The 72,089-nt window shown below is 37.8% G+C and overlaps 3 protein-coding genes across 5 annotated transcripts in view; 2 read left to right on the plus strand and 1 right to left on the minus strand.

Annotated features, from left to right (window-relative positions):
• Positions 1 to 23,774: 23,774 nt before the first annotated feature.
• LOC139984254 (NADH dehydrogenase [ubiquinone] flavoprotein 1, mitochondrial-like) lies at positions 23,775 to 38,692 on the plus strand. Its single transcript, XM_071998083.1, has 13 exons — positions 23,775 to 23,938; positions 24,731 to 24,801; positions 26,624 to 26,707; positions 27,208 to 27,356; positions 28,634 to 28,767; positions 30,706 to 30,770; positions 31,525 to 31,629; positions 32,570 to 32,695; positions 33,625 to 33,857; positions 34,791 to 34,944; positions 35,524 to 35,578; positions 36,447 to 36,556; positions 37,708 to 38,692. Exons 1-13 carry the CDS (start codon positions 23,893 to 23,895, stop codon positions 37,795 to 37,797), a joined length of 1,422 nt encoding a protein of 473 aa, XP_071854184.1. The 5' UTR covers positions 23,775 to 23,892; the 3' UTR covers positions 37,798 to 38,692.
• A 574-nt stretch (positions 38,693 to 39,266) lies between these two features.
• On the minus strand, positions 39,267 to 58,625 carry LOC139984256 (coiled-coil domain-containing protein 127-like). Of its 3 annotated transcripts, none has more exons than XM_071998086.1 (4): positions 58,415 to 58,625; positions 49,452 to 49,629; positions 47,581 to 47,703; positions 39,267 to 41,729 (listed from the first exon to the last, which is right to left on the minus strand). In XM_071998086.1, the coding sequence occupies exons 2-4, from the start codon at positions 49,621 to 49,623 to the stop codon at positions 41,356 to 41,358; spliced, it is 669 nt and encodes a 222-aa protein (XP_071854187.1). In that variant the 5' UTR covers positions 49,624 to 49,629; positions 58,415 to 58,625; the 3' UTR covers positions 39,267 to 41,355. The 3 variants fall into 3 exon arrangements, with proteins under 3 accessions (XP_071854187.1, XP_071854185.1, XP_071854186.1); XM_071998084.1 differs by having other exon boundaries at positions 58,441 to 58,623; XM_071998085.1 differs by lacking the exon at positions 58,415 to 58,625 and adding an exon at positions 50,409 to 50,586.
• A 7,906-nt stretch (positions 58,626 to 66,531) lies between these two features.
• The window catches only part of LOC139984157 (uncharacterized), a 16,998-nt gene continuing 11,440 nt past the window's right edge, over positions 66,532 to 72,089 (plus strand). The window contains exon 1 of the mRNA XM_071997912.1: positions 66,532 to 66,839. Within this exon, the coding sequence (XP_071854013.1) occupies positions 66,660 to 66,839 (180 nt within the window). The 5' untranslated portion in view covers positions 66,532 to 66,659. The remainder of the gene's footprint in view (positions 66,840 to 72,089) is intronic.

A 72,089-nucleotide genomic window follows, 5' to 3' on the forward strand; every position in this document is an offset into this window, starting at 1 on the left:
TACTTTTTGAGCCAGTTATCATCTGTGTAATTCCATTCGTAACTAAAAACATGAGATATAGAATGTGTCACCAATATTTTTGTTTTTTACACATTACCGTTTACGGCTTGTGTTAATATCTATCATACTTTATTTAGCCTTGTTTTATCAGATTATTACATTTCATAATTCACTGAACTGTATTATACGTTTTACTCACTATTTTGCAAGTTGACTAAGAAGATGGTTACGTGTTGGTACGTTAGTTAACATCTTATACATTTTAATAACTTGAAGGCGTTTCCACTGCTTGTCTGTACTTTGACTTAGCTTAAGAAAATCATTTATGTTACAACAACTATCTGATTAAAGTAAGCAACATTCGAGGACAAAGTTAAGAGTTGGGAATTCAGCCAAATCAGTCTGCTTTTAATGTAATACAAATCACTTAGTGTCGTGGTCGCATATCCGACGTCGCTGTATTAAAGCAATCGACATGCTAGAATGGAACAAGCTGTTTTAGATACAGTCTGTCTGATAAGGTCTGTCAAAGAATTAATGAAATGTCTTACCCCGACCTTGTGTAAAAAACATAGGAAACAGAGAATAACATAGAATAAGAACGTTACATTTTAAGCGAGATCAGAGAAGACTGTTATGATTACAACCACATGATTCAGCCATTCATTCAATGCTAAAACATCAGGTAATAGTGGTGAGTATCCGATGTCGCAGTGAACTCACGTGATAAGAGTCACTTTTATCAGAAGTTTATGCATCATTGCATGAGAACGCAGAATTCATCGACCCTCTTTTTGCAATGAATACCATTATAATCCAGTTTTAAGAGGATCCCCTTGTTTACTATTTTTCTCACCCGCCACAGTCGCAAGGAAGTTCTTTTTGTCTTAAATAAGGATCAGTGGGATGCACCACAACAAAACACAAGAGGCATTTAAAGTTCATTTCATATATACTTTATACCGATATTGAAGTGGATACGATCACTAAACACAGTTTGAATATTTTACGAGGAGAACCCTGCTAAATCTGAATAAATGGGTATGTCAAACACTGCGATTATTGTTCAGCACCAAATTATGTTACTCTCTTTTATAAAAATGTGTGCCTGTTTAATCAGTATTGTACATTTAATTATTCATTCCAACATAATCAGCAGTTTTCTCAGTTTTGTACGTGACGCGATGTTGCTATTATTGCAATGCAAGCCGTAAAAATGAAATGAGATGTCTAGCCCCTTTCTTTATGGAGAAAGCATAACAAAAAATAGTAAATATATAAACATTTAAGGAAAATAACGTTACTGAAGTGTAATCCGTTTGTAACTTTTTATAACTCGAAGGCGTTTCCATGATGATGTCTGTACTTTCACGTAGTTTTTGTCAGCAATTAGTTCATCGAGGGGTCTTCACTTCATGTAAATTTACATAGATGTATTCTCTTCATTATGGTTTGATTTTTTATATACAACTTCAAATTAAAATATCTTACCCGGGGCTTTAATAGGGAAACAAAAAAGAAGCCAAAATATTATCATAAATTAACGTTACTGAAGTGAAGACTTCTTTACGGTACAGCTAATATATTGTGTTAATTACTCAACTTGAGAGAGCATACTATAGTGTTTTGAATACAGCCAGAACAATTAGCTGCTTATTTCATGTAAAGCATTAATTGATTTTGGTATATTACCCTTGTCGTCGTATATTTGTGAATATCTATCAAACTTGAGCCTTGTTTTATCAGATCATTACATTGATTGATGATTCACTGAAATGTAGTATGCATTTTACTCATTGTAAGTTGGCTAAGCAGATTGGTTACGATTTGGTATTTAAGTTAATATTTTATACATATTTTCGGAAGTTGAATACGTTTCCACTGCTTGTCTGTACTTTGACTTAGTTAAGAAAATCTCATTTGACAGCATTAACTTCATGTGAATGATTTTCTTCTTTCTTCTACTTTTTCACACCCTTAATTCACACCCTTAATTCACACCCTTTAATTCATCGAGGAATTGTTCATTTCATGTAAATGTCTACTAATGTATTCACTTCTTAATATTTTGATTTCAACAAGTCTCCTCCATGAGATTTTATGGATACCATTATGACTACAGCCTACACAATTAGCCATTCTGTCATTACAAAGCAAATAAAGCATACTTTGGAGTGTTAGCTCAGTGGTTAACGCCAGTGCCTTTCAACCATAAGGTCCCCGGTTCGAGTCACTCCCAGATTAATGTATGTCTTCCAGCTACATAGTTGTTGACAATTAACAATTCATAATGAAGCCAATGAGGCTTCTTCACGAGTTCCTGCTTGCAGGAGAATCTTAAATATATACAAATACATACATACATACATCATGTCGGTCGAAATGAGTCCACTTAAAACCCGTATCTAGAAGTCGATGTTACACATTATTGGTATGTGAACGTTCGGTGAGACCATCTATTTGCACTTTGCTTTCGTCTACTTTTTAATGTATTTCCATTACCGTGAACACAATCCTGCACAACTCCTGACGTACATTTCTGCACAATTTCATAAACAAAATCATGCGCAATGTCATGTGAACAGTGCTTCACAATCCTGGGTATTGCTAAGATGAACACAATCCCGCACAATGCCATGAACACAGTACTCCACAGTCATGCGAAATCACGTACAACGCCAAGAACACAATCCCCTGTAAAATCCTACAAAATCCTGATGTGGTCATAAAGTAGCATACTATAATATTTTTAATTTAGCAGTCCAAAATTCAGGGTTCATCGCCGAAACACGTGACAACGTTAGCAGCGAGAAAAGCCGCCACAAGACGTGTTTTTTACTTACGGCAAGATTCCAAAACTGTTGAAAAATCAAAAAAGAAATGTTGGTTGTTTTACAATTTCTTTATGACGTCAGAGAACATTGCTACAAAACTAGCGGAGGAATAAATTAAAACAAAATATGAAACGTATCAATACAAAGATAAAAGACATTTTTGGGCGTTATCGTTTTATTTCAGTTTTCCAAACATAGTTCAATGCATTATATCATCAAGTATTCAAAATTAAATATTTGGATGTCCACACAATGTTATATGTTGTTGTTTTATCAACTAGATATACGCACATTGATCGCAGAGTTGATAGAAATCTAATTGGAGCAAAGAAGAGAATGGCAAAATAACGGTAGAATTTTATTGTTTAATATTCCACAGTTTTATTAAGACATTCAGATCATTTTCCTTTTCCTGCTCCAAATCATTAAATTCTTGAGAAAAAAAATAGGATCATAAATATCATTGTATTTCTGTGTTTGCGCAGCTGAGACGTGACATCACAAACATAACCAGCAACCTGAAATCCCAACTGGCCGCGTGATAGATCCAGAATTTTTCAAACCTCAGTGAGTCCTTTGAATTGCAGTTCGAAACGCTGTTTTCATTACTTGGAATCGAAAAAGTGACATTGTCAATATGCAAAATTATTGGAATGTGGTATAAAATAAGAAATGCCGCAAGACGAAATGGCGATTTGCCTATTATCTCATCTCCCTGCAAGTAATGTTTAGGGAGATGAGATGTGCGGAAGGGTGTGTGAGTGAGCAAAGAACTGTCGTCAACTCCTCCTAGACCGTCAGTCCGATCAAGTGCAAACTTGGTGGATCGGTGACTGACCTTGTAAACCTGTGCCGATATAATTAATCACGTCATAAGTCAAAGTTGAGAGGTCAAAGGTCATTAAACCTTTTTAGCCATTTTCTGCTTGTCAGTATGTAGGTAAAGACAATAAACCACACCATATGTAGAGGATGATGTGACGAATTTTACAATAGTACAGATTTAGGTGTTTAGGGTTAAGGACAAAGGTCAACTGAGGTCAAAGGTCAATTTGGCCTAACGATAGCAACAAAATGCATTCAGTAGTAACCCAACGATCACTTCCGTCATGGAGGAGATGGGATTTGTAACTACATGGATTGCCCTCTTGTTTCTTTTTCTTTTTTTATGACTTGACCTGAAATCGACATGAGTTCATGAAAAAATGAAATAATTACATTGATATTTTCGAGCGCATCATTTGTTATGAGTGAGTAGAAGATGGTAAGGTTCGTTGTAATACCGTGGTTGTAACGAATATTTGGCGATGGGATGCAAGTGAAGCGATAACAAGAAATCTCGCCTTCACCAAGAGGTCTGGGTCATCGTGTAAAGAACGCAGTTCTAAATTACATTTTAGTCTACATTGCCACACCTTTAAATGGGTTGAAATCATTTAAGGAAAATATGTTTCTATTTGCATGAAACTTTTCGGAGCAACGTTTCACTACTTCGTCAGTCTTTGGAACCAAAGCGACTTACTACCATCCTGAATACACTACAATGCAAAAAAGGAGAAACTAATACAATTTTATTATAAACTGGCAACTCTCACATCACTATGAGATTACAAAATTGCTCCTTCTGACACGACTGATGTCTCTCAGAAGGAAACTGTTATGACATCACCATCGGGATTGTACAACCTAAGTCTGCATCTCTATCAGCTAATTTAGTTGGTGTGATTATGCGTTTACTCTTCGGATCACATAGAAAATGAAAATAATTGTTAGTTTAATCCTAAAATACACCATAAACACTTAACAAATATCAAGTTGTTTCATTTATTATTTCGTTGACGGAGTATATTTGTCTGAATCAATCAAATTACAATGCAAATTAGTTAAAAGACTGTGTATGTTCTTTTGTCTTTCATCGTTGAAAGCAAATACAACTGTACGGTATCAATCGTCAATGAAAACGTATCTACCGAATAAAACGGTTCACGTAACCCCTAAAAATATATGGCTTTGATTTAATATCCAGTGCAGTTTGATCATATCACAAACAATCTCACGTTCTAAGTGTCACTTTCATCACTTTTAAGAATGCAGTTTCGTCGTACGAATGGATGAAAGCACCATTGAATAGAACTGAAAAAAAGACATAATAATGAGAAACATACCACAACCACCTGGACGTGTAACGAAGGCCGCAATGAAAAGAACAAATGTTTTACAGTTTTATCGTTATTGTTAGAGTTACAATAAGCAACATTTAGCTAAGACTTGTGGAAACAATGGACTGACTTCATAGGTGTAATGTGTATACCAAGTATTTTAAGGACATATGTGGTTAAGATGCTACTAGAGTACGACGGTTCTACGTGATAGGGACTTCACAAGTTAAGTATTATCGAAAATCATATACAATGACGATTTTTATTTCAAGTGGTACAATGACAAAGGTTGTTTTGGGTCAGTGCGTGCTTCATTAATGTAGGGTGTAACATTTACAAATGTTCATGAAGGGTGTTTGCGATATAGTGTCATGGACTGCTGTCTTTAATATTTAACCTTAAGTAACATGTGATTACCAATGCATGGTCCGCATTCTTCTATCAATTCTGTAAAGGCCAAATTAAAGAAGTGTTAGATAATAATCATCGTGACCACCATCATCATCATCATCATCATCATCATCATCATCATCATCATCATCATCATCATCATCACCATAATCATCATAATCATCATAATCATCATAATCATCATAATCATCATAATCATCATCATCATCATCATCATCATCATCATCATCATCATCATCATCATCATCATCATCATCATCATCATCATAATAATAACTATCATCATTATCATCATCCTCGTCGTCGTCAGATACCTTTACACCTGCTGGGATCTGCGAGAACGACCAAAGAGAAAACAGAAAGAGTACATTAATAGAATATGATAATCAACCAATTCTGGCTTTAGGACACTTATTTAAATACTTATTAATTTTTGGTTTATCGCTCGTATCGTAAATAATATGAATACAAATATTAGATTTGTCAAGAATCTAATGTCTTTATACTTCCCTGTGAGGATGTGTTAACAATTATCCAGGAATGAAATTCACCTTCTAAACATAATAATGAAGGAATATCATATTTATATGCATGGCGTGAAAGTAGATCAAATCTTTCGGGTGGTTACTTATTTTCTTTTGTTTTTCAATTATTTAACCACCTACTTTCAAATGATAAGATAAATAGTTATACTAATAATAACATCATAAAAATACTTTACGCACTCAAGTCACAGAGTTGGTAGATGTCTGTCCGAATCAAGAGAAATAATCAAGAGGATAAACATTAACCCTCAAACCATAACAAACAGTACTGTTTTGAAACATTTCTAAGTTGTATCACATTATCTATTGGAGAGTGGTTGGATGGGGTTGAAAAGGGGGGTAAGAAAGTATACAATTTGTATGAAGCTTGCAAAGTTTAAGCGTGGTTGCGAGATTTATATTAAAGGCTAATTGGTATTCGATTTGTATAGCTTCTGCAACACACCCCGCCACACACACCGAGCACAAGGTATTGTTTGGTTACTTCACATAACACACATACAACCCCGGCTCCCTTCTCCAGAATTCTCCGATAGCAGACTGACTGAGTGACTGAGTGACTGAGTGACAGACAGACAGACTGACTGACTGACTGACTGACTGAGTGACTGAGTGACTGAGTGACTGAGTGACTGACTGACTGACTGATTGACTGATGAATCAATATGGCTGCTTCTAATAAACAGCGAAGTCAGGTTTGAAATTGAATTCAAAGATTCTGTTTGGTTCGCAACCTTTTCAATTCAAATTTAATGAACAGGTATACTGAATGTAACAAATTACACACTGTTTAAAGACACGATATTTTCCAACGTGACAATGTCATATAGGTTAAGTCACACTGAACCTATGATTACTTTAGGCAAAATTGACATCGTCATTATGTTATAGAAGAAGAAAAGAAAAAGTTTGAGAGATAACAACTTTTTTTCTCAAGCTATTGCAGATTTCACAATATTTAAATGCTTATTTTCTGGAGGTCATTTAATGCATAATTGATAATGACGTAGGCAGAGCATGTCCAAATATTAAGGTGAATCCATTGTGTTATAAATTCTGATCGCCCCACGAGAGCATGTTGGTTTGACCTTATACAAACATGAAATGCATTTTGGGCAAGTTATTTGAGTGGATAAAAGCCGTATGTTTTCTTTTTGAGCTTTGTGTTGCAACTGACCTAATGATCTGTTAGACTAAGTAGCCCAGTCACTTTAACTGATGATCCTCATGTGTGTTAGACTTAGTAGCCCAGTCACTTTAACTGATGATCCTCATGTGTTAGACTTAGTAGCCCAGTCACCTTAACAGATGATCTTTATGTGTTTACAGGGTATTTTGTTTTTAATTAACAGTGCAATACAACATAGAGTGAGAGTAGAGCGTTTCAACAATCTGCAACCTATCAAGATGAACCATGTGCCTAGTAGGCCAAGAGCCTGTCCCATATGATTTCACCCCATTTAGCCCAGATGGTTTGACCCCTTAAAGTTACTTAGACCATCTAGGTCATTCGCAAACAAATTGTCAGCTCAACCCCAGTGGTCGGGTTTGGACCCCAAACCCCCTGAAAAGACCCCCCGGACGGGTTAATTTCACCCCATCTAGCCCATGGACCAAACTTTGTCAGAAGGAAGTAGCATGGCTGTACATTACAAAAAAGGCAAAACTGACAAAATTCCTTGTCGGTAAGGGGTTGTCAGACCCCCACTAGGTCACCCCCAGTCGGGTTGATTTCACCCCATCTAGCCCATGGACCAAACTTTGGCAAAACCAAACTTTGTCCAAAGGTAGTAGTATTGATGTACATTACAAAAAGTGTAAAACTGACAAAATTCCCAGTCGGGGAGATGTTGTCAGACCCCAACAAATGTCACCCTCACCCATCCCAAAAGGCGGGTTGATTTCACCCCATCTAGCCCACAGACTTAACTTTGTCGAAAGGAATTAGTATGTCTGTACATTAAAATAAAGGAACATCTGACAAAATTGCTGGTCGGGAAGGGGTTTTCAGACCCCCCCCCCCAAAAAAAAAAAGGTGCCACCACCCAGCCAATCCAATTCACGCAATCTAATCATAGACCAGAATTTTGTCTAGAGAAAGTATTCAAGACATTGTATTATTAAACATGGAAAAACTTACCAAATGGTCTGAAAGCAAAGATGTGCCCATTCTGGTCACATGGGCCACTTTTGTATTTGTGTAACATAATATATAACGTAAAAGCAAGAAATGGATACATGTAGAACCAGGAACAAATGTTAAATATGAAGTTTTTACACTTGTAAAGCAGATTCCTTTGCATGAAAAATGTAGAAAATAACAACATGCTTTCAACAGGACCAGCCCCAGTTCATGTTGGTAGAATAAGTTGCTTGTTCAACATGGTTGTTTGGACTGGCAATTACCACACTTGTGTCATCAATATGACAAACAGTCATGGAAAACTATAATAACAAGATAATTTAATTTAGGAAATACCATCCACAAAAGAGGAAATAGTTACAGCTAGAACCCCACCAAAAATTGCATTTGAACAGACATGGCGAATGTGGCCTCACTCAGTTTTAAGGCCCTTCTGTAATTGGGCACAATGCGATTTAAAGGTTTTAAAATACAAATGGTTATTCTTAAAAGTCTATATTGTCTTTTTGATTAGTTCCTATGATACAGTACGTCTCTGTCATTGTTCACCATCAGGTCACTTGCATAATTCTGTTGTGTCCATCTTATCAACCCACCTCTTCTGCAAATATTCTAAGTAAAGTGTGATTTGAAAACAAATTGCTAAGGTAAAGCTTACCAGTTACAGGATTTTCGACAGATAAACCGCAGTTATGAAGCCCCGATCAAGATTGATTTGCAAAATTTGGGTTCAAAATGTGAAAATTATTAGATATAAAAATAAAGGGAAATACAGATATCTGATTTTTTAGACAAGTAGTGTCTGCACGATTTGAACAATGCACTTATTTTCCAGCATTATTGTCTGGAACACAACTTTTTGGGGGTGGTCTGAAAGGGGAAGGGTACACCCGCCACAACATCCCCTAAATCAGACACTAAATACAGATCAAATAGTTGAAATATGCTCTTTGTTTTTTTGTTTTTTTGGGGGGGGGGGAATACTGCCTTTTCACCTATGATGTAAATCAAATTAAACTTCCAGATTTTGTAAATATTCCTTGATTTCAACCAAATAATCTTTATACTGGCATGTTACCAATTGTAGGTTTAAAAAGAATCAATATGAGCACTTAATTATTGGTTGCAATAGTACAATGTGAGCTACTATAGAAATCTCACCCATAGGATACATATATATTTAAGGAAATGCCAAAATGAAATGAAAACAATTGCACAAGGAAAGTATACATTCGTAACACAAAAACAGCTGAAGCAGGGGAGGGGGGCAGCTTCAATAATATAATTGAGTGGTCAAGCCTCCCCCCCTTAATAAACTTCTTTGATTAACCAATTATATACCTGGCATATCTATAACTATTTGAAAAGGCTTCAGAAATTAGAAGAATGTTCCTATTAACAATAACTAATATGCCAAAGGGTCCCCAATATTTTTTTGTTCTACCTCTGCTGTAACACCATATATTATGGGACCAAGCAGATAACTGGGTTGCAGGCCATTAACTATAGCAGGTCTTATTTTTTACATGAATAAAACATGGGAATAGAGCAATTTGGTGAAAGTGGAGGACCAACTATGGTCACGTAACAGGATGTGGGCAAGGTTGTACAGTAACACAGACACAAGACAAAGAGGGTCAATGTATTGTCTTATGAATTAAAACATTTCCGGCAAAAGGCAGGAGAAACTCCTCCCACAAGATTCTCATCTATATCAGTATGTTTTTTTGGCCAGGGATGCCTACCCATAATTTTTACTTAGGTGCTATAGTAAAAAAAAATCAAAGTGTTTTAAACTTAACAAAAACAAGAGCATCATTGTGTTTCAGTCACTTCCTTGCCTAGCAACTTTGGACCGCTTGTCACCAAAAAAGATGAAGCAATTAAGAAAGGCAAGCCATAATGGACATTGGAGGCTCTTTTGAATTAGATAGAATATCTCCTCTCATAAATATAATCATTAATTATTTATTTTTGTAATAATTATGTTTATATGTTTATCATCTCAGTTCATGGGTAAAAGACACTAGGTAGGGGCTCTTTGTAGGGGTCTGACAACCCCTTCCGAACAGCAATTTTGTCAGATATTCCTTCTTTTTTTTAATGTACAGACATACTACCTTCTTTTGACAAAATTTGGTCTATGGGCTAGAAAGGGTAAAATCAACCCGCCTTTTGGGGTTGGGGAGGGTGACCTTTGTGGGGGTCTGACAACACCTTCCCGACTGGAAATTTTGCCAGGTTTACACTTTTAGTAATGTACATCCATACTACTTCCTTTTGACAAAGTTTGGTCCATGGGCTAGATGGGATGAAATCAACCCTACTAGGGGTGACCTTTGTGCGGCGTCTGACAACCCCTTCCTGACCAGGAATTTTGTCAGTTTTGCCTTTTTTGTAATGTACAGCCATACTACTTCCTTCTGACAAAGTTTGGTCCATGGGCTAGATGGGGTGAAATCAACTCCACTGGGGGTGACCTAGTGGGGGTCTGACAACTCCTTCCTGACTGCGAATTTTGTCAGTTTTACACTTTTTGTAATGTACATCCATACTACTACCTTTTGACAAAGTTTGGTATTGCAAAAGTTTGGTCCATGGGCTAGATGGGGTGAAATCAACCCGACCACTGGGGTGACCTAGTGGGGGGTCTGTCAACCCCTTCCCCACAAGGAATTTTGTCAGTTTTGCCTTTTTGTAATGTACAGCCATACTACTTCCTTCTGACAAAGTTTGGTCCATGGGCTAGATGGGGTGAAATCAACCCGACTGGGGTGACTTAGTGGGGTGGGGGGTCTGACAACCCCTTCCCGACCAGGAATTTTGTCAGTTTTGCCTTTTTTGTAATGTACAGCCATACTACTTCCTTCTGACAAAGTTTGGTCCATGGGCTAGATGGGGTGAAATTAACCTGTCCGGGGGACTTTTTCAGGGGGTCTGGGGTCCGAACCCGACCACTGGGGTTGAGCTGACAATTTGTTTGCGAATGACCTAGATGGTCTAAGTAACTTTAAGGGGTCAAACCTTCTGGGCTAGATGGGGTGAAATCAACTCCACTGGGGGTGACCTAGTGGGGGTCTGACAACTCCTTCCTGACTGCGAATTTTGTCAGTTTTACACTTTTTGTAATGTACATCCATACTACTACCTTTTGACAAAGTTTGGTATTGCAAAAGTTTGGTCCATGGGCTAGATGGGGTGAAATCAACCCGACCACTGGGGTGACCTAGTGGGGGGTCTGTCAACCCCTTCCCCACAAGGAATTTTGTCAGTTTTGCCTTTTTGTAATGTACAGCCATACTACTTCCTTCTGACAAAGTTTGGTCCATGGGCTAGATGGGGTGAAATCAACCCGACTGGGGTGACTTAGTGGGGTGGGGGGTCTGACAACCCCTTCCCGACCAGGAATTTTGTCAGTTTTGCCTTTTTTGTAATGTACAGCCATACTACTTCCTTCTGACAAAGTTTGGTCCATGGGCTAGATGGGGTGAAATTAACCTGTCCGGGGGACTTTTTCAGGGGGTCTGGGGTCCGAACCCGACCACTGGGGTTGAGCTGACAATTTGTTTGCGAATGACCTAGATGGTCTAAGTAACTTTAAGGGGTCAAACCTTCTGGGCTAAATGGGGTGAAATCATATGGTTCAGGCTCCCAGACTATAAAGTCATTAAACGAAGAAAGGACTGCAAGTTAAAGCAATTAATATCAACATACCGCATTCGTCACGAGAATCTGTAGACAGTTTTAACACCAGGGAAAGGGAATGTTTGAAGTCACCGTAAGACTATTTTTAGGCTATACAATTATACAATCTCATTGCTAATATAATTTAGTACATAAATTAATGTCATTATAAAATATCCGACAGTAATTTGCACACAAGGCAAGAAATATTTTTTGACTTTCATTGACTTAAAAAAATAACAAGCTAATTATTGTGAATTCATACTGTTCACGGTGAAGAATTACAATAAGGTAAAATAATAACAGTGCAGGTGTACGTAGGTAATATCATAGGCAACGCATACATATTAAGGTTGCCCATGTTATTGCTATATACCAGTCTATGGTGGACACAATTAACAAGTGTGGTATACAATTTACATATATGTTGTAACAGAGCATTAGACACTTTGCAAGCACCTCTACCACAAATTGTACTTTTGATTTTTTTTCATGAAAAAGCGGCCAAAAAAATTCTTTTGGAATACGTTTTTTTTTTCTATTATTTGTCACAATTTTAACTTTCAACTGTCCTGATTTATGTACAAACGGATTTAGGAAGGGAAAATAATGTACGAGTGAACCTTTTATTGACAAGAAGTGCACTTCTCATCGATTAACAGGAGCCTTTTGTATATTGTCTATTTAAAGATGGCGTTGGATGGGGTGAGGTGAATTACCATGATTGAAAGAGATTAAAGATAACATACGCACTTTTTAGGCAGCTTAATGGGAACTCTGTTAGGATCAAGACATGAGAGTATATATGTAGAATAATTGTAACAGTTTGCATTTCAAATATTTCATTCTCTTGATAATTACTTACTTACTAATACAGGAAATTGTTATCGTGTATCAATACTTTAATTGCAAAGCCTCATCTTTCCACCACATTATAGCTGCTAGATACTGTTGTAACGGTTCTACGGTTCTAACAGAAAATGGCATTTTTTCACACTCGAATTACTGATGCAACGCTCTCCTCACATTTCTAAATTATTCATTCTTTATTGACCCCCCCCCTACAACGAAAAATAGAAAGTATTTCACAATAATCATCAACTGTATACAGTTAATGACAATAGCAATTTTCGAACCGATATTTGCACGCAACATAGATTAGGCTACTCATATCTGCTATGGAAGTGTGGTAGGTGTAGCGTATAAGTGTTAACAATGACATGTGTTTTGAAAAATAAGACGCTTTGTCAAGGTTTTATATCTCTGTTGTTACATAGCGCAACACACTAGTGATATCGTTCGTGTCTGAGCTAATTTCAGCAAATAACTGCAGATTGCAGATATCGTCCCAAAACGTTGGTTATATGACCTTGGCACATGATACATACCATGTACCTATACCATGTTTGTAGTAGACATCACCATTACATCACCATTACAAGTTAGAAGGCGTTTACTACACAATACAAACATTGAAAACCGTCTTGCCTACATGCGTATGTCAGTTTCAGTTCTATTGGCATGTGCATAACAGCCAAAATAAAAGTAAGTTGGATTCCATTAGTTGGATGGATCACCTTTGACCATTACGCACGTGACATTGACGCTTAACGTTAACACGAAATATATATTGAAAGTCGCGTTTTCAACATGGTGCTTTATCCTAATTAACACGACATAAACAACGCAAGCATGATGATATCTTACTTAGCGTGAGTGACATATCAGCCATTTTGGCAAGTTTGCAATGTTGGCGTGTTTCTCCATCGAACACGTGAACTTCGATCCTTTAGGATAATTGATAACTGATGCAACATTAACATTACTTTCTGATTTCTTACATGGGCCTTTGGAACTTCATAATGACCAAAACCTTTCCTCTACTTAATATCCTTTGACCTATGACCTACGAACACGTGACCTTTGATGCTTTAGGATAATTGATAACTGATGCAACATAAACATTACTTTCTGATTTCTTACATGAGCCTTTGGCACTTCATAATGACCAAAAATGATGTTTTCGTAATACGAATTTACCCCTGACCTTTGAACCTATGACGTCGTTAGTCATGTAGGCACTACATCTCATGCCCGGGCACATACCATGTGTCTGAATTCCACCGACCGCCAGGTGACAGTGTAGCTCGTGAAACGCCGTTTCGCAAAAAAAATGATTTTCAAACTACTTCAGATTCGCATGTTGGGTCTGTGGAAAGGCATATCATCTAGCGCCTACGTGATGTACAACGGCACGGTTGAAAGTGCAAAGGTCAAATAGCTCCAAAAGACAACATTTTAGTAATGAGATTATTCGCATACCAAAATGGCTGAATCCTTCCTTGTCTGGTCAGCGGTCATTTGCTTCTTTTGCTGTGTGTTTGACTTGTATTCTTTATGTATTTTATGACTTTTATATTTGTAAAGCGCCCTGAGACTTCTGTTACGGGCGCTTAACAAGAACTGTTTATTATTGTTATTATTAAAAAGCCAAAAAGGGTTTGGGGCATAACGTGGCTACCGAATTGGCCTAATTGTGTAAAAATCCTTTTCAAACTCCGTCTGGCTCAGAGACTTCAAACTTGGTGGGTATGTATCAGCGCATTGTATGTATTACCACCGTGCATTGACAAATGACCGCAACCCTCAAAACCCATGTAAAATGTCAGACAGTTTACAGCTTATGTATTAATTTAAACCAGAATGCAAAATGCATTGAGGTTTCGATGAATTTATTGCACTAGACTTCTGCTTGTTAACCAGAAATAGCTGATACAATGTAAATGTCCCAAAACAATATTTTGATGTGCAATTACACTATGACACGATAAACGCAGGTCATTCTACAGTACGTGCCAATCCACACCACCAAACACAATAGGGTATTGTACTCAATGTGATGCACCCACACACCAATGTGTGAGAAGTATCCATGATTCTTATCTTTAGATATCATGTTAAAGGGTTTTCGGAGTTTGACCTCTGGCGACTCCAAATCAGATTTGACCTCAAAAGCAACAGGATTCTATTACTCAATATGGCAAATCCATATACCATGTATGAAAAGTATCCATGATTTCTACCGTGAGAAATCATGTTTTGAATGTTTTCAGATTTTGACTGCTGACGACCCAGATGACCTTAGACCTCCACTAAAAATAATTGAGCTCTTCTATTCAATATAAAGCATCTACATTTCAGGTATTAAAATTATAACTGTTTCCTAACTTGAGATATTGTGATAATAATGTTTTTAACATTTGACCTCTGGTGATCTCAGATGACATTTGATCTCCTTGAAACACTATCTGTGTCTCATACTTGATATGAAACATACAACTGCCTTTAAGTATAGAAAGTATTCTTACTACATATCATGAGATATCGTCTTCACAAGGTTTCAGTGTTTGACCTCTGGTGACCCCGGATGACATTTCACTTCCACCAAATGCAAAATTGCTCTTTAACTCACTATAATGCATTCACATGCTAAGAATAAGAATTACTTCTGCTTTCTAACTTGAAATGTCGTGTTTAAAAGGATTTCAAAGTTTGACCCCTGGTAATCTCAGATGACCTTTGACCTCCACCAATAAGAAGGGGTTCGTCTACCTGATATGGGGCATCTACATGCCAAGTTTAAACTTATCTATGATTTCTATCTTGCGATATCGTGTTTACAATCTGGGCGTCACACACGAACTTGCCGTTTATTTTTCGTCACTGGCCACTTCTGTAGCTTTTAAGGTAATTAGTCTGGAACATTAGCCTGTGTGGTACGTAATAGCCTAAGGGAACGAGCATGGAAAAGTCACTTCCTCAGCTCAAGTTTCCCCCGATCTACTGCGAGAGCCTATTCAAATGCCCGAGGCAGATAAACTGTAATTGCAGTGGTATTAAAGGGCGCATTTTCAAATTAGCTCAGTTTAGTCGAAAGACTTGCTGTTTTATGATAAATAAGTAGATTGATAGAATACAAACGTGATGTACAAAGGTGTGGGAAGTATAGGGTTTATTCCTGATAATTATAGTGAAAACGTCAGAGGTAAGAGTTGAAACGATAATGAAAATATAGGAATTGTGTCATTACGCGTATACCAAAATGGCCGAGACCCTCAAACCAACGTGCGATATATCAACGGTCAAAATAGGTCAGATTCATACAAGACAGAATTTGGCAAACTACTTCTAATTTCGTTAACCCCAACCTTGATGTCATTGGTTATAAGATGTAGTGCTTAAGTGAGTATTGATCAATAAAGGTCATGGGGTCAAATTGTTTAACTTAACTTTTATAGCGAATTAATTTAACATAGAATGTGAAAGTTCATGAGTTTAGTGAATTTCAAGCCCCACGTATCTCAAACTTGGTGATTTTATGACGATCTATGTGCCCCCAGATTGAAATGTTCGTATACCCAATTGTGGTCTGCAACTCTTTGGATTACATACTTCTTAACACCTTTTAAAATGATGAGGATGCAAGGAATACCCTAATTAAAAATGAGCAATATCATCCGCCATTCCCAGCTCACTCCTCCCTTTCACTTCCATCCCTCCATCTTCGGCCTGTCTCCACCTCTTTCTATATCTCTCTGCATCTCTCTCTCTCTCTCCACCTAGTGCGCTCCCTGTCTCTCAAATATTTGTACATATATTAAGTTGTAATCTGAATAGGAACAACTTGTGTGCATAGTTAAAGGAAGAGCACCACATAATGTTATATTAAAAGCTCGTTTACATTTTCAAGTTTTAAACATGGACGTTTGACTGCCATCTACTTGGCAACGAAATTATTTGACAACGTTAAGTGCGCAAAGACGATTTTTAGGTAAACGTTAGATATTAATAATGAGGATTAAGAGATTTACTTACTTATGCATTCAAGTGCATAGCAGCCAGTCAGTGTAATCCACAAGAACGCGTACAGTTTCATGATTGGTATGTCGAATGGTATGTCGACCTGTAGACCAATAATATATAATAAAAGAAAAGTGATAGAGAGTCAGTACCAAGAAATTGAAAAGGAGAAATGTCTACAAAAAATATAATTATTAACCAATTCTACAGGTTACTCATTGCAGATTAGGCAATAAATATGAGAAAAAAATATCCACTTCATATCGAAACAAACATATACATGATGCATATTAATTTGTCAAAGGATCGAAAGCCACATAATTTTACATAAAAGCAAAGAAGATATTACTAGTATGCCACAACTTTTTCTACAGACAGATAAGAAACGGGGAATCTGTGGGATGTGAATGTGTATCTGTGTGTGTGGGTCCATGTCTAGGCCTCACAAGTGGTGACATGGGAGAAAGGAGGAACATTTCTGTCACCATTTGTCAAACAATAGCGAACAATAGTCATAGTTTGTCCAGATAGAGGGTTAAATCAGGGAACATTTAGTAGATACAATCATTAATTTATTCATATAGATGAAATGTTTCTCTCTGCACCTCTCTTTCCACTTCATCCCCCACTTTTCTCTTCACCCCCCCCCCCCCCACATCTCCCTGCACCTCTCCTTCCCTACCTCTCTTTTCACCTCTACCTCTCCACTTCTCCCTGAATCTGCCCCTTTACCTCTCCCTCCAAATTGTGCTCACGAAGACAGGTTGTTGTTTACACAATGAAATTATCTTATTACTTTCTTGATATTATCAACTTAACAAGTGAATGAAGACCAACTTTTGTTGTTGATATCAAACAAAAGTGAGACATTATATTAACCATCGAAAATATTGAAATATATCTTAAGTGTTTAAACTGCCTATTTACTTCTTCCAATTCTTCATCAATTCTTGCGAAGCAGGATCAGTTTCTCCTCTTCCTATTATATGGATGGGAATACTGAGATTATTAACTCCTCGAGTTGTTTAATAATAACATTCTGTTGCTAATTTTATTTAATCTTATTTATAATTAAACTTACCTCAAATAAAACAGTCGTAATTTCTAGTTGAAGGAAAGTCACAATTTTGTTAATTCCACAGTGTATTACGCAGTAAGGTTCTGTAAGTTTTGTGACCGTATCCTTGTTTTTACATAGACATATACAATTACCAAATCAATTAATAACCCGTGTCGTCAGTGAAGCAAAGATAGCAAGTCAAATGTGATTGGTCAATAAACCAATCACGCGATTATGCCAATGAGTTTTGGAAATGAAAACCATATACGCCATTGCACTACCAGCAAAGAAATAGCTGATAGTTGTAGAAATACGCAAAATGGTCTGTCAAAGTTAAACCTATACAGAGATGATGGCAACAGTTAGTCACAGATAGCCTAAAAAATGACTGTATATCGTCTATGTGTAACGCTATTTAGCGAATCGACTTTTGACAAGTCCAGTTAGCATTTAGAACTGACATTGTTAATAATGACAGTGGCGATGACGATTACGATGACGATGATGATGATGATGATGATGATGATGATGATGATGATGATGATGATGATGATGATGATGATGATGATGATGATGATGATGATGATGATGATGATGATGATGATGATGATGATGATGATGATGATGATGATGATGATGATGATGATGGTGGTCATTAGGGATGATGTGGGATGATGATGGATGCTGATGATGATACATACATACACCCCAAGCAAGTATTAAATGAATTTCCTAAAGTTAAACTTATCAGGTCAGATCATCTACCTGCTATCGATAACATGTAAATCGGTACTACCTGTTCCATGGTCGGATGGTCGGCCACTAAACCGGCTCCCCTACTGGCTCGCCAGTTAGAAGGCTGATTGGGGATCCAGCAGGATTATGAACAAGACCTGACAAAGGACAGAGGAACTCTATAGGGAGTCAATGGCCACCCAAAGGAGAAGGTGCCTCCTAAAACACCTGAGCTTGCCAACCCGCACTAGACCAGTAAAGTATTACGGTCTGAACCTCCTCAACACATGACAGTACAACCAAGTAAAAGGCCCCCAGTCCCCAGCAGCTCAAGGCACTGACAGCAGCCCGAAAGCTAAAAAAGCAGGGGGTGCTAAGAATCTCTGGGCAAACAGTAGCTGTCTTAAGGAACTATATATTTGTACGACTAATGCAAAAACACTTTGAACTGTTGATAAACATAAATTGGGACATTATTAGACTCAGTGAAGTCAGAAGGAAAGAAGAGAAACAATTGCACTACAAAGATCTCTACAACAGTCGGAAAGAAATCCCTGACACATTATGCAGTGAAATCGAAGACCATATTGAAGACATCACATCGGGTGAAGTTTGTCATGCTATAATAAAAATGAAATAATGGCAAAGCTCCGGGACCTGATGACCTTACAGCAGACATCATCAAATGTGGTGGTGATAGAGTGATCCAAGAGATGACCGAATTGTTCAACAACTGCATCAGACAGTCAAATATACCACTATGCTGGAAAATGCTGATATCATCATCCTTCACAAAAGAGGTGACAAAAAGAACCTCAAGAACTACAGACCGATCAGCCTACTGTCTCACTCTTTCAAACTCTTCACCAAAATCATCATCAATAGAATAACAAAGTAATTGGATTAAACACAGCCACAAGAAGAGGCAGGCTTCAGAAGTCATTTCTCCACAATTGACCATTTACATACAGTGAACCAAAATGTAGAAAAAACAAGATAACAACAGCTGCCACTTTGTCTTTCTTTCATGCTGTGATACCAGCTCTGCAACAACAAGGGATTGAGAGCACATACACCAGCCTCATGAAAGAAATATACTCAGGAGCCAAATCCACTATCCTACCAACAAGACCGAATCAGATCCCATCAACATCCATCGAGGAGTAAGACAGGGAGATACAATATCTCCGAAACTATTTACAGCAAAATTGGAAACTATCTCCAGAAAATTAGACTGGGAAAAATATGGACTGAACATAAATGGAAAGAAATTAAATCACCAAAAATCAAAGAAATAGAAGACATGTTGCATTCACTAAATGCTGAAAGCAAAAAGTTGGATTTAAAATTAATCTAACAAAAACCAAGGTGATGTACAGCAAATTTGCACCTAAACCAGATATTCATAAGGGAAAGAAATACGTCTACCTTGGACAAGAAATCTGGCCAGATGATCACCAAATGAAATGAAATCAAAAGAAGAAAAAAAGCAAGCTGGGCAGCTTTCAACATCAACTCACAGGTGCTACAAAACCCCAAGCTACCACTTTGACTTAAAAGAAAACTATTCAATCAATGTGTTTTGCCAGCAATGACCTATGGATGTGAAACCTGGACACTCACAAAGATGATGGAGAAGAAACTCCAAACAACACAACGCAGCATGGAAAGGATGATGCTTGCTGTGAGCAAAAGAGAAAAACAAACATTTGGATAAGACATAAAACAAAGGTGAAAGATGTCATCTTAACAGCCAAAGAATGCAAATGTAGATGGGAAGGACACATAGGCAGACTCAATGATGAAAGGTGGACAAGTTTGGCGACAGAATGACAACCGATGTGTGGCAGAAGACCAGGCAGACCCAAGGCAAGATGGCGAGATGAAATTATGGAAATAGAAGGGTACGATGATGATGACGATGATGACGACGATGACGATGACGAAGACGACGACGATGACGATGACGATCATGATGATGATGATATATAATGATGATGATGATATATATTTACAGCTTGGAAATAAACATGAAACAGATTTGACATACGGTACATATGATAGGCACCACATGCATAAAACTATAGCACGTTACTACAGCAATGTTAGCCTAGCGGTAATCTTGGAATAGTTCCAATATACAAAAAAGAAAAGCGAGTTTATGAAACTTACATTATTATTAACTTAACCAAGGTATAGAAGTACTGAAGTTCTGATCAAAATATCCAATTTTTATATGTGATATGTTTTATTTGCTGGTATACTGCTATACACCAAGCTCAACCTAGCTAAGACTCGTTCTATCTTACTTCTTGAAAATCTCCTTGAAATGATAGGTTTGGAGCTGGCATAAAAGTTTGTGTTTTTTTATATTTTTTATTATAATTATATCTTTCAATGAAACGTTGCTTTATTTGAATCAGTTGTATTCAGGTTTCAGGGAGTCAATGACTTTATACTAGCTTTGCTGCTACACACAACGTCAATCGTTCTTCTTTCCTTTTTGAGATCTCTTTGAACAGATACAGCATGCAAGGCTGTCATCAAATACGATGGGATTTTTTCTACCCTCTTCTTTTTGCATTTTTATTTTTTCATTTTCGTTGGTTTATGGAAATACTTCAGAATTTCAGGTAGCATGCGACTGTGCTTGAGAAATGATGTGGCAATACTTTCTATTGCAGCTAAATATATGAAGGGTTTTCTTCATTTTAAAAACCGCTTTGTGTTCTGTGACTAAACCACACGAGGAGTTACATTTTTTTAATTATTTTATGAAATCGACCCACACCAAACCCATGCATTCAGCTGAATCATATGTGGCGCATGTGTTGATCATGTACGTACTGGGAGTGTGTTGAACTTGTGTTGTTCATGGATTGAGCATGTATGTATGTACTGGAAGTGTGTTGAACGTGTGTTGTTCATGGTTTGGGCATGTATTAAACATGTATTACTCCTAAAGTGTACAATCAATAACCTGATTGTCTGAGTTTCATCTCGCTAGGCCACACAAAAAGGGCATTAGGAGCTTCAGCCCCGGGCCCGGGTTGCTTTGGAGGCCCAGAAAAATATTGGATAAGGAATAAGATATTCTAAGTTATATCATATACTTGAGGAAAGAACATTAAAGTGAGGCTCCTTGACATATAGTAATTATCCCTAGGTCATAACCTGGCACTTGGTCCCCAGGAAGGAGCTGATTGTGTTCATTATTCTCTGGCCCTGTACCGTTTACAACTCACGTAGGACTGTAATTCCTACTGAGCCCACAAAGTATATGCACTTACCAATCTAACCCTCCGCCTCCTTCCCTATTCAGATTCCGCCCGATTCTAGTCATTGCTGAGTTGCAGCTTTATGTCGGTAAATGCACTATTGTATGTGTTGTTTCATGACATAATGGTATTTGAAATTCAAACCGATACAATGCCGTGGAAAACTATGTGACGTACTGTACATACCGCTATGCACTGCACGTTACCTAATGTGTGTGTAACATCATACTGCAATGGTTGTAAAACATCTACATAATCCGCAATTATACAACCAAAAGATGCTGGTAGTAACTAAATCTTCTTTATTGTAAACTTGAACTTGAAGTTTGTTCAGGCTTAAAGCTGACGTAAATGTCTTCGGTATGATGTTCCTTTATTAATAGTATACGTAACACTATAGATGTACCACAGCGGCATTGTATCAGCATGTATATATATATATATATATATATATATATATATATATATATATATATATATATATATATATATATATATATATATATATATATATATATATATGTATATATATATATATATATATATATATAATACCTGTCAAACTGCGATTGATTACAAGGTACTCCTGTTAACCTTTAAATGTATTCATGGCATTGCGCCACACGACTTTGGTGAACTTGTTCAAAGTTATACCTCCTCAACTCGCCGTCTGCGCTCTAACACCCAATCATTGCTCTCTATGCACCCTGTGTCCACTAAATCTTATGGCGAGCGATCTTTCCAGTACTCCTCAACCCTTCTTTGGAATAAACTCCCACTCAACATAAAGAATGTCGTGTCTGTGGAGATGTTCAAAACTGTTTTGAAGACACACCTGTTTTCATTGTTATATAATTGCTATGTTTACTCTTATTGTATATTGTGTACATATCTTTCACTTTCTTTTGTACAGCGCGGCGAGACTTTATTGTAACTTGCGCTATATAAGAATTGTTTATTATTAATATTATGATTATTATTATCCACATCGATATGGGTTCACTGGGTTTCCATTTGTCCTGTTTCCTGCCAGATTTCTAACCGCAGGCGCGTAGCCAAGGGCGGGGGCGAAGAGGGAGACCCCCCCCCCCCCTTGAGCATATTCTTTGTATTTTTTATGATATCGAAGTTTTATAGTAGCCGTTAGAAGAGGTTTCAATATTTGTATACCAATAAATTAACCGTGTATGAATTTTCGAAAATTCCCTGACCAACATTCTTCATTATACTTCCCTCTACCGGTCTGTTAGGGGTTGAAAGGGGTTGTTCTATATTGGTTGTCCATAGATAAAATTTTGTGCAACATTATGGGTATATTTTGAAGTGAATTTATTATTCAAATTCTGAACAAATAATGGGCTTAAAACCTTGAAAAGTGGGGCTGACGGGTATTGTGGGCCGTTACGTAGAATTACCTACAAAAGCAATGATCCACAGGAGATGCGATGAGGTCGAACATGATGACAATCTTGTGTATATATGACTGGTGACAATCTTGCAAAAGGTTATGGATGGAAAAAAAAACTATTGGGAAAAACTTGGTTTCCAGGCAAAGGTGTACATCTGGTTGGTCATTTTCAAGCCCGAGAAAAGCCATTTCCGGTGATCTGGGGAGCTATCAAAACCAGAAATTTTCTTGTACGCTGCGCGCCAACGGATGGTGGCGCTCCGCTTTTATAGTATTTTGTGAATGAAAGTTGTTACGCGCCTGTACCCAAGCAAATGTCCCCCAATATTTGAAACAAATCGCCGCCCTGCCTATGATCATATATAGCTAATAAGTTAACCACATTCGGTAGACGAAATTGATTGATAAGAATAAATGGCATTGATTGGGAAAAAAAAGTCGAGGGCATTTAAAACTCCTCTACCTTCCCAGAGACAGATACCTTAACTTATGTCCAGACAGGGAGTTTCTGATCCAGTGCAGTAGAGAAAGCACTGCTAATATCACGCCAAGTCTGCTGGAACTTCAAGGAGTATTTCGATATAGCGCCGTCGTGTTTGTATAACTTCTTGCATTACGTAACATTTTGCGTAAGGGCCATTACAACAGCACAGTGATCAACAATACATACGTACAGTTCTTTGCGTTATGTAACGGTAGTGTTTTCGTGCAGAGGACTGTACCGTTCCGTGATCGCAGAGTTACAATATATTTCGTAGAGTGACTTTTCTTCACCATGGCTGTTTCCACTAAGCTCAGTGGGCTTCTAAAAAACAGTCTATGTAAGTGTTGGATCGCAGTTAACTTTGGGAGATCTCAACAGCCCATAGTTTATGAACGATGCAAGAAGTTCGGGCAGGCTAGGCTAGGCTAATTTATGTTCGTACTTGTAGTCTGTTAGGCTTGATGTGACCTGGCTGTTGCTACTACAGTACTGGCCTATATGCCCCATGTTACTGTTAGTTACACAAAGTTACAGTACAGGCTAATTTACTTACAACTTGGTGCACAATTCAGAGCAGTTGATTGTGTGTTGATTTTTTTCCATACAAATCTGAAATGCCGGTTTTTATGTGCTACTCTTTTGGTAACATTTCTAAAACCTCATTTTTCTTTCTATTTCTAAATTCTAGGCAGGGCAAGGACAAGTTAGGCTGTATAGTGTAGGCAAATTGCAAAGAAATATGTCCACATACATGTGTTTTTATATGCATTACAAATGTGGAGGAATTCCGCTTTGTTTCTTAGGAAATAAAATGTATAAAAGGCTTAGTTATGGAAGAAGTACTACCTTCCAATCCGTTGTTTCTTAGGGAATAAACTGTATGAAATGTGTAGGCCTAGTTATGAAAGAATTGCTACCTTGCAAGCCGTTGTTTCTTAGGAAATAAACTGTATGAAATGTTTAGTTATGAAAGAATTACAACCTTGCAAGCCGTTATTAATTCAGCTGTGAGCATGAGAACACTAGAGACCTTGTTAAAATGTACCTACACAGGCCTTACAGAATCAGAGGTTGGCTACTATCTTGAAGTCAAATAAGTTGCCATATCTATTTTTTCCCTCTGATACAGGTCGTACACAGTTACAAGCCACTGGTATGCTTGTTAGTTCGGCCAGAGAAGCAAGTACATCAACACCAAATGTAAGTAAACTTACAGAGTTTATAGTATGTATGATATACTATGATTGTTCTCCATCTGTGTTATAAGGGTTAGAATATAATGCAAACTCACACATCATGCTTTTTAGGTCCTGGTCTTATTTTGAGAAGAACAGTTAGGCCTACAGTACGCTTACCCTCACTTTCTCATAGTAAGTAAATGTCATGTTATACTGTGAACAGCTGGGTTTCTCCACAGTCCAATTTGTGTTCACATGGTTTCCAGTTGAATAAGAAGAAAAATACAAAATATGTTTGTTTTGAACAATAACTATGTTATAGCCAGCCATGTTGGCATTTTATTGGTACAGTAAGTACTGCAAGCTATGAAAGAAAAGAATGGCGATCTATGATGACCATTAATGCTACATTAACTGCATAGTTTGACATCTACCATTTATACATGATTGTTGTGTGGTATCATTCTTTCCCAAACTTGAAGGTTGTTAAAGCCTCCACAAGTTGGAATGGATGCACACTTAGCAAAATGTGTTAAATTGAAGGTAAAATGTTAAGGACTCTTTGAAGGCATTAAAATACTGGAGATTCCTGGTGGTTGTTGGCAGGTTTGGATAAAACTTAATGCTATGGATACTTTAACTTGGGAAGGGGGGGGGGGTAGGGTTGGTAAAAACTACTGTAAGTACCAATTGAAGTGTTTCATTGTTTTATATATCTACTTGTTCACTAGCTGAGATAACAGCCTTGGCTGTTCTTATAGTGTCCTTCATATGTTAACCTTCCTACTATAATTATATTTTTGTACAAACATATGAGAAATAAATTTGAAATGACAAACAATATTTAAAGGCATTGAAGACTTGCTTGCAAGTGGCATTTTGTTCGTGTTGCTACAAAATGCAGACAGTAATGAAACGTGATACCTTGTTATCTTATGTCCATCGCTGTATCCTTTGTACACTAGTGCTGTGGGTATTGACCGCAGCTGTATGTACTGACTGTACACTAGTGTCTTATTACCGACGGTAGCAAGCTGTGTGTGTATTTTCTGGAATCGATGGTGGTGTCTAACACTTCTGTTACACCTCATACGAAACTAGGTCAAATTACCGGCATTAGACGTTTCTTTTTGCGCGAGTCTTCACACCCTTTAAGTATTATATCCAGTAAATGTGTGTAGCAGTATTTATAAATCAACATTAGTAAGATTTTCTGCAAAAACAGGATCCTGAAAAACACACCAGCTGCAAAATAAAATTGTTGGAGGGCCTCATGCAATCCATGGTCATCACTTATACATATGGGAAAAAAAACCACCAATGGCTTTGAAAAATTATGAAGTCAGGTCATTGTGAAATTAGGTCATTATGAGGTCAGGTCATTGTGAAGTCAGGTCATTGTGAAGTCAGGTCATTGTGAAGTCAGGTCATGTGAAGTTAGGTCATTGTGAAGTCAGGTCATTGTGAAGTCAGGTCATGTGAAGTCAGGTCATTGTGAAGTTAGGTCATTGTGAAGTCAGGTCATTGTGGAGTTAAGTCATTGTGAAGTCAGGTCATTGTGGAGTTACGTCATTGTGAAGTTGAATCATTGTGAAGTCAGGTCATTGTGAAGTGACAGTAGGTCATTGTGAAGTCAGGTCATTGTGAAGTTAGGTCGTTGTGAAGTTAGGTCATTGTGAATTTTGGTCATTGTGAAGTTACATCATTGTGAAGTTACATTAATCATTGTGAAGTTAGATTAGGGAACATGTAAAGTCACACTGTAACTATCGTATTAAGGCCCGTTTGTCTGGAGGCCTTTCTGACCATTAGTTTGTATCAATTCTTTCTTTCCTCTTGTACAGATTCAACCATTAAAAGATGAGGACAGAATATTCACCAATTTATATGGCAGGCATGACTGGAAGCTTAAGGGAGCCATGAGCAGGGTAATGTATATATATAGGGCAGATTTGTCACTGATTCATTTGTCCGCCAATTTATTAGTCAGGCTTTTAGCATCCGGTCGGAACCATTTTCTGCTGCGAGATAACTTTCATATATGGTTCTGTCAAGGCAGTTGTCAAATCACTGGTGATTACAATATAATCATGAGTTAATAACTGAACTTTATCTAACTAAAATAGGAGATAAAAACTGTTTACTTAAAACTGTCGTTGCAAATGCTTTGAAAGGAATCATGGAAGAACTCTGTATAATTTAAAACAGAGAAAATGGCCCAATTTGCCTCAAAATGGGTATTGGGTGATGTTAAAGCAAGTAGATCTCTTGCCCCGGACATTGCAAACTTCAAAAGTTACTTTAAAACGTTTGAGAAATAAATCCCTCATATTGAGCTTCGGAATACCAGTTCGTTTGTTTTCTTGCTAGAAAAACAACCATTTTTGCATTGCACGAAGGTTACCGTTTGATTCCCTTCTTTCTACAGGGTGATTGGTATAAGACTAAAGAAATTATCCTCAAAGGTTCTGACTGGATCCTCAAGGAGATAAAAGATTCTGGTCTCAGAGGGCGAGGTGGAGCAGGTTTCCCGACTGGCATGAAATGGGGCTTCATGAATAAACCATCGGATGGAAGGTATTAATCATTCAACACCTTTGTTATTCAGGCATGAGCTTTTTCCGCGAATTCGTGGAATATCCGTGATCTCTTTTCTACCTCAGAGACAAAAACTATTATCCTAACACACTGTAGCATATGCAAACTGGAGCCTATACCCCAATTTTTTGCAAAGTTCAGTGATTTTTTTTTTTACCCCAGGCTCATCCCTGGTTATTTAAACGTTTACCTTGTTTACCACTTTCTACATATTGTTTCATCTGATCTCTGTATGATTCAAACAATTTCTGCACTCGAGTATATTTTTTTTTGGTTGATTATGTTATAATACTACAATGGATTTCAAGCTAATTACTGTAATATTGTGTCGAGCCCGGCTCCTCCGATAGTAAAACTATATCGGGACTCGCGATAGAAAGGTACTGGGGTATCTTGATGCCGTATTTATGCTTCTTCAGGAGATGTCTCGAACGGGCGAAAACAATGAGTTCACAGAAAAACAATTTGACGAGATAGGATTTGATTAATGATTCGGTATAATTTCTTCTCTGTCGATTCTCTTTACAAATAAAACTAAATTACAATGATTTGACTTGACTTGACTCCGTCAATTAAAAAATTAGAGGGAGTGATGAACTTTCGGCGGAGTGATAAATTTTCTGATCAAGTCATAAACTTTGCTGACGGAGTGATAAATTTGCTGATCAAGTGATAAACTTTGCTGACGGAGTCCTCAAATTTTCGGCCTCCTTTTACTTTTAAACCTTACTTCCATAAAATCTCACTGCGCATAATCAGTAGGCAGCCAATGAACTGACCATCCAGTATTAACTTAACGATATAAAAATAAGTGCGCTGGCACTGATCTGCCCTGATTGGTTGGGAGTTTGGAAGTCCATCCCCTTTCTATGGAAACTTCCATACCACGTGAGAGAACCTTCTCGAATGTTCCACAGACATAATGGAATCTATTTTGGGAAAAGGCCCTGTACCAAGATTCAATAAGATAGTTAAAAACTTCTCGTGGGAAAACTGAATCCATGACCTAGAGATAAATACATAAGAGGCCTGTAAGGTGTCTCGATGGAGTGTTTCGGTAACATCAAAGAGATGGTATTACTATTTCATGACATTACAAATATTGACACACGGTAAGCTTTGTTTCCCGATGTTTTCTGGCCGATGGAGAAAACAATGGAGCTCCCTCCCTGAATATAAATAAATACCTTTGAAGTTTTGTTTACCTATCAAAGGAGAAGTATCTAGGTAACTGTATAATATCTTCTCGCTTGCAGGCCAAAGTACCTGGTGGTAAATGCAGATGAAGGCGAGCCGGGAACCTGTAAGGATAGAGAGATCATGAGACATGACCCCCATAAGCTGGTAGAGGGCTGCTTGGTTGCTGGCAGAGCCATGGGAGCCAGGGCAGGTAGGTCACCCCCAACCCCCCCCCCCCCAACAAAAAAACACATGGGAAACAGGGGGTAGGAAAATAGCAATAATCTGACTTGGACTGTAAGGATAGAGAGATCATGAGACATGACCCCCATAAGCTGGTAGAAGGCTGCTTGTTGCTGGCAGAGCCATGGGAGCCAGGGCAGGTAGGTCACCTCTCGTTGGCCGGATTAAAAATGACGATGACCGGATCTACTGTGAACAAATTGCCAATTTTGTTGCTGAATGCGACAGGAATTATCTCCATCTTAACGTCAGCAAGACGAAGGAACTCATTATAGACTTCCGGAGAGCGAACAAGATAGTGCCCGAACCTGTGGTCATTGACAGTAAGACAGTGGATAGGGTAACTGAGTACAAATATTTGGGTGTAGTTATGGATGATCAGCTAAAGTGGGATGCACATGTTGAGTATGTTGCCAAACGTTTGAAACCACGAATGTATTGCTTGAGGAAATTAGTCTCTTTCGACGTGAACCAGAACATTTTATCCATTTTTTACAACTCTATTATTAGTAGTGTTTGGTCATACTGCATAACTTCATGGGTTGGTAACATAAATAAGACATCCAAGAAAGTGTTAGATGATACTGTTAAACGGGCAGGTAGGGCTGTTGGGAAACGCTTGCCAATGGTTGACGAGGTCTTTGTTAGTCGGGTTGATGATAAGCTTCATTCAGTTCTCAAGGATATCGATCACCCTCTCCACGCTCCATTAAATAATTGTATTATCCCTCGTAGTGGGAGGATGAGACCTCCGAAGGCTCATACTAATCGTTACCCCTCATCTTTCATGGGACAAGCTGTTAGAATTTTTAATGTATGTTTTAATCGTTAATCTCTTGCCTTTGTCTTTCCTTCTTTACATTGGGTTCTTATCATATTTACCGTTTGTGATTTGTTTATACTTTTTATTCCTTGCCATTCTGTGAGCTTCGGCGCATCTGTTCCCGTTCCTTGTTATTAGCATTTCTTATGCTTTTATTGTCCTACTGTTTGTTCTCTAATTGTTGTATAGTATCGTTTTTAGCTCATACCAGCATGCTGGTGTGAGCTATTGTTACAGTGCAGCGTCTATCACTCTATCCGTCATCAATTGGTAAAACCGCTCCCACTCGCACAGTGTTTGATAGAATTTCATGAAACTTGGACACAAGGACCATTGGGTATAGGGCCATCAGAGATGGTCCGAAATTTGAGGTCAAAGGTCACCTGTGGGCCGTAATGGGCCATTTTGTGGAAATACGCAAAATGCTTCTTCTCCTACAGATTCCATGGTACAATGTTGAGGGTTTGTCACGATAGTACTATGAAAGTTTTACCTTCAGGGTGTTCATGAATTTGAGATCAAAGATCAACTAGGGGTCTTTTGTGGCCCGGGCGGCGGCCCTATATTTTCAAATTGCTCCTGTTCGTACAGTGTACGAACCTTCCCCCCCCCCCCCAAAAAAAACATGAGAAACCGGGGACAGGAAAAAAGTAATATTCTGAAATTATTTGGGTTTTCAAGAGCACATTAGGACTCGGACAAAGGGGTTGAATAATCTTGCAGACCAAACCAGTGTTCATTTCACTCTCCTGACGGGAATTAACAACAGGAGATACGATAAAACCAACAGGGAAATAACTATCGCAAAGACAAGGGTAATGACAAACCATGAGATGAGTTATAAACAAACAGTTAAGGCATGAGCAGTGTTTGTTCAACTTGATTAGAAATGCGCTCTCACATCACAACCGCCCAACAGGGAAATACATAACAGGAAAGAAAAGTGTAACAGTTCGGCTGTAAGAAAATGCATCTACACGACCATTGATAAGTAGGTCACAAAGGTCGAGTCAGATCGGTCGAGTCAGGTCGGTCAAGTCGAGTCAGGTAGTAATCAGTATGTTGATCTTGTTCTCCCTACAGCGTACATTTACATCCGAGGGGAATTCTACAATGAGGCATCCAACATGCAAGTAGCAATAAATGAAGTAAGTATGTTGTGTCATTCTCTTCAATGTTGATCATTATACATTTACACATCTGAGGGGAATTCTACAATGAGGCATCCAACATGCAAGTAGCAATAAATGAAGTAAGTATGTTGTGTCATTCTCTTCAATGTTGATCATTATACATTTACACATCTGAGGGGAATTCTACAATGAGGCATCCAACATGCAAGTAGCAATAAATGAAGTAAGTATGTTGTGTCATTCTCTTCAATGTTTATCATGCAATGCAAGAACAAAGTCAGTATACAGTTCCATTCTTTTCAGTGTAGATTGTTTGATGCAAGAGTGAAGTGTCTTGTGTTACTCTAACCTATGTTTGTGGGCAGAAATGTGACCATTGTTTTAAAGTCATAGAATGATCCTAGATGAGGCTTTTAAAGTTATTTTAGATTGAGTTCGACAGGTCAGATGCAACACCTGTGAGTCAAGTTTGCAGTTTTCGTCAAACTTGGATTTAAAACTTAAGCAGGTCAGATCAGCAGGTCAACAGGTCAGATCTTTGGCAACACTTTTGACCAGATGCAACACCTTTGAGTCAAATTGGCAATTTTCTTCATAAATAAGATTCGCCCAAAAAAGTCAGAAATGCAAGACTTTTGAGTCAAGTTGGCAATTAGTCGATTATCGTCCTACAAGGATAAACATCAGATCAGCGTTGGATATTTTGTCAAGGTTTAACACTCTTAAGAGGAAGCTCATTTCTTTTTCAAATCGTGTAATTTTCTTTTAGGCCTACAAAGCTGGACTTCTGGGGAAGAATTCCTGCGGCTCTGGCTACGATTTTGACGTCTTCATGCACAGAGGTGCGGGCGCATACATATGCGGAGAAGAAACTGTAAGTCCATCGTGCACTTTGCTGCGGGTCATCTTTATAGATCGGGTGTAGCCCAGCTTAATTGCTATCTAATTTTATTATGCTTTTCCATTTGTCACCTGATGTTCTTAAGTTGTCACAGTTACTGTTTTAAGGCTTTTACAATCTCAGTCTTTTGGCAAAAGGTTTTTTGTTTTTCCTATTTCATAGCTGTTAAGAGCTTCCATTTGAAATTATCTGAAAGATCTGATCAGTTGGCTGATATGATATGTCTCATTAGTTGATTAGTGTTTAGAGGTAGCTAGAAGGAAGGGCAGGGAGCTTGAGTTGGAATGGGAGGGGGGGGTTGGGGGATTTTTTCAAATATGATTGGAACAGCACAGTTAGCTGAGTGTAAACAAGTCACTGATTGGGGGTTGATATTGGACTTGTTCCCTCTGCACTAACCGCAACCTCAATCTTTAGATATCTTTCACCGCTAGCTTTAGGAAACGATGGTTATTGCCAACAGGATTGATATCAGCTTATTCATATTAGTGTTTAGGTATTCATCAAACCAATTTAAAATGGCTTTCACAGTAGCCTAGCCTTAACATGTTTCTAATTTTCAGCTGTAATAGTTTGGTATTTTAGTTTGATTGTACGCTGTCATATTTTACTGCTTCTGTCTTTAATTTCGGAATTTGATTGCTTTAATAATAATTATTGTTAGGATATTTGTTTATTTTTTGTAATTTTTATGATGCAATATTTTTAGGCTGTAATATTTTTAAGCTGTAATAATTTTAAGTTGTAAATATTTGATGTGATTTTGTGAAGTGCTTTGAGATCATTCTTTGATGTAGAGCGCTATATAAGAATACATTATTATCATTATTATTATTATTATTAACATATTGTAATATAAAGGTAAAACATATTACAGTCCTGTTCAAAGAACCCATTGTCCTTCCTTATCCAGGCATTGATCGAGAGTCTGGAGGGCAAACAGGGCAAGCCACGTCTGAAGCCCCCTTTTCCTGCTGATGTCGGTGTCTTTGGCTGCCCAACTACTGTGGCTAATGTTGAGACGGTCGCTGTTGCCCCTGTAAGTCAAGTCACTATACCATACTGATCAGTTCTGTTTTTTCTTCATGTTTTTCTTGCTATCTTTCTTTCCTACTTTCTTTTTTCTCATTTGTTCAGTATTATGTCCAAAAATTGATTTTTTTTTTTTTTTTTTTTCCGAATAATATCGAGCCAAAAAATAAAAAATAAATTTAAAAAAAATTAAATTAAAATTTGTACTTTTCTTAAGAATGCTGTTGTGGTGAAGTAAAATTGAATTGTTGGAGAACAAGGTGATTGATTACGAATTGTTAAAATAAACACAACAATCTCGGTAAAGTAAGTTGCTGACTAGGTAAATACAAATTCCTTTATTCCAGTTGAGCGCATTAACCTGTGTTTGTCTCAGATCTGGCATGCGTTGCTAATCTTTAATGCAAACGTAATTTAGCTCTCTCATGTCCGAGCAGATAAAATCCTGTGTAACAATGATCCTGTGTACCTGTGACAGTCCTAGGGAAGCAAAGGTTGAAATGTGCAACAAACAACTTGTGAGGTCTGTTAAACTGTAAAAAAGACTCCCTTTTGGTATTAATGTTGGACGTGACATCCATGCAAGATGGAAACAATATTTTGTGGTCTGTTAAAATTTGAAAAGACTCCCTTTGGTATTAATATTGGACGTGACATCCATTCAACATGGTAACAATATTTTTAGGTCTGTTAAAATGTAAAAAAGACTCCCTTTGGTATTAATATTGGACGTTACATCAATGCAACGTGGTAACAATATTTCTTTCGCACAATTCTTGCGGTCTGTAGGAGGCTGGAGATTTGGGCAAATTTCACACACAAAGGGCTCAATTATCTTCTCCATTGGTATATTAAGTATTCAAGTGTCTCCTTCTTTCCCCTCTTCTTTAATTATATTTGGATAATTATTACATAATTTGATTATTCAATACTTAGATAATTTGCCGGCGGGGCGCAAGCTGGTTTGCATCTTTCGGACGTGAGAGGAACACAGGCACGAAGCTATTCAACATCTCTGGTAACGTCAAGTACCCCACAACTGTGGAAGAGACCATGTCCATACCCCTCAAGGACCTCATTGAGAGGCACGCTGGTGGTGTGGAAGGGGGTTGGGATAATCTCCTTGGCGTTATTCCAGGCGGTTCCTCCACACCGCTTATTCCTAAAGAGTAAGTGATTTCAATGTTTCTGGTTATTTACTGAATGAAAAACTTTGAGTTTATTTTAGGTAAATTTCTTAAATTGCCAAATCATGACTATAGTTATGATTCTTTTTTGCTTTAACAAAGCAGGACAATAGGAACAGGGTCTTTGTGTGGAATTGTTTTCTTCCAAGTTATTGTCTTCTGCTATCCATCGTAAGAGTCGTCAGGGACCTTAATCGACATTTAAGAAATATTTCAGCCCCAGTCACCGTTTGGTGCTTAACAAGTAGAAAACTTAAACAAGAAATCAGAGAGTGGTTAGAGGGCGGAAACAGTACGATCGAGCTTGAACATAGCAAATGTATGTTTACGATAGAGAAGGGGGGAATCGAGGCGAGAAGAGTTTAAGGATATCAACTTCACTTTATAGAGCATGATTTTAACATTTGAGTCTCAAGTGCAGCAATTTCTTTGTCTTTATTCCACAAGATGTAGTGCAGCAAACCATAGTAGTATCTTTCACATTCCTTGTAAGGTTGTCTGTAGAGGCTAGGTGTAGAAAGTTCCCCTTCACTCCCAACCCTACATTCTACCCAAACCCCCCTCCCCCCAAAAAAAAACAAATGGAATTGATTAAAAAGTAATTAGCAATTTTTTTTAGCAACATTTTTCAATATTGTTATCTTCAGTTTCTCTGATTGACCCATATTTGTAAACTTTCTGATGAGATTGCAATATTTATTCCTGCTGGATACTGTCAGGGTTTGTACATGCTACGTGATGGACCCTGTCACGGTTGTACATGTTACATGATGGACCTTGTCACAAATGTACATGGTTACTTGATGGACCCTGTCACGGTTGTACATGATTTGTGGTTTGACTTTTGAAGGTGTTAAGAAGAAAGCAGACAGAGTTATGATAAGAATGTGATTTGACTTCTGATCTTTCTTGCAGTGTTTGTTCTGAGGTATTGATGGACTTTGATGCCCTCCAAGCAGCACAGACCGGTCTGGGCACCGCAGCCCTGATAGTCATCAACAAACAGGCAGATATAGTCCGTAGCATCGCTAGGCTCATAGAGTTCTACAAGCATGAGAGTTGTGGCCAGGTGAGTGCTTCAAATTCTTACATCCCAATCCTCCCAGAAAATGAAAAACAACAACAGCAAATGAAATAATCAAGATGTTTATAAACTGGAATGTCATTTTGAATTAGTAACAATGGTTCATGAAGTGAACATGCATTGTTGGGTGCCTCAGGTTTTTAACTTACAAATCATGTTTGTGTAAAACTCAATTGATGTTGAAGAAAAGAAAATAATAATAATACATAATTTTGATATAGCGCCAAACAAACGATGAAATAATTCTTGTGGCGCTTAGCAATAGTTACAACATATATGTTTTAGTAAAATGATAATCTTGAGAACTGGATTCGAAACCATTTACATTCTTGCACATTTTAACACGTTCTGGAAGTGAGTTTCACAAGTAAGGAGTATTATACGAGAAACGGTCTTGAGCCATAAGTCTGTGTTTTAAACCTAGGCATGAGCAACACCTGCGATAAATTAGAATTAGAGCGGAGTGAATTCTGGTAAATAAAAACCAATTTCAAAAGGTTGCTAGAATTATGGAGAAAGTTTTCATGGGTCTCTGTATCTCTCCCATCTCATTTTCTATTTTAGTGTACTCCTTGCAGGGAAGGTACTGGGTGGATGATGAAGATAATGGACAGATTCGGTGAGTGTCTTTATTCTTGACTAGAGATTTGACCCTTCTAACATATATATATTTGGTAAAAGTGGCTGTATCCAATCAGATGACAGCTCAAAACTGCATGTGTTTGCAGTAAACAGTCGATAACAACTTCAGAGCTTTGTTCAAACAGTAAAACTGTTACCCATGTGGTTATTACAGAGCTCGACTACGCCCATGCAGCTATAAGAGAGCCCGGCTAAACCCACATGGTTCTTGGAGAGCCGGACCATACCCATGCGGTTATAAGAGAGCTCCACTATACCCATGTGGTTAGAGAGTGTCAAGCAGCCCCATTTTGTTGTTCTAATGGAATGCAATGAAGTACAGGGTTTTAGCATTATTGTCCAAAGATTCGGAGAAAAACTGAACCCATGGTTGGTTCAGGCACATTATCAAGCTTATAAAAAAAAGTAATCATAATGTTCTTATTAGTTATAACCCATTGTGTTAATGATGCCTGTTTGGAGATGGGAGGGGGGGGGCGAGGTTGCTGATGTGTCTATTGATAGTGATGAGTTTTTGAAGTAGATGTAGTCATGGGATTTGTATAGGATTTTAGTGTTACTGAATAGCACATCTTGTAACAGACTGTGTTGTCTGTGGTTCCATTTGATCGTCACAGTGATAGAAACCAATGTACGGGAAAGTAAGTCAAAATTGTCCCTGCAAGACAGATTCCTTTAATCAGATAAACATGAAAGCCGTAGTAAAAACTGGTACGGCCGTTCTTCTGGACGGAAAATGGATGTGATTGTTAAAGACAAGATCTAACATGTTTGTATGTGATGGGTTAATTAAACGTAGCGGAAGATACATTAATGATGTTTTTTCCCTTTCCCCCCTTCAACAGTGGTTGGGAATGCCAAGCCTGATGAAATAGATATGCTGTGGGAATTGAGTAAGCAGATAGAAGGTCATACCATTTGTGCCCTAGGGGACGGAGCGGCGTGGCCAGTTCAGGTGAGAGGATGAAACTTGTCACCAATTATTCAGCCAGCAACTGATGTTATTGAGCACTCTTAGTCCCTTAATCCTCTCTTTGTCCCTCCACTGTTTATCTCCTACCTCTCCTCTTCCCCTGTTGGTTTCTTTCTTTCTTCCCTCCATCCCTTGTCTAGTAATCCCCTTACATCTATCTCTTTGTGTTCACCATGCTCATTAACCAGATTGTATTCTGTGCATGTTTTTGTCCCTTCTGTTACTTTTCATTTAGCCTTTGAAGAAGATCCTGCTAGGATCGAAACGTCAGGCCAACTTACTTTTACACTCTCTTATTATAGACACATACAAACACACGCATACATACATACATACATACATACATACATACATACATACATACATACGCGGCTACACACATACATACAGTCATACATACACACATAAAAGTCAAGGACAGTGTTCAGTAAAGTACATCATCCCAACATTAATGTAGTTTTGTCAGTCTTACGACTCGAATCCCAATTTCTTAAGTCTGTTCCCTAAAAACAACTGACGACTTTTCTCCCACAAAGTGTGATTGTGAATTTTTCTTATGGAAACAAAACAAATATTTTGTGTACAGTTAATCTAATATGTTCGGTTAATTTCCGACTTTGCAGTATGTGGGAGATTCCCTTAATTTGTTTAAGTTTATAAGTAAAACCTTAACATTTACTTTTGAGGAGGGATGCACTTGGTTTGTGCAAGTTCATTAAGGAATTCTGAAAGCTTCCTAGCTGGAGGGGGGTGGGGGGAGGTGATGCTGAGGTTGGGAAGGGATATTGCAGTTGGCACAGGTTCATTACTGAAAGGTTACCGGCTACTGGTGTGTTTCTGTGTGAAAAGTAATGGGTAGGGTTCAATTGAGTTAGGTTCATTAGTGACAGCTACTGGTAAGGGATGGGGAGGGGAGGGGTGTGTGGAGAGACAGGGACACACTTGGGTTGTGCAAGTTCATTGCTAAAAACTTATCAGCTCCTGGAGGGGAAGTGATGGAGGGGGGGTGGGGGATGGCATCTAGGTTGTAAGATGATATCCAAGAATCCCTGTGGTTTGCTTCAGCTGTTCTTTGTAGATATCAAACATTGAGAGAATAAATTCATCCACCTATGTTTTTTCTCTTTCGGCAGGGATTGATCCGCCATTACAGACCAGAATTGGAAACCAGGATGAAAGAGTTCCACGCCCAAAAGGAACAGAAGGCAACGGCCAGCGCGTAGAAAGTCATTTTGAAATATGTGGAATACATTTCGGTTTGCTTTGAAGACAAGACTTTCGTTGCTCTGTGAGTTTTATGCAGCAGAGAGGGGGAAGCTAATAAAGACACCTGAGAAAATGTCAGAAACCTCAGAAAATGTCAGAAACCTCAGAAAATGTCAGAAACCTCAGAAAATGTCAGAAACTTCAGAATACATCTTTCATTGGAACTCGTTCTAGGAAGAATTTGAATGGACTGTGATGTGTGATAACCGCGTGCACCTAGTCTTCTTGGTCCAGCGCATCATATTGGGGGGGGGGGGGGTTCATAACAGGTCCTATATTTGATGGGTGAACCGGTGGGCAAGTATTTAACCAGAACCATCATTGAAAACATTCTCTGACACTGGGGGGAAAAAATGTACTTTTTGCGTAATAATATTTGTATGAACATTTCCTGTTGGTATTAGTTCACTTTCTTCGTTACCTTGGTAGAAGATAACTATCAGTAGAACTTAGCTGGTCTTTTATCTTGTTTGTTTTGTTTTTTTTGGGGGGGGGAGGAGGGTTGGGGGGTGTAGCTGAAATGTTTATAAAAGTTTTGAGGATTCAAACTACAAATAGAGAGATGTTTATGAGGTCAGAAGGGTACCATGCAGCATGAAGCCTCTGGATAGGGGTACATTTTTGAAGAGGATGTTAGCATTTTGGAGACAACATTAACATAACTGGCCGTAACTGGGATTCTCTGATTGCAATGATAGAAAATGAGAAAATTGTTGTGACTATTTGTTTGGTTTTGTGGCTAGTCTCACTAAATGAACATCCCGCTCTTGTGATACAGCACAGTCTTCTGTGTAAAATGAGGTGCGAGTGTCAAGAGTGTGATAAAAACAAAATATAAAAATTCTGTCATTATTTTGGTTTGTTCTGTTGTTATTTTTTTTTTTTGTGTTTACGGAACGTGACCCTCTTGGTAAATTTAATCAAGAAAGGTAACAAGTAGCGAGAAAGTGTGGTTTGGAAAAGCTTAAAATGTGGAATTTTTAGGATTTTATCACACAATTTTCTTCACTATATTTGGTAGATGGAATTTACAAACAGAATTAACGTTAAAGGTCAATGGACACCTTTGAACAACATTGTCCTCTAGTCACTCTAATAGGAATTAGAAATAATGAAAATAGCTGGGACTCCCATCAAAATCCATCAAAGCTTGACCATTTTACAAGTCTTCTCTTAATTCTAGTTTCATTTATGAATAAACATTAGCTAATTATGCATATTGATGATGTTAAGGGAGTGACTGCCTAGTTTTTTGTTATGTTATCTCTTGGTATTCACAACCTTCGTTTCAAGGAACACAGGATTTAAAAAAAATATTTCATCTTCTTTGAAAAGAGGAACATCACATTCAAATGATATATGTGGGCTTGTAATTAGGGGTTAACTTCTCGAGTGATAAAAGAAGACATTTTGACAAAACGCAACATTATGTCATAATTGCACAAATTTAATGAGTTTCCCAGATTTATCAAAACTTCAAATGTGTATATCTTGGATATGCAAAAGAGCTTTTCAAAATGTTTCAACAGCTTTTCAATGAAATTATCACACTCAACAAAGGTACAAAATATGGGGCAAATTGGCTACTTGTCCATAATACTTTTACAATAAACCTCTTCAACACTAAAAATAATTGTAGTACATCTTATCAAGAGTCAAGCCATCTGTGAGGCTCATAAAAACATGTCTTTTGACAAATGATGAGTTGATCATGTTTCACATGCAGGTTTAGGTGATGGGTGAAGCCATTCTTAATGGCCAGGTACAGACCAGGGGGTTGTGGGGGTGGTACACTTTCTTTTCAACGTTGTAAAGTTTGAGTCTACATATGCCTCAGAATGCAACATTTGAAAAAGAAATGCAATACTTTTATTTACTCCCAGACCCCCATTTAACATAAGTCTTCTTAAATGATCCCAGCACTACACCCATTCTTTAAACTCTCGGATCCACCCCTGAAGGCTGTGGGCTAAGGCAGAGGACTTTGGGAAACTTAAGGGGGTTCATTACCTCTCAGAAAGTCCAATAATCAGAACACGGCCATCGTCAATAAAATGATTTATTCCTCTCTTTCAAGGCTAATAATACACATTTCACTTCAGTTAATAAAGTTTGGCTGTTACTGATTATACTGGGGGCCAGGGAGAACGAGTCCCAGACGTACCTTTTAAGCAAAACACACTCCTTCCCCAGTAAGTCCCAGTCCCAGCGGTTGATATGGATCACAGCCCAGTAGGGAAATTTTTTTACATTCTATTTCCTAGTAATATGTTATTTGATAAAAAGATGAAAGCTGTTGACTGATCCAAGGAACTACGTTCTATAATGTGTTCTGCTTGGCCTCGTACATGAGTATTGTTTGCATTTGTGTATGCAGTTGAACACTTAATGAGCTTTTCAAAATCCTTTGAAATCTAATCATAAAAAAATTTGGGATCAAAAACAAGGACATATGAAAAAGATAATCACTATTCCAACAGGACAAAATATCACTGTTCCAACAGGACAGACAATAACAATTGTCCTAAATTGTCAGAATCACGTTTGATATACTGTACTTGACGTATGATATGCTCTGGTAGGACAACAAAGTGAATAAAATCCTGCTTTCTTTCGAAGACATGATATGAGAGAACTTACTAACAAGGTCTCATTTAATAGTGATACTGCTTATTTAAGTACAATAATAAAGTGGCATGAAAGATTTGCCTTGAATAACATCTTAATACCTTGCATTAAACTGCGGTACAGTGACAGCTACTGTGTGCAACTTGCTGCAGGAATCACTAGACATTAAAAAGTGGGGGAGGGGGGTGGGTTGCTGGCACAACAAATTCAGAGCAACATTTGAGGGTGGGAAGGGGGGCACGACAACAGCAACATTTGGGGGGACAGAATGCAGGTGATGCATACAGGTGCCAGTGAGAGTGTAAAGCCTTGTTGACATAGGGTGGGGGTGGGGAGGGGGGTAGACTTTGTGGTTTTCATCATTTCCAGAAGCTATATCACCCTCAAATGAACAGAATTTTGCAGGTAGACAGTAAATTGTGGTTAGTAGAGGTCACAATTTGTAAATCTTCCTGCCTAAAACTTTTTTTCTTGACATGGCAAGTTTCATTGAGAGGGGGGGGGAGTAGAATGATCCATAGGGAAAGGGTAGGATATCTTCTCTCTTGGACAATAAAACCTAACCTTACCAAATTAACTCTTTTTGAAAAGTCTGCTCAATTACAACAATTTCTTTGGGTAAGAAATCTTTGCGCCCTTCTTAAAGCAAAATGGTTCAAAACAAGCCCTAAGATGTACTTTCCTGACTCCCAAACACCATGACGACCCACCACAAGTAACGTACGAGCCAACAAAGGGATGTGAATACATATGTTTCCTACTCATTTCACTTATACGTCTCCATGACGACGGTATCCATTAAACCAATCAAATTCTCCCATTTCACATGATGGAAACGTAACGGTCATCCAGAATAACTCAATCCGGCTAAAACAAGCATCCTCAAACTAAGCTTCTTTATCCGAGAGTCTGGACTCGATCCTTTGGTACTTTCTCAGCCGTGCCATGTTGCGCCACATGTCCATGTAAACCCACATAACACAACCGTTTCTATGGGAACCGTAACTATCGCAATGATTGTCATACTGGAAGATATCCACCAGCCCGCGGTAGAGCCTTATATCTTTGTCGTATTTCCTCGAGAAAGCGAAACCTTTGAGATCTTCCTCGATCTGGTGGCGCAGTTTCCTGCGAGTGAAGACGCTGCAGTAGATGTCCTGCCTCTCCTGTAGAAGCTGTGATATCTCTTCCAAGTCTTTATGGATAGCCGATACTTCTCTATCCTCTTCCCGGATAATGTCCATCCTCTTACTCCCATCTTCTGTCATTTCAGAGAGAGCAGAAAGAAATAATGATATCAACAATATACATCTTTGTCAAAGCTGCGCTGTGCATTAAATTCGTCACAACGTTGTGGTACCATTCTCACACGTTCAAAGGAAAACAGTTTTAAAAAAACACACCGCAGAAGAATTACTGTCGGTACAGTCCAAAATGGCTTCGGGGACAATAAAATCACACTAGGCGTCAACGTTAATGGTTTCCACACAAAAACAATGAAAAATTCCATTCTGTTTTTTTTTTTTTTTTTTACCAAAATAAACTTAAACCTGCACAAATAATTCTCCATTCTTCTTTGAATCCATGGCACAGTTGCTTTAGCTTATATTTGTTGTTCAGCATAAAACACACAATACAGTAACCTTAAATAAAACACACAATACAGTAACCTTAAATAAAACACACAATACAGTAACCTTAAATAAAACACACAATATGGTAACCTCAAATAAAACACACAATACAGTAACCTTAAATAAAACACACAATACAGACCTTAAATAAAACACACAATACAGTAACCTTAAATAAAACACACAATACAGTAACCTTAAATAAAACACACAATACAGTAACCTTAAATAAAACACACAATACAGACCTTAAATAAAACACACAATACAGTAACCTTAAATAAAACACACAATACAGTAACCTTAAATAAAACACACAATACAGTAACCTTAAATAAAACACACAATACAGACCTTAAATAAAACACACAATATAGTAACCTTAAATAAAACACACAATACAGTAACCTTAAATAAAACACACAATACGGTAACCTTAAATAAAACACACAATATGGTAACCTCAAATAAAACACACAATACAGTAACCTTAAATAAAACACACAATATGGTAACCTCAAATAAAACACACAATACAGTAACCTTAAATAAAACACACAATACAGACCTTAAATAAAGCACACAATACAGTAACCTTAAATAAAACACACAATACAGTAACCTTAAATAAAACACACAATACAGTAACCTTAAATAAAACACACAATACAGACCTTAAATAAAACACACAATACAGTAACCTTAAATAAAACACACAATACAGTAACCTCAAATAAAACACACAATACAGTAACCTTAAATAAAACACACAATATGGTAACCTCAAATAAAACACACAATACAGTAACCTTAAATAAAACACACAATACAGTAACATTTAATAAAATACACAATACAGTAACATTTAATAAAACACACAATACAGTAACCTTTAATAAAACACACAATACAGTAACCTTTAATAAAACACACAATAGAGTAACATTTAATAAAACACACAATACAGTAACCTTTAATAAAACAACAAATACATTAATGTGCAGTTGAAATCTGAAGGAAAAAAAATCAGACTTTTTTTGGCAAGAACAGGTTTTCGAACAAGTGATCTATCTAATTACAACCAGCCCTGTGCTTTACTTAGCTAGAGGTCTGTCCCTTAGGTGGTGGTGGGTGATCCCTATATTACACCATATATACTATTCTAGACATATACTATACTGCATACCCCATATACCCTATATGAATACTCCAAATACTATACGAAACATATATTATACTATATACTGTATATATATACCCCATATATACCCTATACATATACCCCATATACTATACATATACTATATATACCCCACTTTACCCTATATATATAACCCTTATATTATACCATACATACACTATACTATATATACCCCACATATCGTCCCCGTTCTGGCGTAGTGACGAATGTTCAAAATGTGAGTTTTGAGAAAACGCGCTCTAAAGATTTTCATATTTTGACTTTAGTATAGCGTAACTAAAAGAGGATCTCTTTTACCGAAAGTTGTCAATATTTTAAATATAACAAATAGAACTTCGAGTTCTCATGTTTGTTGCTGAAATTTCTTACATAGTAGTAATTTTAGTGTAAACATTTTCGTCGTTATGTCATGTCATTTTCAGTTAATTTTAGACATTCGCCACACATTCGTCACTGTGCTAGAACTAAATTTTGAAGTTTCGTCCTGTCGCACAGACTTGTATTCGTCACTTTTGTGTGTAGTAGCCATAGGGTACACCGTGAATGTTCACTGTCACATGGGGAGAGGAAGGGGGGGGGGTTAGGTGGAATAACCTTACAATAGAAGAAAATAATCGAAGGGGTGGTACATTGGTCTTATTAATTTTAAAAAGAATGTCCACGGTTTACTTTAATGTATAAAATAGACAAGGAATGGGTTATACGCAGGTATCAACATACGTGTTTTAGTATGTTTTTCTTGAGTGACATGGACTCCATGTCACTCAAGAAAAACATACTCCAGTGGAGTCGGATATGACGAGGGGAGGTGGTATATAGGGCAAGGAGAGCCGGCTGTTGAAATGGTGGTATATTGGTCTTATTAATTTAAAAAGAACGCCCACGTTTTGTTGCAATGTATAAAATAGACAAGGAATTTGTATCCAGTTATGGGTGGATGTGTTTTAGTTTGTGTTTCTTGGGTGAAATGTAGGGTGTCGGATAGAGAGATGTTGAGGTAGGGAGGGCAAGGAGAGCCGGCTGCTGAAAGGGTTATATATTGGTCCTATTTATTTTAAAGAACCCCCACCATTTTCTATAATGTATAAAATAGACAAGGTATATGATGAAATGTGAACACATGCAGTTGCAAAAATAATAGTTCCAGTGGCGTAATCTGTTAAGTCGGAACTCTTATAAAGCACACAGACAACGGAAAATTGTGTGCAATTCTTCATTTTCAAGTTAGTGTATTACGTGAAATGTCTCTGACAATAGTTTCTAAGTATCCTTCAAACGCTTTGGGAAGCTATTCCACTATACTATATTCCCTTAAACGGAATGTGAAATTTTATTACGCTCACAGGCACATTCATAATAACCAACCCAACAACTGTGCCATTGTTCAAGTGTTTCCAAGTTGTACTATAGTATGTTGTTCCTTCTTTTTATTTCCTTCCAGTATAAATATAAAAAATTTCTTACGCTCACAGGCACATTCATAATATCCAACCCAACCTCGTGTGAATCCTCAGATTTAAAGAAGGAAATCAACTGTGCCATTGTTCAAGTGTTTCCAAGTTGTACTATAGTATGTTGTTCCTTCTTTTTATTTCCTTCCAGTATACATATAAAAATTATAGAGAGGAGTCATATAACACCTCAACAAGAAGAATGACTCATATAAAAGCTTTTTTTTTAAGATGATAGGATACCAAACAGTCCAAGAATAACTAATATAAAAACCGAGAAAATTTCAAGATGATAGGATATCATATAAAATACATCTACTAATACAAAAGTTATTACATAAAACGATATAGCAAACAGACTATAACAAACATTCTAAGTGCTCGAATGGAATGTATAAAGCAGCACGGTAAATAAATGAGTTGCTGTAAACTTACGTTCGATATTTTGTGTGGATTTCTTAGATTTCTGCTCGATTTGTGCAGGAGAGATTTCAGTACAGTATACAAAGGGTTAATCTGATCACTGTAAATCTTATTAGCCATTCTTGCAAACTCAGGTCTTGCAGCAGCATTTACTTTTTCTAAAAGTATATTGTATTCCAAATTAATATAGATGATGTGTATTTAAGAAACTTCATTCTTCTTTTCTTTGCTTTTTTTTTGCAATATAAAATGGTACCAGACAGGCACTGTATAGATCACATGTGCAAGGGTAGAATAATAGTATTGAAAACATTTTCCTTAGCATTTTGGTTAAAGAAAGACACAACGTAAGCCACACTAGATACTATATAATATACTTTTTTAATACCTTAATGCTTTGCAAGAAAAGGTCAAACTGTCGTCACTGTATACTCCCAGTATTCAGTTTTGGAGACCTTCATGTTTTATGGTTTATTTTCAAAAACAAATTTCCCTTTTTTTTTTGTGGGGGGGGTGGGAGTTACGCAATAAAGTCTTGCGGTCACATGTTGGAACTATGTCATTAACAGAACACTGAAAATTTCATTGGTCAGTTTCAACAGCGCTCTTATGAATTGTACATGATACAGCAGTATCATTGGCATATTTTGTGATAGAAATGTGTGAGTTTGACCTAATTTCATCAGTATATATAGTAAATAATAAAGCATATAATGGACCCCCCCCCCCACCCCAAGGCACACCAACCTTTATGTCCAATATTTCCGATAACCCTTTATCCAACCTTACTTGTCTGGGCCATCCTTGAAGAAATTGTGTCAGCCAATGAATAAGCCATGTTTCTTTGATAAATCGTAAAAGATCCTTCATTAATTGAAGCATTTGGCAAGACAGTATTAAAGGTTGCTATACAGATTTTCTAGTAATTCGCCCCCCCCCCCATCCTCGTCCTTTGTAGCAAAGTAACTACTTAAGTTTAAACTATGCTAGTACTTTCCAAACTTTCATGTAAAAGTATGTGACCTTCAATTATGTAACTAGGTATTACCTAGCTAGAAAAAGGTAGTTTTAAGTTAGGCTAGAGTAATTCTCGTGATGAGCAAAGCCGCCAACAGCTAAGAGAAACCGTACTTCTTTAGGGAGATGTTACATTTGTAACAATTTGACGATTTGTATCTCGGCAAAACGTCAATTTTCAGATTGTTCTCATTTTGACGAGTTGTCGTATCTCAACAAAACGTCAATTTTCAGATATTTTTTTCATTTTGACGACTTGTTATACTTCGGCTAAACGTTGAAATTCAGATTTTTTTCATTTTGACGACTTGTTGTATCTCAGCAAAACGTCAATTTTCAAAATTTTGTCATTTTGACGACTTTTTGTTTCTCGGCAAAACGTCAATTTTCAGATTTTTGTCAGTTTGACGACTTGTTGTGTCTCGGCAAAACGTCAATTTTCAGAATTTTATCATTTTGACGACTTGTTGCATCTCGGCAAATTTAATAATTTTGTCGTTTTGACGAGTTGTTAAACTCGGCAAAACGTCTTTTTCCGAATTTGTCATTTTGAAGAGTTTGTTTCTCTTTCATCACCATGTCCCTTTTACGCTTCCGTAGTATATGAATACTGTATTAATCAATTAAATGACGAGGTGAACTAATAAAGATATTACCTTCCCATAATCCTGGGTGTTTTCAAATGGCAGTTAGTTGGTTCTCAAGTCAGTATGACATGGTTGTTATGTTCGGCTTGTTCCAAAGGGTAATATTCGTCGATATGCAAAAATGCATGGACCTTAGACAATAGTGTTACTGAGTGGTTGTAATGATGACTAAAGTATTCGTCAGTATGTAAAAACGAGAGTGGCTCTTAGGTGGACATTCGTCAAAAATGAGTTAGAGAAAACGAAAGAAATAGACAGTTTTAAAACTTCTAACCCGGCTCAACCGATTCTTCACCCTCGAAATAGGTAAGGACAATATTTAACTCAATTTCGCCAAAAGTGCACGTTCGCCACTACGCGAAAACGGGGACGATATATACCCCATATACTATACTATACATATATTATACTATACCCCATATACCCTATTTACATACCCCATATACTATATTATACATACTGTATATATTAAACTATACTATATATATATATATATATACCACATACACCCTATATATATACCCCATATACTATACATATACTATACTATATACTGTATCCCACATACCCTCAATATATACCCCATATACTATACATATACTATACTATATACCCTATACCCCATTTCTCTGCTGGGTGTGACTATAGTTGTTTTGACTGCAGCCCTCTCGAGATGTGATTCCTACAGTCACTGTCGCATTCATCAACACCCCACCTAAAATCTGAGGAAGTTACTCACCGACAGAAAAGATGTTGCCAACTTTTTGGCCCTCCTTGATTTCTTCGAGCAGTCTGGTGAGTTCGCCTTTCAGCACTTCGTTCTGTTGGACCTTAGCTGCATATTTTCGATTGGCTAACCATCCTATGAAAAGGTTAAGTTTTGCAGTAACTGTAGTCATGACAGGTAAAGAATTCTAGGAAAAATTTTAAATGGTCGTGCAAACGTCCGAATTTCTGGTCGGACGACAACATTAGGTTTTGGAGGCTGTTTCAATCAAATTCAGATTGCATTGTAACTAAAAATTGCCTTTAATACCAATAATTGGTATCATAAATTGGTATATATGAAGAAATTAGTATTATTATTATCATCATCCCCCAGAAACTAGTCTTCCATCCGCCAAACTTACACACCTCTCATACAGATATACCTATTGTTCATCATTAGTTTTGGACAACCAACTTTGCCGTTCGGACATCCAGGGAGGAAGGTCTTGTTGTTCGATTGACAACCAGAAACAAATCCTTAAAAATTTTTAGTTTAACTTTCGACATTTATTCTGAGGTTTCAAGCATCTTAACGAAATTAATATTAGATTCCAAGTTGTCAACTTTTGTTTTTGGCCATGTATTTTTATGCTGAACAGATCTCACTCCAAATGTCATCTGTAAAAACCAACCAACCAACAGGTCAAATGTTGTATGCATATGGATTAATATTAAACTAAAATTCTTTGTTCTCTTCAAAAGTTTTCTTCAAATTTAAACACCAATTCTAGATGCATCAATTGTTGATGTACAACCAAACATGTACGGCCAGGTTACCCATCCCTTAATCTACGTCCAGCCCGGATGAGGGGTATGGAGGGGTCAGACATGTATATTCCTGCCTCTTCTAGTCTTACCACATTCAGACATCTATGACCAGGGTTGTCACCACGCCGGGCGGCGCCGGGCGGTGCTACCCAGCTCTCAAAATTTCTGCCCGGTACTCAAGGTCAATTTCAGCCTTACCGCCCGGCACAAATTAGTCTACAGTACCGCCAATAAGTAACTTGGTAAAGATTAGCGCGATTCAGTGCAAAACGCAGCTTAACTGTAATTAACCCCGCGGATCACTGTCACAAATTACCCGGCTCTAAAAATGGTCTGGTAACAACCCTGTCTATGACACTACATATCTGAAACAAGCCACTTTTCAATATCAAGTCATGCATTTCTACATGCTTATAACTGTTAGCTCACCGAACATAGCAGAAACACATCCCATAGCAGTGTCAGGATTGCCTTAAATGCATGAATGGAGAGCTCTCTGCTCCGTGGAGTCCTCTCCACAGCACCAGGTAAATGAACCACGCAGCACCTCATCCACCCACAGGCTAGGGGGTTCTAGAAACTGGTCCCAAAAGGGCACTTAGGACTAGTCACAAAAGTAAATTAAAATACCCACAAGAGGCCAAAAGGCCAAAGGGTGTGTGTTTGTGGGGGTGGGGTGGGGGTCGGGGAGAGAGGGAGTAATACATTCTTTAAATTGACTTACATGCAAAAGCAGTTGCTACAAGAAGTAAGAAGGGGAGGGGCAGAGGGGGGGGGAGAAAGGGAGGGGCGACACACACTCCTTATAGTGACTTACCTGCGAAAGCAGTTGCTACAGGAAGTAAGAAGGGGAGGGGCAGAGGGGGGGGAAGGGAGTGGCGACACACACTCCTTGTAGTGACTTACCTGCGAAAGCAGTTGCTGCAGGAGTAAGAAGGGGAGGGGCAGAGGGGGGGGAGGGGCGACACACACTCCTAATAGTGACTAACCTGCGAAAGCAGTTGCTGCAGAGAGTAAGAAGGGAGGGGCAGAGGGGGGAGGGAGGAAGGGGCCCCCCCCCTTGTAGTGACTTACCTGCGAAAGCAGTTGCTGCAGGGAGTAAGAATGGTATGAAATAGTCAGAGGTCATTCTGTAAACCGTAGAGAGCCATTCCTTATCATTTCCAGCGCTTTGTTTTGAAAGGTTATCACTCTCCGACGATAGAGTCCTCGCCTCATTAAAATTGTTGAAATTATTACTCTTCATTTTTGTCTGCAGAAAAGAGAGGAAACAGATATTGTGAGAGAGACGAACAAAAACCTCCTCCAGTTACTCTCATTTACATACAATATTTTCTGAGAGGAAAAAACTGCAAAATAATATTTATTCACATGACGAAAAGAGAACTTTTCTAGAAATTGAAAACACTACTCTAGCCATGCTTTATATTTTTAAAGTCTCTGACAGAAATGTGTTATTTCATAAACTGAACTTTCACCAAATTGGAAAATTACACAATCTATTACCAAAGATGAACAAGGTCAAATATAGTGTTGATGTCATCAGTAAATCCCTTCTCAATTTAAGCGTATTGAACCCATTTTTTTTTTTACGAAAGCTTTAGAAGCAATTTTCAATTAAATGAATCACTACTTGTCAAATGTTTCACTGTGTAAGGTTCCTGCAGCTGCAGAATAAAAGGGAAATGCATACTGTACTGTACCATACTGCATTAACCGTTGGTATGAAACTATGTTTGACAGTACAAGATTACTGTAGCTTCAGTATAAACGGCATATACATACTGTGCTGTACTATACTGCATTAACTGTGAGTATGAAACTATGTTTGACAGTACAAGATTATTGTAGCTTCAGTATAAATGGCATATACTGTACCATACTGCATTAACTAGTACTACAAAATTGTTTTAATACTTGTTTAAATATGATTCTTGTAAGAAATTTGATACCAAGTTCAACTTCAATTTATAAATTACAGATATGAAAACAAATATTAAATCTTGATTTAAACCTATGAAACACACTTACCGTGTGACCTTTGGTAACTAGAATATTCTTGAAAGTATCACTGACTAAAGCTGATCACCAAAAAAATGAATGTAAAATACTCTACAAGTAAAATTCCACAAGATCTCTCTCTCTCAATACTTCTGCAATAGTATTTTACACAATTGTTGAATATCTGTGTACAGTGTACTATATATTAACTGTACAATTGACCCCAGTCAAGTGCACTTGTTGCAACCAGACAACAAAATACCCAAATTTTTACACGATATAGAATTTAAGTATGCCATGAAATATGTACAGTATGCTTCACTAACCTGGTGAATTTAAAGACCTACTGTAGTATAGTCAGTTGGGGTAAAAAAAAACAAGGGGGTAGGTTGGGGTAAAAAAAAACAACCCCTTTTTATAGAAGGGGAATATTTAGCCAAAGTTCCAATTTATTTTGGGTGATAGTCCTATATGTCTAGTTTATTATTATATAATTTCTGGAACTCTATGTCACTTTGCTGCCAATCACCGCTTCATCGAATCAAGCGAATGCTAAACTAGCAAAATTTGAAGTTTGTACCACATATCCGAAACTTTCTCCTGCATACCCAGCTTATATGATATGCAGATTATTCCAGCAGTTACAGCATAGCAGTTAGTGATATTACACTCCCCCATGGTAGAATTACTCCAACTTCATTCACGCTTCATGGGGGGGCCTTGTTTTTTTTTACCCCCAAAAAGTGATGCGAATGGGGTAAAAAAAAAACAAGTACTTTCCGGCTCCAGTGTACTCCCTATTTTGCCTGAATGAATAAATTTTTCCATAATGTTGATTTTAGAGGTTAGGCAAATAGTTTTCATGTCTGTCATGTGTCAAAAATGTTAAATAATTGGGCAGAAGTAACTGAAATTGGCTCAACTCTAATGTTTCTACTATATTACACCACATTTGTGTAGCATCATATACACACTGTACAGTATGAATATGGCTGAGCATGACATATGACACGAGCCATCCATAATTACGAATTAAGACAATTTCACAATTTTTTTCCTTTTTCATGTAAAGGTAGTAGCTCATACTTACTGTAGATGTAATTATATGCAAACATGATTTTATGATACATTCATGAAGAAAATAGCATTTTTTCTAGCATTGTTTTTTTTTACCCCAGCATTGTTTTTTTTTACCCCGAATTAAGCAAATTTTGGGGGTAAAAAAAAACAACATTTTTCGCAAAAAACGACACTTTCCATTTACAAAAAAGTTATTTTTGTTAGATTCTCTTTAAGAGAATCCCACTCCACACACTTGAACATTGGAACCAAAACAATACCTCTTACTCATCAATTTTTAGAGCAAACTTTAGGTACATTGTTTTTTTTTTACCCCACTTGACTATACTACTGCACTTCCTATTTACTGCAAAATAGGCAGAATTACATCCATTTTTAGTAACAGCAATGCTCCCAAAAGGATTACCAGGATGTCCCCAATCTAACTTGGGGATTTAAACATAACATTAACTTAGTGTGTACTGTACATGATTGAGGACAGTGTGTATTTATTTAGTGCTTGGTGTAAAATAACACTGTACTGAACATGTACACACATATATAGTACACACTGTACATGTATGTACTGGTTCACAATTATTTTCTATTCTGATATAGGGTTGGGTAGAGGATGTGGGTGGGAGGGGGGTGGGTTACATGCATACAGACAATTTGAATCAGAAGATTACCACCATACCAAATAATTCAGTATACCTTGAATGCATGTGTTTATGCAGTCTCTTTGCAGTAAAAGTCAGTCACATACAGTATGCATATTTGCATATAGTGCACTATGAGGAGGGTGTTTGGGGGGGAGAGTCAAAGAGTAAAAGACAGAACACTTTTAATAAATACATTTCAATAGTTTCTAATGTTGTTAAACATGGTCTCCTTGAATGAAGATACAATGTTATACCACTGTTTGCCCTCATGCATGTTTCTTTTGAGCTGATGTAACTCTCATATACGCCACTTTTAGCTGCCCATCAGAGTATAAATAATTTATTAAAAAGATGTTTTAGCTCATTCTTTGCATCATAACTATACACGGCTTAATAGTTTTTAATTGAAAACCAAATTTGACCTTGAAATGCCCTAAATAGTCCAAAATATTGGTAAATTGTGATGTTTTAGGGCACTTTTCACAGGCATGGTTGGGCATATATGACCCTGAATATGCATTTTATTGGTAGTCCTTATTCTATTGTACACCCTTCTTAATTGTTAAGCACCTGTATGCTAATGCTAAGAAGTTGTTGTCATTTGAATTACTCAAATCGGCTCGTGCAAGCATTTTCATACATATGAACCAAGTGATTTTTCAAATTTTCGAGTTGTAAATTTGAGTAGATACTGTAGTTGGTAACACAAAATACACAACTTTTTGACTTGAGTTTTTAAAGATCGGGTCAATACACTCTTGAAAAATGGTATTTAAAAAAAAATTGAAATTTACCCGCAGGCCAAAATTGGACACCCAATAGGGCCAGAAGTGAGATTTCTTTAAGTTTGAGGGCGCTGTTCATAAAACTTCCGACCCGCTTGACCTTTTTTTGGCACTTTTTCCATACAGCTACCACTGGACAAGGATCCTATGCAAATTAAACCGCTATTAAACATGCCTTTGCTTGTGAATATAGAGCACACTCAAAGTAGGGCCAGAAAAGGCCCCTATCTCATGTTCTGCCATTTTATGATTTTAATACTTGTAACGAATAATTGAGACCGTAAATTTTCCTCAAAATTAGCTAAATTCGAAGACTGGTCACATGTCTCCCAAAATATCTGCAATATCAGACATAAAATACTTTACATTTATGCAAAAGATGCCTCCAAACTTGACACAAATTTAGGGCTCTTAAAATGCAATCTAGATTTGGTTGCTAGGCAGGCCGTATCCTAGCAACCAAAAAGTTTTTTTGCCCAATTTCATCCTTTGAGACATGTGGCAAGACACCATATCAATTTCAGGTGATTCTGAGAGGGTGGACGTGGAGGCCACTGTTGATTTGGCATGGATACGTATGATATGTAATTTCTTTTAAATCTTTAAGTAGAAAGGAAGAATTTCTTATCAAGTTTGGGGAGAACATTCTGGGTGAAGTATCTCCATACACACAATCCTCCATACACAAAATGTGTACAGCTGATACAATACCAACAGATTAAAAAATAAAACATATTTCTTTAAAGGGTGTGAAAACTCGCGCAAAAAGAAACGTCTAATGCCGGTAATTTGACCTAGTTTCATATGAGGTGTAACAGAAGTGTTAAACACCACCATCGATTCCAGAAAATACACACACAGCTTGCTACCATCGGTAATTAGACACTAGTGTACAGTCAGTACTGTACATACAGCTGCGGTCAATACCCACAGCACAGTATACAAACGATACAGCTATGGACATCTCAGGTCCAGCTACAGTAAAGCTAAAGGTATCACGTTTCATTACTGTCTGCATTTTGTAGCGACACAAACTTAACGTCACTTGCCAGAATTCCCCTTTCCAATACTTTGTTCTGATGACATAACCTACTGTGCAGTGTGCAGTCCCACCATGACGTCAAAGTTTGCGTAAAAGTATGGACAGTTATTGTGATTAAAATTTTGGGTTAATATGCATTAAGTGACCAACAACAATATGTAAACAGTACCATTTTACTGTCCAAGCCAACACCAGGACTGGATATCTGTACTACTATATACTGTATAAATAAATTGCTAAATGCCAGTGAGTTTCTAGGATTGCCAGGTAGTAAGAGAAATTGTGTAGAGTTTGCAGTTTTATGCCAGTACAAGAACAAACACACATTTATGAAAAATAACTTAAACATTGCCAGTGAAGAAACTACTATAGCTTGATTTCCATACCAAACATAACCCTACATTACTGCTTATTATCAGTGCTATTCCTGGGCTGCTCTTATAAGAGACTGTACCGTAGTATCAAAATTAACAATTTGTGTCGTAAATCAGGAAAATGATCTATAGATATTGAGAAGTCTCATATTTTATAGACGATTAAATGTCTCACCGAGGGGAAAAAGGGATTTTAGTCAAATCTTTGTCGAAAGTTTGAGCATTTCATGACCACTAAATTGACTTTCTAAGCATATCATTTTATCAATCAATTTTTTTCAATTCCATCTGAATTTAAAACCATATTTGGACAATGCAGCTCATTAGCATGACTAATGTAGGTACTTTTCATCAATTCCTAAATTGAAATATTAAAATGAAAAAAAATGTTACATTTTCATTTTTCCAAATTTGTTGCTGTACATGATTACTGCGTACAATGAAAAACCATCTGGACCAGTCTGTGCGAATAATAAAATATTGGATCTAATTTCATTAAAGGAGATATAAACCCTAGGCCTTTTCTGCTTAGAGAATAACATTTTGCAGTATGCTCTTTTTGACAGAAGCAGCACAAATTAAGCTTGAATACATTTCTTTCAACCTTAAAAATCGATTTAATTGCCACCATATTTGTTCGAATTCCGACTATTTGTGGGGTAAGCGAGCCATATCGCATTTCAACAGAAAGAGTTGCCAATTCCAACAATAATTAATATTACATCGAAGCAAACAGAAAGAAATATATTGTATTAGATAAAACGTTTGTTTTTCATTTATACTTTAAAAGGTTTTAACAGTCGAAAAAAATATCTTTTGAGTGTAAATGTGTGGCTTCTTTTTCAATATGGAGGATGTAACGACAGCTGAACTTACACAACTTTGAAACCTATCTTAAATATCCTACATGCCATTCACTATAACTAACTCAAGATGTAGTCAAATCTTTTTTTCCAAAACACTTTCCGGACATGGGATTTGTTTATAAAAATGAGCACATGGATGCATTTGGAGTTGACTGTGATTCGATTCGAGCCACAGTACACAGTGGAGGAACAGTGGCCGACACTGGCACTTACTATACAGTAAGTATGCAGTATACAGTATGTATGTGACAGAGAGGCAAGCCTGGTGCTTTTGTGCCTTTTGTACGTTCTCTTTTCTCTGGAAACCTTTTCCCTTCAGGAATAACATATCGTTTTCCATTCCCTGCTCCTTATTTCCCTGTCCTGTTTACACAATGCTTGGTACTGCGGCCTTTTAACTTCTTTTTTAACAATTTAACAATCTCCGAGAGTAAAGTTGTGCACAGTTCATATCTGCAGAGAGGGAAATTGCTTAACTAAGGATGCGGCTCGCTGACGACATTCCAAAAGAGCCCTGGTTATTGAAATTAACATAATGGCAGCCAACACAGTAGATGTAAAAAATAATGAGAAATTACCTGGAAATTCGGGGAAGGGTAGTTTTGACTATGTACAGTAGTTATTTCACAGAGAGAGGATGTAAGAATATTAGTCTCTTCTATGAGGTTACTTCACAACTCCAGAGTTTATTTCTCCTTTAAATACATTATTTACAGTACTTGCTCAATATATATATACATAATTATAGCATTCATTCCTGACAAACAATTATGTCCATCAGTTTCTTAGAACATGTCAAGATTAACATTCTTGTTACAAGAGCAGATTTGGCACAAAAAAAGCTACTTTACAATACAGACTTCTGAATTTGAGTGCATTATTTTCGCTATCTCTTGTGGTGATATATATGTATGACATTATGGATTATTAATTTGATTGATACTACCTCACAAATATATATGAGAAGGGTGCCAGTTTTTCCAAAATATTTGTAAATGTACATCAGTTGCTTAGAACTTTTCAAGATTAACATTCTTGTTACAGTTTGATTTGGCAAAAAAAAGGCTACTTTTCAAAACAAACTTCTGAATTTGAGAGCATAATTTTCTGTCTCTAGATGTGCTATGTTTGACATTATGGATTATTTAATTGATAATACCTCACCTATATGAAAAAGGGTGCCAGTTCTGCCAAAATATTTGTAAACAAAATGAACACACCTGATGATATTGGTATATGTATATACATAGATTTAAAAATAAAATATATAGTGGTAGCTTGATCTTCTCGTACCAACAGATCTAACTACAGGTACAAACATACAGTGATGACCGCTGTTACCATGCAATGGTTCCATTTTAAAGATTATTGAATATTTGCCCTAGCTAGGTGTATCAAGATTCGAGTACAAATTAAATTCTCTGCCTATTACAGTCGTTGAATAGTCAGGATTTGAAATTTGTGGATTTCGCTGTTTGCCAGGGGAAAAAATGGCACTGGCATTTTCTGTCAGTAGACACTATGAACATTAACACATGTACTAATTTGTTACGTTAACGATTGTCAGACAAAAAATGAGCATGATTTCTTTACCATTAAAGGCATTGAAGACTCGCCCAAAACCGCGTGCCGCCCTCTGAAAAAGTTAACTTTCTGTTGCTTGCAAGTGATGTTTTGTTCGTGTCGCTACAAAATGCAGACAGTAATGAAACGTGATACCTTGTTATCTTTAGCTGGACCTGAGATGTCCATCGCTGTATGGTTTGTACACTGTGTTGTGGGTATTGACCACAGCTATATGAACTGACTGTACACTAGTGTCTAATTACCGACGGAAGCAAGCTGTGTGTGTGTATTTTCTGGGATCGATGGTGGTGTCTAACACTTTTGTTACTCTTCATTCAAAACTAGGTCAGATTACCGGCATTAGACGTTTCTTTGTGTGCAAGTCTTCACACCCTTTAAGACACCAAAGATGCCATGTTTGTGGGTGATGGTGGAAAAGGGTTATGTATTTAATATTGGTGAATTTACTGACTGTCTCATTGCGATCGGCCTACCACAGAACCCTTCACAATACAAATTTGTATATATGCTATCAAGTCCTCAGTATTTGGTATCTATGAATACTGGGATCTGGTGTGTTATATTACCGTTTTCAGATGGCCGCACGTGGTTTGGGGCGAGTCTTCAATGCCTTTAATAATTATATCGTAGTGGATACATAGCCGTCAGACAGTTCCCGATTCCAGTTTACTATTTAGCCGTCACTTCTGTCTGACATGTGCAGTTATCAATCTTGCAATTAGCCGCCATTTTGAATGTTGTCTTTGAATGAGTGAAGTTGTGATGCGATTGTGATCCATTTTTAAGCATGCCTCTAGCTGTAAGTGATAGTTTTGACTCGTTTTCTGCTATCGAAAGTGCCATTTGTACATTCGAGAAGGAGCAATACATTTGATTTTGGCGCCGGGACATGGTCTTTCGAAGCAGCGAAGAAGAAGTACAAAAAACTAGTGGTGGATGAAGAAGCAACACAGAGACTTTGTTATCATTTCGTGAAGTACGCATACATGTATAAACGGTGGAAGAGAGTACAAGTCTAAAGGCACAGGACAACGGCCAAATCAGAGGTGAGATACGTTTTGTCGTACGCATGATCGAAGCTTTGTTCGATCGATGGAGCTCAAAGTGAATGCAAGTCTAAATTATGCAGCATCATTCATCATGCATGTTCATAGATTGTCCGCCAGCACCGCAGGAAATCACAAGTCCGCAAGATTGATAACTGCGCATGTCGGATTGATAACTGCGCATGTCGGATTGATAACTTCGCATGTCAGACGGAAGTGACGGCTAAATAGTAAACTGGAAGCAGGAACCGTCTGACGGCTATATATCCACTGACTAATTACATACAGCTGCATATATATCACAGTTTGCAAAGTTAGGGAACACACAAAATTACTGTACACCACCATACATAACTTACACTAGGCCTAATCCTACAACTACAAGGACTTATACCTATATGTTGGCATAGTGTTTATGTTCTGGGGATAAACAATCATTATTTCGAATCGTTTACAGTGTATATTATTATGACTACGGTATGAATAGGACTACAATAATACAGTAACTATTACTATTAGGCCTCTTACTAGTCCTACTACTTATACTGTAGCCTAGTTCGTAGTTGAACTAATGCCAAGGAGTAGACACCTGCATTAGTCAAAAAGTTCTCTTACGATAGAAACTTTAAAAGGAGGCAAACCATTTTTTGTCCTCGGTTGTAAAATTTCAGTTTGCTTCTGTTCGTGATTGAGTCTGACACAATTGCTGAGGTGAAAATCACAGCGGTCGTTGAACAGCCGTATAACAGTCGTAACTGGTATCAGTTCTGCGATATTTTGATTTCCCACACACTTGACTTAGCAAAAAGGGAAATTTATGAAAGTTACATCGAGTGACGTCATATACGTCGGAAGGTAGGCCCTACCTATAATAGGAGACCGCAAGCCGATTTCCAAAGTATACATCTAAAACTTGTTAAATATCCAATCGAACATTTTCTGTTCGATCAAGTAAAATTCAGAAAAATGATAAGTCCTTCATATAAGTTACTTTTTGGCTTATTTTGTTTCAAGTCTAAAGCCCGTCAATATTTAAATTCGAGGTAGTGTATAAGGCCTATTTCTGAAAGAAATCGACGTAATGTGTATGGGATTGAGAGCATATATATATACATAGGAGATTTCTGAAACATATCTTCAGAGAAATTTCTTTTCGATTTTTTCCTGGTACACCACTGATAAAAAATTAGACTGAATAATGATAGATTCGGCTATTTTAGATCAAAATGCTGTATAGCCTGTATTGCTCGACAATGGTGGCCCGACCTGCATAGATGGAACTTCTCAAACACGTACAACGTAAACCATGACACCGTAGGATATACTATACGTAAAAACTGTTCTGAAACTGTTGTAAGACTGCAACGAATTACATATTGGTAGCGACGAGTATCGGTAGGGATTCCAACCTTTAATCTTTTTTTTAGTAACTATAAATTACTATTCGTAACAATGAATTATTAATTTTATATAAATATCTCAATACTTGCAGTGGCGTAGCTACGGGGGGGCCTGGGGGGCCGGCCCCCCATGAAATCGGCTGCCCCCCTGGCCCCCCCCACTGGGAATGGGGTAAAAAAAATTGTAAAAAAAAAAATTGTAAAAAAAAACTCATCAGTGGGATTCACTAATATTTTTTGTTCAATAATTTGGGAAATAGAGTTACACAATTTTCTCGTCTGCATCTGGCAGAATAAGAATAATACAATATCTGTAGTAATCATGAGAATGGTCATACAGCATGGCATGGCAATGGTCGATGCGACGGTTGCTACCATACACCACGAACCTTGTGCATGTGCTGCGCGATATCGATATCTACCAATACATGTTATCGGTCATCGATTGGCACAAAAACCCAGATTCTGATGACAGCTGCCTCAAGAAATCCAATAAATGGCCTAATTAGCACCGAGCCACCAATGTGGACCATTACCGAAACATCGATGCGTGTTAGTCTTCCATCCCCTTCCTCTAATGCTATTTAAATCCACATGTGGGCATTTCCTGCAAACCTACCGGTAGCCAACAGGGGTTTGAGTTGGGAGAAAGGCCTTGACACCTTGAAACAACAAATGATGCCAACCATAGGCGTACGAGGCGGGAGGTGCAGGGGGGCAGACTGCCCCCTAAATTTCCAGAGGACAAGAAATTCGGGCAAAAGTCCTGAAAAATTCGGGCAGCCTAAGAGGAGAAATATATATATATATATATATATATATATATATATATATATATATATATATAAATATGCAGTAGCTTGCCCGAATCTTTTTCAAATTTTTGCCCGACAATTCCATGAGTTTCTTTATTTAGCATCATGATGCCCGAATATTTCCGTGTAACACCACCGTAAGCGCAGTTCATCTGGGCTACCACGCTTTTTGCACGATCAATTTTTTTTTCCTTCTAACTAGTCAATTGTATACCTGGACCAAGGGCGGCGGAACCGGGGGGCACAGGGGGCACGTGCCCCTCCCCCACTTTTCTTCAGGTTAGAAATGTGCCTTTTTCTACATAAAACTTGAGGTGCCTCAAGTTAGCAAGAGGCCATGGAACCAGAATGAACACTCGGGAAGGGCCGTTTCCGGCCATCTGAGGGGTTTGTAAAACCAAAAATTTTCTAAAAGCACGCTCCGCGCCAACTGATGGTGGCGCTCCGCTGAGATAGCCGTGCATACAACTTTGCAAATCCTGGCTAAGCCCGTGATTTTTAACGAATTTCTGTGATATCAAACTCAAAGCATTTTCGAATGGAAAAAATTTGTTAAGATATTAACAAGAAAAAACTCTAATTCGGAAGATTCCTACATTAGCAACTAGCAAGATTTCACCTCATTTTGTCTCAAAAGAAAACTTGTTCCTTGTTTCCCAATTTGCGCATTGGATAGTGCAGTGCTAGTATGCATATTTTGCTTGAGGGAGGGGGGGGGCGTTGATGGAGTGATGTGTATACACAAATAAGATAATACAATAAGAGTTATAAAGGGTACTAAATATAACGCTACATCATTCCAATCGAATTTCTGCAAAGTGCCCTTTGATGTCGGTGCCCCCCCCCCCAGATTAAAAGTGCTCCCGCCGCCTTTGACCTGGATATCCCCGACATGAGTGTATAAAAGAAACATTTTCTTTTTCATGGATGGTGGGGGGGGGGGGGTGTCTACAAGCCTAGAAGTACAGGTTTATTATATTCTTTGTTATATTTTATACTTTTTTGTGAGACAAATTGCAGTCTCACCCGACACAGCGACATTATCCCGCCTACGTGTCGTTGAACAATGTTTTTCTGGAGGTAGCTGAGTACTGTGTTAAAATAATAAATGTAACTAAATATAGCAGCTTAAAAAATATACTGTCCCATTTTTCCCCTTCAAAGTGATGTTACAATTTTTTCTTCTTCTAATTTACCAAATTTTTGGGGAACTGTAAATTTCTAAAACGTGAGATTATAAAATAAAGAATGTTTAGATGCAACTTGCAAGGCCTCAGTAGTGCCGTTTCCGGCAATCTGAGAGGCATTGTGTGCCAAAAATGTTCTTGTTCGCTACGCGCCAACCGATGGTGGCGCTCCGCTTAGATAGTGTCACGGGAACTTTCGGGCACAAAAAGTTCTGCCCCCCCCCCCAAACTGAAATGGTCCCGTACGCCTTTGATGTCAACTTCACTCAAGTTAAAAGTCTGGCTGAGTTGGCAAGGCCAGTCAGCATGAAAGAGAATTTTTTTTTTGCATTTCTGTCACCAAAGTTGCACATCTTTTTGGATGCTATTTTGCCTCACAGGTGCCATCTCCTTCGATCTGGGGGGTGCTGAAATCTCAAATTTTCTCTGTACGCTCCGCGCCAACCAAGGTGGCGCTCCACTCAGATAGTAACCTCCGCCCCCCCCCCACACAAGAAAGAACAGCCCCCCATGGCCCCCCACTCAAAAAATCCTAGCTACGCCACAGAATACTTGTCATATCCATGTGGTGTGTTTGGGTACCCCCCCCCTTTTTCAAGGCTCACAGAAAACTCCAAAGTAGTCATTTTTTAGCACAGCCTTGCGTTAAGACCTCATTATAGACCTCCTGGTTGCAGGTTTAGTCTAAGTTTAGTCTAAGTAGGCCCTATATATGCCTCAGAATACATTACGATGTCTAAAATTATTTGGTGGAGGATCGAGAGAGGGGGAGGGGGTGGGGTGGGTGGGGGATATCTGAGCAATCACATTGTGGGTTTGGGATCGGGTGTGTCAGTTGTGAGTCATACATACGTTGGCAACACTGATTTGTAAAAGCAATTTAAAAATATAATAAATGTAATGTCAAATTATATACTTAATCCTTTCTTCTGAAAAGTGAGGGGACGGGGAAGTAAGACCGGGAGGGCCCGTTTTCCTGTACCACTGGCAATTTTGAATACGAACACATTCACTTAAGGAAATCTATACATTAAAAATATGGTTTACGATATCTTAACAAATTAGATTAAATCATCAAAGTTGATAAGGAAACTATTATAAAATGGCGGAAAAATTAATTAAAAGAGTTTACCGCCGACACTGATAACGTGACATTTCTGTAAAGGACAGAGTTATTCCTTTTATCTCTTCTTAGTGAAACGTCATGTCAACTTGATTTGAACCTCCCTGTTGTGCGAATTCAGGCGATATTCATAAATTAATAAGTTCTAAACTTTAGGCCCGCGGAGGAGGGGCTGTATAGTTCAATCCGACACGCGGAAGAAAACAAATAATGGATTTATAAGTAATGATATAGCTCTAATAGGGGTCAAGACCCTTTTTAATATTTAGACTTTTACATGGAAGCCTATGTTGAAGACTGCATTTACGGGACATGGGTACCTGATGCCATAGGCGCACATGCACTAACTTCAAGTTCCCTATAAATTAAAGAGATCTGATGTGATCAAGACAAGACTGCATGTGTCTATGCATACAGTAATAGCACATGATTACCGTACATTTCATGTTTACCTGTTTCTCAGTGTAGGAGTACATCTACAAGGCGTAGATCCAGATGGAAGGGTTAAAACATTAAGCCACATTGAAATCAACACTTTTTTTAAAACTATAATCATCATTTCTCATGTAAAGAAAGAAATGTACTCTTTGGCACAAGAATATCCATAACATGGGGGGGAGGGGGGTTGATTGCATGGGCCATACGTACCCCAGTAAAATGTTGGGAGACACATACCCCCCCCCCCCCCACGGAATCTTCGCCAATGCCCATAGCACCAACGAAATATAAAGACACAATCATGCGAAGTCTTACGATGATACAGAACTATAACAACATGAAGTAGGGAAGACCAATTCACCCAAAACGCCCTCTAATTAGCTGTATATCATACGCAGAGCTCTGGTCTTGCGCACCGCTCAATGACTTACGTCAGCTATACACATCACTGCCTCACTCCTTAACAGGCTATGCAATAAATGTGCAAACATTTGAAGGAATGGAAAGTTGTTAAATTCCTGTAATTGCAGAGAATCTGTAAAGAGTGAACTAGAAACGAATATAACGTCAGACCCTGTTACACCCTCCTGAGGGGTGCATGGGGGGGGGGGACCTTCAGTAGGAAAATGCCGGTATTTCAAAAAGAAATGGAAAAGCTACGGTTGACGTTTTTGACAAAAAAAGGTTTTCTTTGATAAAGGGTCAACGGTTGCTGAGGGGATTACTTGTTGCAGACTGTATTATTGACGTTTACTTGTGTATAGGAGCCGACAGAATACTATAACCATAATATAGAGAAAATGAGCGGCACAAATGCAACAGATAGAAGGATGCGGGAGGGGGGTTACCGGGAAGACCCGGTGAGTGATTTTCTCATCTGGGCGGGGTGGGGGGTGAGTAAGGTTTATTAAAGCGGGACTTGACTTTTGTATAACCTGATCGAGGTGTGATAAGTTTAGGATGACAGGGTCAGCACAGCTGAGCTAAAGCAATCGTGCGATTATTCAGAAATTCTGTCACTTTTAGCCAACGTGTTTGAATGACTGCCTTTTCGTAAGTTTTTATTCGATTTGGCAGAAATTTCGTCCGTGGTTTGTGTGAGTCAAGTTTGTGTAAAAGCGTTTATAGTTTATCAATTTGAAGGTCATTTTAGGTCACGGGGAGTCATTTTCTGAAAAAAAAAAGTAAATATATACTAGCCTTTGTCCAAATTTGCTGAAATGTCGTGGATATAACGTTTTAATGGTGGTGAACCAAAGGTGTTCAGTAAAAAAATATTGTTGTCGTCATGTGAGGGCCAAAAAAAGCGTCCCCTGTAAAGTTTTTAGTTATGATAAAATGTAGGCTATATACGGATAAAATGCAAATGATTATAAATTTGTTTTTCAATGTTTTAATATTCATGACCAGTATGCGTTTTGGTGTGAAGAGCAAAATGTCTTCTATCTTAATATTCCCGTCATTTTGGGAATAATTACACCCTTGGAAGACTTGATCAAGTCAAATGTTTACTTGGTATTCAGGTGTATTATGTAGTTCGATGTCATCTCTGTAAGAGGACTACTAAGTAGTTTTGCAATTTGACTGTTTTCAACTGAGTTTCTGTGTGGAATACGACATGTAAGAATGACCTATAATGTTGGAGCTGATTCCGATTTCTGCTCTTTACCGTTTCTCTGTGGTACGTCAAATGTCAACAAGTTGCAAGTCCGTCTAATATTGTTCGTTGGCACTTTTGGGTTAACACAATTGAAACGTGGTATCCACAACATTTTAGCAGATTTAGCAGAGGAATACTTTTTTTTACGAGTTCCTTCTATTGTTGCATGAATGAAAACTACGAAGTGCATATACTGTTGGTTCTTTGTATTTTACAATGGGCCCAATGAAAACCGTTGAAATCAGTCCATGTCGGGAAATACGGTAGTCACCGGATTGCAGAGATTCGTGGAAATTCATTTCTGAAATGTGTGATTTGAAACACTGGTTATTGATCGTACCCGCCATGCTATAATCATGTGTCGCATTTATCATTGGTTATTTCAATTAAAAGTTATCTTTATGTCTTTAAAAAAAATGTTTACAACTCTCCAACATTGTAACACACTACGGTATATGTCTGCTATAAGAAGGAGCACGTAGAATCATAAGGCAAGGAAGAACGGATATGGGAGGAAAGGAAATGACACCATTATCCAGTGGCGTAGGAAGGTACTTTTGAGTGGGGGGGGGGGCTGAAGACTGATGGCCGGCCTGGGGGAGGGGTCTAAGGGGAGGGGAAATTTTTTGCATTTCCAGGTGGCCTCAGATGCAATTTGGTGCAATATAGCACACTTCAACACCCACTCACCCAACACCCAATTTTGTAAATAATTTTGCATTTTCACCTGGCCTTAGATGCAACTTGGTGCTCCAAATGATATTTTTTTCTCATTTGGAAATGAAAAAAGGGATTTCTGACTTGCGAAGCGGAGGGGGGGGGGGCGGAATGATACTTCCGCCCCCATACTTTTCACTGGGGGGGGCTGGCGCCCCCAGCCCTCCGGTTCCTACGCCCTTGCCATTATCCATTCTATGTCTTATATTTTTCGCTCAAACAAATGGATAAACTGCTCAGAAATAATGCGAATCAAAACAAATTTCTCAAATAGAAACTTAGCTGTGCTTCTGCAGCGTTGTTGCTCCTGTTTGAGATATATTGTTATAGAGTTGTTGGCTTAGGTTTGTTATGAAACTGACAGAGAGAGAGAGCGGGGTGGGGAGGGGAGGGGAGGGGTGCATGCGCAGCACGAGTGCTTATTATAATAACTGTGGATTTTCAGGGCATATACGCAAGGTACACGAAAGATAAAACGGCAGATTTCAGTTTTACGGTTAATTCTTAGGCCAGACTTCACATTTGGCAAAGCAAACTATATATTTGTTGGTGGGGATTTTTCCTCCGATTTAACATGTACAAGCAAGAGATTAATGATATTATGATTTGATTTCAAATTTACTTCGTTCAAATAAAAATTGCATGTCAGTATCTTAATAACACATTGAAACAGATAATTGGAAAACTTAAAGAAACGTGATTGACTTTCAATTCATCACTTGAAATGGAACAAGCAATAATCGCGCAATCTCTGCAATATAGCAGATGATCGAATGTCTTCGCCGCATCGCAACAAAAAAGTTTTCATAATAGAAGAAAACTGTTTTTTGTGGTAAACTATAATATGAAATCAGCTGCCACAAAGAGCTATTTTTGGTAATCATCTATGGGTAATGTTTAAGTGTTGGAATTTTAAAATAGTGGCCCGATATTGTTACCGATTTTAAACATTGATATGTGAAGGTAATTATATCTGCTCTGATGAAGAATCCCGTCAATACACCTTTTTTCTCCAGTTTCGACGTTTCTCAAGACGGGAGAAAGTACCCAAAACTGTTATTTTAAGATTTAATGTTTCGCAAAGCTCGTGCTTTTCAATATCAATTAAAAAAACATATGACGGTGTGATGTCTTTCCTTAGCTTCCGTACTTAATAAGGCGCCCAACAAGTTCGTCAGCCGTCATTTCATTGGGTAAAACCTAAACGTGCGGCCATTTTTTATCTTGTATCCAATTAAATCAAGGCTGACGATCTATGGGCGGAGCTTGTGAACAAAAACAACAAAGTCTGTTTCAAGAACTTACGAGTGCTTTCTACACACATTCCCTGACATTGTGACTGTTGATTTTTAATTGACATACGTACGTGTGTAGGTTGTACGAATACTAATTGAGTTGAGTGCCAGAACATTCCTGTACATTCTAGCAAGGGATTTTCTCGATAATTGGGATGATTCGAAGTTGCTGGAATACATTTTAACGTGGAATATTGGAATAAAAACACGGATAATCGTAGAACTATGAATACTACTAAACCAAAAGTTAGAGAAGTCACAACCGAAGATCCTTTACCGTCTGGTTGGGAAATGGTTATTCACCCCGACAACGGTTGGCCAGTGTTCGTAAATCATAATACCAAGACAACTAGTTTTACAGATCCAAGACCTGCAAAGTCAGTTAATAATAGTAGACCTGCAGAGGTAAGCTACATCATTCTCTTACTGCCCTTGCTTATGTGTTTGTAAGTGTGATAAGGAAACAGCTATTGGAATTTGGCAACATGAAGAAATTGTTGCCCATATTTAGCCTAGGCTAGTATAGGGCTATACTATTTGTACACTAAGTGATTAGGACTTACACCATGGAGGTAGTGGGTACTTTATTGTGCAGTACTAGCAATTTTTATTTCAGTACCAAAGAACATCTAGGCAGGACTCAACTACTGTATTCAAGTGAAATTATTGTGCAGCATTCGTGATTCTTCATCCTATCTTAGAAACTTGTTCCAAGCTGCAAGGTAAAAAGAAAGATTTTCAAAGAACGTAATTTAAGTCAACATTAAACAGGCGGGACCTAAGACAAACATGAAACAAATTTAGACAAAACTGCACAGGTTCAGTGGCAGTTTTTACCAGAGCCTGGCAGCCATAACAGCCAATGAACAAGTAATAAGTGCGATGTATATCAGATGTGAAACTGTTATTGAGAAAAAAAAAAAAACCAAAGGTTACTTGCTGAAAAATTCCTGGAGAAAATGCCAAAATTTATATATATTTTATCAACCACTATATCAACTTCGCATGTATGGAGGGGACATTCCAAGGTTGCTAACCATGTAGTAAAATTTTGTCATCAAAAGATGAAAACATGGATAAGAAGCAACATCATAGTTTTGCATTTCACACTTGTTCACTAACATGCATAGGTATAAAGGCTTTGATCTCAGTCATGAATTTTGGTGATCGTTCATCAATCACTTTGGCAGTTACAAAAATATTCGTAGGTCACCGGGGCCTAAATAATTACCATTTAACTTGACTGTACAAACTCAATTCAACGTCATTATGTTGGTTTTGCTGAATCACGATGAAGGAAACATTCAGGTTTTATTTGTAAGGTAATATTTGAGAAATATGGCAATGTTATGGAGTATCAAATAATACCATTATTCGTGAAAAATATGTTGTTAATGACTCAACGGTTTTAGCATATAGGGCTTAATGATCGTTTGAATCGGATACGTTTGGTAGTTCTATAACACTCAGTACTATACAAGCATAAATACACGAAGCCTATACTGGCATACACACTTATAATAGCCTATACAAAACTGTGTGCACGAAGTCGACACAATAGTCATTAACAAACAAACTTAAACTTGAATCGATTGTTGATGCCTGGTATCTTTAGTCCAGAACAAGTTACCCGTGAAACTTAATCCTTATTCAAAACGAAATGTCATTCATCTTGGTCACTAAGGAAGTCCATTGTCCACACCAATGATGTCATAGATGGCCCTCCTCCAGGGGCGGCGATCTGTTTCAAATATTGGGGGGGACATTTGCTTGGATGCAGGCCAATTACTATCAAAGCGGAGCGCCACCATTGGTTGGCGCGCAGCGTACAAGAAAATTTCTGGTTTTGATAGCCCCCCAGATCACCGGAAATGGCACTTCTCGGGCTTGAAAATGACCAACCAGATGTACACTTTTGCCTGAGAACCAAGTTTTTCCTAATAGTTTTTTTTTCATTCATAAACTTTTTTCAAGATTGTCACCAGTCACACATCATGTTCGACCTCATTGCATCTCCTGTGGATCATTGCTTTTGTAGGTAATTCTACGTAACGCTACACAATACCCGTCAGCCCCACTTTTCAAGGTTTTAAGCCCATTATTTGTTCAGAATTTGAATAATAAATTCACTTCAAAACATACCCATAATGTTGCACAACATTTCATCTATTGACAACCAATATAGAAAAACCCCCCTCAACCCCTAATAGACCGGTCAAAATTGCACGAGTAGAGGGAAATATGATGAATGTTGGTCAAGGAATTTTCGAAAATTCAGACACAGTTAAATTATTGGTGTACAAATATTAAAACCTCTTATAACGGCTACTATAAAACTTCGATATCATAAAAAATACCAAAAAAGTATGCTCGAGGGGGAGGGCGGTCTCCACCCTTCACCCCCCCCCCCCTCCCTTGGCTACGCACCTGCGGTTAGAAATCTTGTAGGAAACAGGCCAAATGGAAACCCAGTGAACCCATATCGATGTGGATCATATATATGATTGCGTACTTACACTCATACACAAGATGCAAACCAAATTTCATTACGGATGCAGTCCGTCTAGCTATTCATTTCGAGAAAAAAAGTAAAAACTACTTTCGGTCATATATAGTAACAAATTGTGACACGGTTAGACAGGCGCCTTGCGAGGAATTTGCCAAGGGAGGGGCAAAGCTTGTACCCAGACTTTCTAATTGTAGCGCCACCATAAGTTGTAGCGAAGCGCAAAAGAAAATTTTCGCCAAAAATGCCTCCCAGATCGCTGGAAATGGCACTTTCCAGGCCTTGTAAGTTGCATCTTAGCATTTTCTATTTTGAAATTACTAGCGATATCATAAAAAAATACAAAACATATGCTTAAAAAAAACTATGCCACCAAATATTGGGGGGGATATTAGATACTATATCCCCCCACCTAAAATATTGGGGGGGACATGTCCCCCCCGTCCCCCCCATGATCGCCGCCCATGCCCTCCTCATTAAATCTGAGTCTCAGCTGAGAGCTGATCACCCAAGTGTAACTAAGCTGAAGACGTGAACAATAGCCTGGCGAGCGCACGCCGTCATGACGGCGATTAGATTTGGCAATGGTCCCTTATTTAGACTGTATAAGCAGGAAAATTAATGCACTGTACGTAAAATAAACAACTGCGTTTAGTTTTATAATCAGTTCCTTGATGCAGGCAGACTGGGGGGGGGGTAGCAACTTCAGCTTCATAACATACATCATACTGAATATAACATCTGACTCCTGTCACTCCCCCCCCACCCCCCCAACCCCCGCCCTTCTCCAAATCTCATATCTGTGTCAGGGTCCCTAACAAGGGCATCCAAGACTGAACACATGTTACATGTTCCCATATCACTTGCTATTAACTGTGTCTTCCTGCTTCAAAGACAAACGACACTCACTCCTTCTTAACTACTGTGTGTTAATTGTTTAGAAGCTGTATCTACCGTCCCTGACATATATTGTACAGGAAACACGGTGTTCTCACAGATTATTTATCGCCAGGAAGGAATTTATTAATTACTTGGGCCTGCATAAATGCCACATATATCCTGAAATGGTGAGGGCAGGACACCTTGTTCTCATTGTCAGTTGATAATGTCAGCAAAAAAATTGACCAGTTTGACATGCATCAAGTTTGCAGCCTGTACTGTATACTGTACAATGCAACTAAATATGGACATTGTTTCATAATCTAATAGGTACAGTATATATATTTATTTCATTACCTTGGTAGTTTCTTTCTTAAACTAACCTCTTTTGGTACAGTACAGTACAGTTAAAGTTCATTCTCATGATCCAAAAATAAGTAGGCAACTTTAAATAAGTTGTCTTGCTCTTAAATTAAATTTGTTGGAGATCTAGGTCAGCAATATTAAATGTTTTAGTGTACATGTGGTGTAGTGAATTCAACATACTGGATGGTACAGACTTATCGTACACATGTATATAGAGTATATGACTTTGTAAAAATGTACACTTAAGTTTTAAAAAGGAAGACAAATTCCTGGAAATTTTTGCATTGTTAGAAAATTAGAAGTGAATGAAGGGTGGAGGAGGACCACTTTGCATTCAGCCTAACAGGGGTAGGGGTAGGGGGGGCACAAACATGTGTTGGCCTATTTATGAAACATCTGTGGCAATAATCCTACTGTTATATGAGACTGGCAGAATATTGCATTGTGCTTCATGTGAGAAGGGAAATTAACTGTTACACCTACAGTACTGTACAGTACATACAGTGTGGCTAGGGACTAGTACTATGGATAGACCTACAACATGCGTTGCTATGGAGGATCATAGCAAACTGTAGCAGTGTCAAGGGGCTTAAATTGCTAACTGGAACATTACCAATATTTGGACAGGTCTGTGTAGATGAAGAAGTGCAGTTGTAGAGTAGAGACATGTACAATAAGTCTACTGTCGCAGTATTTCTTGATAAATTGGGTACATTATGTTACAGTATATATATGCACTATTGTATAGGCCTAGAATTTCAACATTTTAGCCCCCTTGCCATGAATATATGCAAACTGCTTGAAATCAAATCAATTACCAGTTCCCACGGAAGTTTCCCTGAATTATCACACATCGGTTACTCTACTTCCGGGATAATTATAAGAGCTGCCCAATATTAATTTGCTGATGCTAAAGCAATATAATATTAATTAATATTAAAGGGCACATACAATTACAGAAATCATGCAAACTTTTTGACCGACGATTGTTACCAGACAGTTTATCGTGAGTTTAAATGTTTCTAGATGTCTGCTGACAGAGATATGCAAGTGCCTCTTTTCCTTTTAAGTACTGGCAATTTGCAAACAATGATATCCACTGGCATTTAGCCAGGGAACAGCGTAGTCTGAATTTATTTTGAGGCGTGCGCGACGATAATTTGATACAAGGCCTATATATCTATACCGATGTTTGTTATTGCAGCATCCTCTTTTTCCTAACCTGGTACCTCAAATCCAAATTATGATTGTTGGTGTTGACCATGGCAGTCTAACTAAGTCTTGAAAAGGAATTTGTAAACTGTAGAGCCTGCGGTAGTACTGTAGAAGTGTGCACTAGTTAGTTACCGCAGTATGCTACACACAGCAGTATAGTATATACAGTAGCTTGGATTAATTAGCTGGGACACTTATAATACAGTAACCATTAATCAGTGACTGCAAACTTTGTCCCTGGATATTAAATGAGTGGCATTTGTGTCTGATTTCCCTGAGACCGCTTTTCCCATGTGTGTCTAAATATAGCACTTAGTTTGGAGGTCAGGAAGTTTTGTTTATGTATATACTGTATGTAGTAGTGTGCAATTTTATTTTTCTAGTGTACAAGTGTACATATACTGTATAATTTACAGTTAGGGATGTCCTTGTGCTGATTTTTCTTTTTTAACAAACAAGTACAATATGTATTGACATTGACACCTTGGGATGATTGGTACCAATTGCTTTATTGTGCAGTGTGGTAGAATTGATTTTTCCATTTGTGTATGTGCATGTGAACTATAATTTCATAAAATTTGTGATTTGGGCAATTCCATGAAAAAAAGTGGATATGGACCCAAAAAATTAAGGGTATATACTGTACATGTTGCAATTGACAGCTTATCATTGATCATACTGTATGTCAG

The sequence above is a fragment of the Apostichopus japonicus genome, chromosome 17 (genome assembly GCF_037975245.1).
Source record: "Apostichopus japonicus isolate 1M-3 chromosome 17, ASM3797524v1, whole genome shotgun sequence".
In the NCBI taxonomy this organism is placed as follows: Eukaryota; Metazoa; Echinodermata; class Holothuroidea; order Aspidochirotida; family Stichopodidae; genus Apostichopus; species Apostichopus japonicus.

Coding starts and splice junctions, on each gene's coding strand:
- LOC139984254 (XM_071998083.1), top strand. CDS start 23,893: ATGGCTGTTTCCACTAAGCTCAGTGGGCTTCTAAAAAACAGTCTAT. Junction 24,802..26,623: donor CAAGTACATCAACACCAAAT/GTAAGTAAACTT, acceptor CCTCTTGTACAG/ATTCAACCATTAAAAGATGA. Junction 34,945..35,523: donor AGCATGAGAGTTGTGGCCAG/GTGAGTGCTTCA, acceptor TTTCTATTTTAG/TGTACTCCTTGCAGGGAAGG.
- LOC139984256 (XM_071998084.1), bottom strand. Junction 47,704..49,451: donor TGCAGCAACTGCTTTCGCAG/GTAAGTCACTAC, acceptor ACCTTTTCATAG/GATGGTTAGCCAATCGAAAA. Junction 41,730..47,580: donor TGGCAACATCTTTTCTGTCG/GTGAGTAACTTC, acceptor CTGAAATGACAG/AAGATGGGAGTAAGAGGATG.